Below are 72,089 nucleotides of genomic sequence, written 5' to 3'. Positions count from 1 at the left end.
CAAAGAAAGGTTTTCCTCATAAAGGACCACAGGTGTATAGTTTTAGTGAACATATATAAAAATAAAACAAAAAGTAAAGAGAAAGAAAGACCGCGAAGGTCGACATGTTATAGTTAAGAAGTATAAATCATTCGTAAAGAGCAAACGCATCTTCTGGAAAAAACCGAGATAAGAATGGATGAATGCATTGAACTGATGAAAGAACATAACTTGGAAACGTTGGGTCTGTCTGGGTAAATTCCCAACCGTAGTGTCACAATGCCATAAACGGGATGCTTGAGTGCCCACCTGGCTGTAGCCATGACTAATTTTGCACGTTGTTTTCAAATCATCATTGTCACGCGTGCCTTATGGAGCAATATGGAAGCTCGGCCCGAAATCGACACCTTCACACCCAAATTTGTTTCGCCCCAGATATCAAGATTGGGTTCCCACGATAAAAGACCCCATTGAAACGCAACCTTAGACTTTTTGAACCTTGGCCTATAAAAAAGAATCCTCATTCCTTCCCCGAAGCAAAGGACAGCGGAATCTCCTCAAGGGAGGGCGAATAGAATGCTAAAACCCGATTTCCCAAACAAAGGGATGGGAAAGGAGAAGTGAAAAGAAAGAAAAGGAAGAAATGGAAAGAATGAAAAAGAAAAAAGATGAAAATAAAGAAAAGAACAAAAAAGAAGAGGAAAAGATTCTCGGTCGAAGGTCGAAGGGAAGTGAAAAGGGAAAAGAAGCAATTCTCGATTAATGAAAGAAAGAGGACAGAAATTCTTCAAGCCAGATTGCCACTCGAAATCATTCTCGTCTGGCAATATCCCACCCCACATGAACAAAGAGGAAAAGACCGAAACACCCAGCGTCCTCTCCAAAAACACTATCCTCGAGAAAATCCTATTGGTCCATGATCGTACGTTTGATCTTTGATTCGATAGGAAATCGTGTGCAAAATGAAGTCATGGTGCAATTATGGTTTGGGAATAGGATAAAACACTTGCCTTGTGAGTTTTATACACTATGAATGATTTATTTTCAACTTAGCCCGATGTTTCCCTTGCATGTTCATTTGAAAGCTAAAAGTCCTACCCTTCATTCTCGGTTACAAGGAAGATTACCCTTGGCAAAAGTATATTGTTTCTCTAAGATGTGGTGCTCTCGCGAATGATTTATTTTTCTTTGCAAAAAGCATGTTATCCTTTTAGGTGGAAAAACCCGGTGGACCGTTCGGTCCCGCCAACCCCCTTTTTTCGGAGCCCTATGAATGTTATTGCCTAGCGCTGTTCATGTGTCCTCCACTTTCGAGTTTGGAGCTGTGTTTCATGATTGCCTAAGTGCGGACCCTCAAGGCAATCCTCCATTCTCCCCCTTTTTCGGAGCTCCATGAATTGCGTTTTCGTTCATGTGTCCTCCACTTTCGAGTTTGGAGCTGTGTTTCATGATTGCCTAAGTGTCGACCCTCAAGGCAATCCTCCATTCTCCCCCTTTTTTCGGAGCTCCATGAATTGCGTTTTCGTTCATGTGTCCTCCACTTTCGAGTTTGGAGCTGTGTTTCATGATTGCCTAAGTGCGGACCCTCAAGGCAATCCTCCATTCTCCCCCTTTTTCGGAGCCCCATGAATTGCGTTTTTCGTTCATGTGTCCTCCACTTTCGAGTTTGGAGCTGTGTTTCATGATTGCCTAAGTGCGGACCCTCAAGGCAATCCTCCATTCTCCCCCTTTTTTCGGAGCTCCATGAATTGCGTTTTCGTTCATGTGTCCTCCACTTTCGAGTTTGGAGCTGTGTTTCATGATTGCCTAAGTGCGGACCCTCAAGGCAATCCTCCATTCTCCCCCTTTTTTCGGAGCTCCATGAATTGCGTTTTCGTTCATGTGTCCTCCACTTTCGAGTTTGGAGCTGTGTTTCATGATTGCCTAAGTGCGGACCCTCAAGGCAATCCTCCATTCTCCCCCTTTTTTCGGAGCTCCATGAATTGCGTTTTCATTCATGTGTCTTCCACTTTCGAGTTTGGAGTTGTGTTTCATGATTGCCTATGTGCGGACCCTCAAGGCAATCCTCCATTCTCCCCCTTTTTTCGGAGCTCCATGAATTGCGTTTTCGTTCATGTGTCCTCCACTTTCGAGTTTGGAGCTGTGTTTCATGATTGCCTAAGTGCGGACCCTCAAGGCAGTCCTCCATTCTCCACCTTTTTTCGGAGCCCCATGAATGTCATTGCCTAGCGCTGTTCATGTGTCCTCCATTATCAAGCGCGAAGCCTCTGGTGACTGGGAAACACGTTCTTCTGTTGTTTTCTGGATCAGTTCCTTCGCCAAATATGTGTATATGTGTATATGTATATTATATTTGTTGTTCTGGTTGTTGTTTGTATTTTGTTTTGTGCAGAAGAAAAAGGAGTAGAGACGAGACTCGTCATCACGGAAAGGGCAGGACGGACGAAATCAGTGTCCTATCTTTGCTTTCCTCTTATCTCCGATGAGAGGTAAGTAAAGAGGGGCAACTGTCATACCCTAATTTCGTCCGGGGATTATTATTTGATGATATACAACCTTTGATTGGCTGCTTCGAGACACTTGGCGTCCTTTGTTGCACAATGAATGAAGTCCCGAGACGTGTCAGAAATCAAAAGGAAGCAGGCTTACGCAATCCGTGAAATTCCGTAATGTGGCGGAAATCGAAAAGAGGTGTTTTTGCGCAATCCGTAAGTTTCCGTAACTTCTTCGAAAGCTAAAAAAGAGTAAATACATAATCCGTAAGGATTCGTAACCTTGCGGAAGAAAAATAAGTATCGTTACGAAATTCGTGAAGTTTCGTAACGTTACGGAAAAAGAATTACCAAAAAAATAGAAAGGGGGTGCATTTAGTAAAAAAGGGGGGTACAAATAGCAATCTGGCCCACTTGGGCCTTCCAGATCCTTCCTCCAGAAGGCTGTTGCTTCTAGAGGAAGCAACCTTGCTCGCCTGGGCGAGCTGGGTGGCAAGCTCCTCCCCTATTTTGCTATGAATAGGGGGAGGAGTGAAGAAGAAAAGGGTTCAGCTTTCTTGGTAGTTCTCTCTCTCTCAAAATTGCTGAGGAAAATTATTTCCGTGAAGAAAATCCAAGCCGAGGCGCTTCCGTAACGTTTTTGTGAGTAATTACGCGAAGATTCTCGACCGTTCTTCAAGATTCATCGTTCGTTCTTCGTTTTCTTCAGTCTTCAACGGGTAAGTACCTCAAACCCAGCTTTTCAATTCATTCTATGTACCCGTGGTGGTCCACATTTTGTTTCATGTATTTTTATTCTCGTTTTCATTCGCTTTTTATACCCCCTTTTGACGTGCTTAAGCCATTTATTTAAGTCATTTCTCGCCTAATCTAAAAATAAAATAAATTTCCACCGATCGTTTGAATTGTATCATCCGTTAATTTCGGTTAAAATGAATTCCAACCGTTCGGTCGTGCCGTAACCACGTTGGAAATCAAAAAAGAGGTAAAATAATAATATAATAATCAAAAAATACCTTTTAGTAAAGTAAAGCGAAAAATCAATCGGACGTTTTCTCTTTGGGATTTCTCATTCTTAATTGAATCGACTAATAACTAAAGTGAAACTAAGGCTAAAATCAAACTCGCCTAGTCAAGCTCGTCCACAAAAATAGGTTTTTGAAAGTTTATCATTTCAGTTTCTTACTAAGTAAAATGGATCATTTTTAAGGTCCAACGCCTTAAAATGATCACCTTTCAAAGTAAAAGAATCACTTGATTCACGCATAAGAAAGAACTACGTAGGTCTGATTTCCTCTTTGATGGAGGGTACGTAGGAGCAAAAGCCCCGCTTTTGTCAACCTCAAAAAATAAAAAGAAACAAAAGTTAAGGTAACACAATTTCCACAATTCTAAAAAATAGGTTGTTGTCCTTCGAGACAAACGTAAGAGGTGCTAATACCTTCCTCAAGCGTAAATACAACTCCCGAACTTAGAATTTTCATTTTGACCGGTTTCCTTCGGTTTTTCCGACGTTTTCCACAAATAAACGTTGGTGGCGACTCCGCGCATCTTTCCTCCTTTGGAAAGCGCACCCGTGAGCCTCGCCTTCGCTCGCCCGCGAAGGGCACGTTGCGACACTTGGTAAAGAAATCAAACTCTCAAACCGATCAGAACAACACACATTTTTTTCAAAAATAATGCGACGAATGAAGAATGAAAGCACAAAGATAGAATTTCTCATAACCAAGAATGAGATTAAGACATTTTGCATTTTGTTTCTAAAGAAGCATTAGAAGAAACACTGGATTCAATCAAATAGAGGAAAACTGCTCAAAGATGTATAAAACTCCACACAGGCAAGTGTTTCATCTCAATTCCAAATCACAAATATGTCATAAATTGATTTTGCAAGTCATTTCCCATCAAATCAAAGATAATGCGCATAATCATCATGGATCAATAGGTCTTTTTAAGGTTGGACTTGTGGGAAATTTTGGCTTTGGTTTTTTATTTTTTTTATTTTTTTATGGTGTGAATAGGAGACCAGGCATAAAGATTGTAGAAGCAAAGATTTTGACTTTGATGTTTTGATGATGCCATATGATCATGATGTTTTGATGCCATATTAGCATGCGCTTCTCAAGTTAAGATCAAGACAAAAATCCAAGAGATTCAAGATACATCATCAAGAAGATCTCTAGTGATTTAGGGAGGGAATTCCAAATTGAAACAACAAGAGGTTTGGCCAAGAAATTTAAGCTAAAATGTCTTTTTCAAGAAATTTACTCTCTGGTAATCGATTACCAGTGGCCAAACTGATTTATAACAACTATTAGAAATTTGAATTCAAATTTTACACTGTGTAATCGATTACACATGGATGGTAATCGATTACCAGCAGTTATTGAACGTTTTAATTCAAATTTTAAAGTCTGTAATCGATTACATAAGTCTTGTAATCGATTACCAGAGGAGTTTTTCAAAAAATAATTTCCCAGAGTCACAACTGTCAAAAAGGTTTTTGAATGGCCATCAAAGGTCTATTTATATGTGACTTGAAACACAAATTTACTGAGAGTTTTTCAAAACAAAAAGGTCTTATCCTCTCAAAAAGAAAAATCATCTTATCCTCTTAAAAAATTCCTTGGCCAATACACTTGCAATTCAATAAGGAATTATTTGAGTGCTCAATTGTTCAATCAATCTCTTTCAAGAGAGATTTCTTCTTCTCTTCATCTTATTTCTCAACAGGGATTAAGAGACCGAGGGTCTCTTGTTGTAAAGAAATCTGAACACAAAGGAAGGGTTGTCCTTGTGTGGTTCAGAACTTGTAAAGGGCTTTTGCAAGATAGTGGAACTCTCAAGCGGGTTGCTTGGGGACTGGATGTAGGCACAAGGGTGTCGCCGAACCAGTATAAATCTGAGTTTGCAATCTTTCTTCCCTTAAACTCCTTTATTGTTTATTACTTATTGCTTATTGTTTCTATTCAGTAAGATTAATTTGCATTATTATTTAGGAGTTCATTTTGAAAGGAATCTTGGGTTTTTAGGTTAAAATCAAAATAGAATTTTTGATTAGGAAAAGATTGTGATATCTTAATTCAACCCCTCTTTCTTAAGATATCTGAGGCCACTTGTCTAACAAAGATTTGACCAGTAACTCAAATGAGCAATCACTTCCTACCCTTTCATGTCTTGACCAAGTTATCATTATTTTCCTTCCTTTTTACTCTTTACAACAACTCTGTACATGGTTTAGATGTTTGTTTATTCCAAAGAACTCATTTTTCTTTTCTATTTTCCTTTTTTTCTCTTTTCCATTTTGATTTTTCTTTTCTTTTCTTTTCTTTTTTTTCCTTTCTTTGTTGATAAATATCTAACTTCCTACAAAATCCACGACTAGCCATAAAAATGATAGAAATCTCCCTTGAAAGCACTCCTCCTCTCTTATCCTAAGGTAAGGTAGGAAACTTTCATCCTAGGTTAGTGTTCTGATAAAAATCAAGTGTCTGCCTCAAAGGGCTTGCACATGGCAAAAAATAATGTATATTGGGACAGTTGTTTGGCCAATGTCATAGAAAGAAAGAATGCCCGGATCATTTCCATGAATCATATGTTATGACAATTAGAAATTCATGCAAAACCAATCATAGCACATATCCATGCGGACATTCAATATAAAATTTGTGGTCACACAGTCACTAAAGCTTAGGGCCTGTTTCCACATTCAGATCAAATCAGTGTTTCAACAATTGTTCTTTTATCAAGTCCATGCACAAAACATCTAAGTCCATTTTGGTATTCAGGAAAGTCCTTCATTATTTTCATCCTTAAGATACACATTTTTTTTCAAAAAAACCTTTTTGTTGTGTTTCGATCTACAAAATTTATGAAGAGTACTGGCGGTTGTTCCTTTCAAAAGCACGTTAGTTTTAGGAAAAAGGTTTGAATCCTGGATAAAGTTATAACCCAAGACTACACCATCAAAAATCAAAGTGCATGCAAAAATAAAAAAACAAACCACGCGTAAGTTTTTTTTTCAAACAATCATCACAACAAATAATAACAAAATACTAAAAACAATAAATAAGATAAAGACAAGTTCACAAATTTAGAAGATCACGGTTGGGAAGCTCAGTCTCCTCCAATGAAGAATCAAGAAAATCTACCACGGCTCCATCATCCTCAGCTCCACCTTCATCCCCTTAGGCAGCTCCTTGAGCATCTGTAGGACCTGCCTCATCCTGAAAATTGGACCTATCCCCAGGCCATGCAACAGTGGCTCTGAACTTCTCAAGAGTAGGCCATGGGTAAGGGTTAGGGTCCTGGCGATGCTGGTGCAGTGTATACTGATAGAAGCAGTCATTTAACTGCATTCGACCCCTATGGTTTGCTACCTGTTGATCAACCTTTGCCTTCCCCTTATCTTTCGACCTTGTCAGTAGTTTGGGAGGAGCAAAAACACGTCCACTATGATTCATGCCGCTCATACCAAAAATATTCATGATCTTAGCAGTCAGCATGTGAGTCCCAACACGCATGAAGGATGTGTCTTACCTTTCATCGGATCATTGTGCGCCATACCTCTATGGTACTGCCTTATCCTTCTTATAAGGGAATGGTGCTAGCATCTTTGTTACAGAGGGCTGGAAACCTCAAGGTATCTGAGTGGTAATATCTCTGGTTAAATGAATCACCAAAGGCTTAGGCTTACTTGGGCTTTTGTCACTCAACTGCATGAAAACCTCTCCTTCTTCCTTTTTTACACTATGGATTTCAATTTGACCCCTACTTATCAGTCCCTACAGCAACTCCTCAGCTATTGGCACCTTTCTACATCGTTCAATGCCCCTAAATTGCATCAAGCACGGATCTCCCTTATTACTGTCACATTCAATCACACCGGCCTCGCGCAACGCCTCCAATATGAACCGTTTTGGAGTTGACACATCCCATATCTGTTTCAACACTTGAGACTTCCCTTCTCCCACCGTGTTCACCGATGAGCTTCCATGATTTGCAAGTGGATTAGTCCTTACATTGGGGCTATCCTCTTGAAATGTAAGTCATCCTGCATCAATCAAACTTTGTAATTTGTGCTTAAAAGCTACACATTGCTCAACGGAGTGCATCGGGACACCACCATGATAGGCGCATGTGGCGTTAGGATTGTACCATCAGGGTAATGGAGGTTGATAGATTTTTCCTGGGATCACTACGACCATTTGGTTGCTAAGCAAGGATGATATTAGGTTGGCATATGACATTGGGATTAGGGTGAATTCCACGGGTTTTCTCTTTGGGAAGTTCCTCCTTGGGTTGGCCGAGTAATTATATTGGTGCGGGGGATACTGGTACATGGGGTTGTGAGGGGTTTGTTGGGAGCATGGCCATGTAGGTGTTGCGGTCACGGCGTGGGTGTCTCCCTCCTTTTTCTATGCTCCACCTTCCCCAGGCCTCCTATTGCCAGAACTCGTCGAAGCGGCACAATCAAATTTGTCCCTTCTTAGGCCTACTTTGATCCTTTCACCTGCAAATACCAGATCTTCAAAACTCGAGGGCATGTATCCCACCATCTTCTCGTAGTAGAACACAGGTAAAGTATCTACTATCATTGTGATCATTTCCCTCTCCATCATTAGGGGTGCTACTTGAGCTGCCAGATCCCTACATCTCTGGACATATTCTTTAAAGGATTCCTGCTCCCTTTTGCACATGTTTTGCAGCTGCATTCTATCCAGGGCCATATCGGAATTGTATTGGTATTGCCTAATGAAGGCAGCCATTAGATCTTTCCAGGAACAGACCCGAGAAGATTCCAGATTGGTGTACCAAGTGATAGCTGCCCCAGCCAAACTCTCTTGAAAAAATGCATCGACTTTTTCATCCTTCGTGTATGCTCCCATTTTCTGGCAATGCATCTTCAGGTGATTCTTGGGACAAGTAGTCCCCTTGTATTTGTTGAAACCCGGCACCTTGAACTTCGGAGGAATAATGATGTCGAGCACTAGGCATAGTTCCGCCATGTCAGCAAAAAGATAGTCTCCGCCTCCTTCAATGGCCCTCGGCCTTTCTTCTATATGATCGAATTTTTCCCTTTCCACCATGGTAGGAGGCAGTCTTTCCACCACAAAATGTAAGGGTTGTAGTTGTGGTTATGGGCGATACTGAGGGCCCCCCAAAGTGTTTGGCAAGGGTATGCCACCAAATGCTTGCCCCTCAGTGGCATATCCGAGGTGAGGCTCGAAGTCGACCAGAGTGTGGTCTCGGGGTACTTCATGTGTCTCCCCCATAGGTTGAGAGACATTTGCATGACCAGACTGAGGTTGTTGGCTCTTAATGGGTATGGGAGCAGAGTTGTCGACATTCTCATCGGGCGCATGTGCAACATTGGGTGGTGCATAGTTGGGAGGCAAGCCATATGGTGAGAAGGGATGCTTGCTCTGGACCTGCACAAAATGGGGGTTGCCCGTACTTCCCAATGCTTCGCCTCCCTGACCTATCATATCCAGGACTGCATGATTTACTTGATTGATACCAGATGGGTGAATCGAGTCCACCTCAATGGCGGTACTTGTGGCAAGGACTGTAGCCTTGTTGACCTCCATCATTTTTCTCATACTCATCATGGTGGTCATTTGGTCTTTCATGGCCTTCATCTGTTCTTGAACTTCCTCTATCTTACTCATGATTATAGCCTTGGCATGTGTTCGGTAAGGGTGTGGTAAAACACGTTTGTTCTTTTTTATTACTATGATTATGTTTTGACGATGATGACAATGACTTTTAAGGAAAGAATGCAATGAGTAATGCAACAACTAAATAAACGTGAATGCGCGACAACGATAAGTTGCTAAAGTATTGTGAATTTTACACAGGACATTCAGTAAAACATAGGGTTGAATCAAATCCAATTTTCATTAAAAACAACATTGTTCATCTTGTCAGAGCCAAAGCATAACTAGAAATAAAACATGGACACATCAGCTATTCCTAATTATGTAGGTCATTAGTTCGACCATGTGTTGGCAATAATTGAAAAGACTGTGAACTTCATCGGGAGCAGAGTATGTGTCAGGCACCGCCTTGGCTTTGGCTAACAACCTTGGAAGCTCTTGACTCTCATTTAGAGAGAGAGCAAATCTATCCATCCATTTCATGGCTTCTTTATGCAATAACTCTATCACCCCTTCTCTCGCTTCCCTTTCAACCCGCAAGGTCGACACCTTTGCCTGTTCATCTTCCAGCATTTGCCCATGACTAGCAGCTAGGTTCACCTTCTCTTTATATTGATCAATGATTATCAACATATTTTTTTCCGTCTTGCTCAACTGTTCTGTCAAACTTCTCTTCAACCTCTTGATGTGCCATCATTTTCTTCTATTTTCTAAACCCTTTTTGCACCATTTTAATTACTGATTGGTCTTAATTGTCAATTAATTAGGCAGTTTTATTATTTGGGCTCATTTAGCTAATTTGATGTTTTTAATCTAATTTCAGGAATTAATGAAACATTGGGCTTAATCCGAATTTTGGTTGTGGACTTGAAGAGGGCAAATAAAGCAGCACTTACCTTAGTTAATTTCTAATTAGGAAATTTCGCAATTTTATTTTATGTGGTTTAGTGTTTATTTCGTTTTGGGCCAGAGTATTGTAATAGGGCCCAGTGACTTTGAGTGACTCTTTTTAAATAGCAGCCTTGGGATTCGTGCAGGGCATTCTGTTAGACTGTTATTCAGAGCTTAGGGTTTATGGTTTTTGAAGTTTTTCTATTCTAATGCTACTGTTTCGTTCTTAATGCAATTTTCGATTTCCTGCTTCTAATTACAATTTCGTTCTTGTTTCTTCTTTTACTTTCATTTATGTTTCTGTTTTCATTTTCGTTTCTGTCTCATTTACGTTTCTGTTTATTTACGTTTCTGCTTCATGTTTCATTTACGTTTTCTATTTGAATCTATGGAAGGCTAATTATTCTGGTGTTGTTTCCTTCTGAGGAAGAAGCCCAACTCTCTTTGAGGTTTCGTTTATAATGTGGTTCCCTGGCAGTGTTCCCTTCACCAGTTAACCCAAATTCGTGAACATTAATCAGTGCACGCTTTGTGTTCGATTAATTTCCTCTGAGCCTAACTTGCGTTCATGATTAATGGACGAAGGGCTAACTGGTGTATGTGGTGCCTAATCACGTATTGACAACCCTAGGTTGATTTTCGCTTAGTAAATTGTAATAGGGTTGGATTAAGTGGTTAACTGTTAGGGACGAATTCTCCATAACCCAGGATAAGAGAATGGCTTCTAAATCAGAGGAAACAACCCATTTTTAATATTATTAGTTTCGTATTCCAGTTTACTTGTTCTGCTCCTTAAATCACAAAACAAACAAACCCCCCCAATCGTTACTGTTACTGCAAGTATATTATGAACAATTGGTTTATCATTGCTCGTTGGGAAACGACCTAGGATCACTTCCTAGTTACTGCATTTTCATGTTTATTTGATTCGGGTACGGCCTCGATCACCTCTGACAACTCCTTAACTTATCCTCTAACATCATGCTCTCCATCCTTGATTTGTCTCTCTCAGCCTTTCTAAGTTTGAGCTCATTACTGCTGCCTAACAAATCCCCTTAGAACTTGTTTCTGCTCCATTCTTCCTTTCTGGCCTTTTTCATTTCCCGCTCTAGCGCTTCATCCGTGGTCATGTTGATATCTTTTAGCTCATCACATTCTTTCCTAACTCTAGTGGCTGCCACCTTCAGCTTCTCCTTCGCTACTCTTGTCTTTTCGAGCTCAGCTTTCAAAGCTTGCACCTCTTCGCTCTCCTTAGGCACTTCTGCCTCTTCCCTATTCAGATACTTTAGCTTTTGGAGCCAAGTTATCCCTCGTGTTCTAGATTTCAACCATTTGTGATAGCCGCCTATGACACCATTGCTACTTCCCCTAAGTTCTTTATCTTTTCTTCCCACTTTATTCCATGCCTTATGGATCCTCTGAAGTATCTTTGTATTAGCTTCATTGAAACCTCACGCGATGAAAGGCGTGATGGTCTCCTCCGATGGCGCACCTCTAATAGAGTATCCTAACTATCTTATGGCCAACACGGGATTATAATTAATACAACCCCTCATCCCTATCAAAGGGGCATTTGGAAATCCTTCACATGAGCATAACACTCCTGCCCCTCCTTCTTTCCGCCATGGGAACCAACTAATGGACGCTCCCATCATGCCTGCCAACAGTTCTTCCCGATTTGCTTTGTCCTTTCTTGCACTGCTCTTCTCGCATGTTAAGTCAAATGTATCATACGCATCTGCTAAAATAGCAATGACCAGGCTTTCCTTCCTGTGGTGATAAGCAAGAAAAGCATTGATTGCTACTAGATCCACCAGCCCATCCACATTCGGAAATAGTATTGTCCCAAACATTAGCAGTGCTAATACATTGATGAATGATACCCACTCTCCTTGGCTTGCCAGAGTTTCCGCCTTCTCTTCCAAGCACTTCCTAGGTATTCCCGCTACTCCATTCCTACTTTGCTTCACTCAATCTAATTCTCATTCCAAGATCTTGACCATTGATGTTATTCTCCCCATAGAAGGATAGTACCCAGAAAAGAGGTATGGCTTCCTTCCTCCTATCAGGCATTCTAAGATCCCTTCGAACTCCTCTATGGTTGGTGCTAACTGAAAGTCCCTAAAAGTGAAGCATCTGAGTGATTGGTCATAGTATTAAGTGAGAGATGCTATGACTTCAACTGACACTTCCATCATCGCCAGATCCCAAATCTTCCCATATACCTTGCTAAAAGCTTGACGTTGAACTTGATCCATCCACTGCCCCAGCTTTCGCAAGCCGGCTATTTCTAGATTTTTGACTTTGGCATGATAAAACCTTTTTCTTAAAAGATGGCGCTTGGTCCGACCCTATGCTCGAAAGAATGGAAATTTGGATGACCAATACTTCAAACCCTATCATAAAAGAGATATGATGAATGGATCAGGGCATGGTTATGCTATGCATGACAAACGTATTTATCAAACTGACACAAGACGCCCGAAAGACCACCCTTTCTTATTAACAATGCATTGGGTACCATGTTCATGTAACTCTCAATCATCTTCGAGAGAAAGAAGTATATAAACCCAATCATGGTTTGTTTGTAGTTATTACCATGGTACCCAACACATGCAACTAAGAATGTGGTACATGCTTTCACGCTTCATTGTGACTTTGACGGCAAAGAAAAAGAATGCAAGGCATGAGCAACTATATGGCAGGAGTATGCATGATTGAACATAACGACTAATGACAACAGAAGGTATGTGATTAGCAGCACAAAGAAACATGCTAAACAAATGCGTATGACAATGTAATGATTTATGCAAAATGCCACGTGTGGACATGATAAAATGGTAAATACAGGAATGATACGTCCTATTATGATGTTTACGAAGATATACATGATTTGATCAAGGAAACAAAACATGTTGAGTTTGTTTTGTATCCCTAATTCAGAAACCTAATGGAAATTATCAAAAAGTTTGCTATCCAGTGACAACTCCCAAGGGTGGTTTTACATAACTTAATGGCTTCTAGAGATATCATCCTCTTAGGTGACAACATTGTGGTGGTAGGGACTACCAGCAAAAATGAATCATCAAAAGAGGAAAACTCTAGATGAGGATTCACTGTTATCAAGCGAGTTAGAGACCTAGCATGACCACAGATCGACCTTCACTCCCTATGGCTCAACACATACCCAGGTATAGGGCCTAACATCCCAACGTGTGTGCAAAAGTATAAGTGTCATGTATGCATAGAGCAATCTAAGAATTACCCCACCCTACTTGCCAAGCAAACAGACAACTCCTAGGTAGATGCAACAAGTACGTCATATGTCAACCACCACAAGATTCAATGGCACAAAAAAAATCCTAACTACGAACGTAATAGATAGATAGATACACACCAAAAGACAATAACATAGCGAAGGTTATACACAAATATGAACAAAGCAAAAGATAAAAGAGAAAAGGGGACATAAATAAAGAAGAAGGCACGATAAAATTCCACACTAATTGAATGGCTTAACTCTCTAACAAGTCCCCAGTGGAGTTGTCATTTGTCGCAACCTACCCTACGATGGGCATGCGAGCGAAAAGCAAAAGTGCGTCTTCCAAAGAGAAAACGTATGGGAGTCGCCACCAATGTTTATTTAAGGAAAACGTTAGAAAAAAACCAAAAAGAGGTCTGTGAATTTTGAAAATAAGGGTTCGGGAGTTGTTTACGCGTAGGGAAGGTATTAGCACCCCACGCACCCGCCTCAAGGGGCGGCAGCCTTTAATCGATTGTGCACAAGGTGACTTCAAAATCATTTATTTTTCCCTTTTTATATTTCTTTATTTTTTCGGGGTCGACAAGGGAGCTACCCTTACTCCTACGTATCCTCAGGTGCGATGAGGAATTCAAACCTACGTAGTTCTTTAAAGTGAGAAAGTTTTTGTGTTGGGTTGGTTTTATGCTTTTGAAAGATTCATTTTAATTACAAACAAAAAGGTCGTTAAGGCATTGGACCTTGAAACAATCTCAAGTGATATTTGATTGAGAGAAGTTAGTTATGAGTTGGTTTTTGTTTATTAGCTTTCAATCTTTTTAAGATAACAAATATTTTATGGCACTAGTGATTGGTTAGGATTAAAATTTACAAAATAAAATGTGATTACCAATGATAGATGAAGAAGATGAATATGCACATAATAACAGAGGGGACCCCTAAGGGTACATAGATTACATTCAACTCTTAAAAATAAAACTAGTCGACTGTTGCACAAAGAACACAGAACAAGAAAACGATGTAGGGAATGATCATGGTCGCGATTCAGTAGTGCCTCGGCTTCGTTTCTTCTTCTTTCTCTCTTTCTCCTTTAGTTCTCTCAACTCCTGAACCTTGGAACCCCTTAACCCCCCCCCCCCCCCAACATGGCTATTTATAGGGAAAAAGCCATTTTGGGGCGGTTGAAGCTCGCCCAGGTGAGTTGATGCTTAGCTCTGAAGGAATGAGCTCGCCCAAGCGAGCTGGTTACTTAGGCATGAAGCTATTTCATGGTCCAAGTGAGCCAGATGCTAGCCTGGGCGAGCTAGGGTCTAGAAAAATCCAAAAAAAGACCCTTTTGCCCCCTTCCTTAGTATCTTTTTGTTTTCTTGATCAAAACACTGAGTGATTCCTCGCTTCGCACTGTAACTGGCACCAAATATCATAATCCGACTAGCAAGAATCAAAATATCAGCGAACGATAGTCCCCGGACAAAATTAGGGTCTGACAGGACTTAGGTATACTAAGTTTTTTTTAAACAATGAAATTTTGCACCAATTAATTGTAATACAATTCAGTTAAATTTTAGATTGAAATTCATTCACTCTAAAATTCTCATAAAACTTGTGTAATAAAATCTAATCCATCGATTAAAATTTCATCTATAATAAATCATTTACAGACAATTTTACAAAACTTTCATCACAGGCAACCCCAAGAATTCCTTTTTTCTAAGACAATCACAAGTCGCACTGCAAACACTTAATAAATAAAATACCACAAACAATTTAGTTACAAAGAATTTATTGGGAAGAATTCTATATAACTGATTTTGTATATTTTTCTAATTGACCATTATTAAGAAATACTAAGTTTATCTATTTTTCATTCTTTCATTAATTACTCAGTTGATTACTAATCACATGCAATTACTCAAAATACATCTTTTCTTATTAAAAACAAATAAGGTTCAATTAAATCAAAATAGAATCACTCAAGTACATACTTATTGGGTTGTAATTTTTTGTGATGTTACCTCCATAGTGGTTTATTCTATTCAGTGTTGTCCAAGTTGAGCATATATGCACCAACTTGAGGGGGTCGGGAGAGTTAACACGTTAAAGCTATGAATTAATACTATGTTTCCTTATTTAGTTAGGAATTAGTTTTTTAATTGGCAAAGGTTAATTAGTTAGAAATTAGTGAATTAGAATCGATGTATTTATTTTTAGATTGATTGTATATTTTATAGGAATAGTACTATGTACAAATACCCTTGAAGTATATGGAATAGAAAGAGAGAAATTAATGCTAGAAACACATTATTTGACACATTCTTTTGAACCTACTTTCTTTTACACAATAATCAAGATTAAACTCAAAGAGAATAACAATCATATTTTACAAAACCAAATTCCAAAAGAAGGAAAAAAATCAATAATTCTGTGGGCATCATCAAACCAAGTATGTCCACCCATGACATTACACACAACACATGAAATCTCCAACCTCCTTCGAGTAATATAATATTTACAAGAAACATATAAATATTGGCACAACAACTTGAAGTAACATAAAAAGATTACACAAGGAGGTTGGACATGTATGATCATTATTCCTTGTGTCCCTAAAATCTCCAACCTTTTTCAGGGACACAAGGAAGAGGATTATTCACACTTTGAACATATATGATTATTTCACAGAAAATAAAATATTACACACATGACACGACCAATGATCCAATAGAAAGTTAAAGAAAGAAGCTTATGACTTATGAGCTAACTAAATGAAGCCAGTTTAAGTTAACATCCACTTGAGGCACCTCTATCTGAAGATTGGGAAGCATAGCTTTGAATCCTTCCCATGAAGCAGTTGTCTCTTCATCACATATCACTGCCTTCAAATTCACAAGACTGGCCACTGAAGATGGTAATTCACACCTTGAACAACTTGTCATATAGAGGTTTCTTAGGTTACACAGATTGCCAAAGTCCTCTGGTAAATTAAGAAGGCTTATACAGTTTGAGATGTCAAGATGCCTTAGATTAGAAAGCTTTCCAATAGAATTTGGTATCCCTTCCAAATCGGTACAAGAACTTAGCCTTATGAGTTTCATATTCACCAACTTTCCAATTTCTAGGGGAAGTGCTAAGAGCTTGTGGCAATTAGTAACACTGAGCTTCTTTAGTGGGGTAATATTACATAGCCCAAAAGGCAACACCACCATATCTTTGCAATAGTCAATGCTCAACTCCACTAGGTTTGGAAATGCATCTCAAATTAGGATGGTACCATTTTGAAAAGCATGACTCAAGTTGCACATGTAGAGTGATAGTTTTTTAAGACTCTTCAGTGTGACAAATGAATGAACAGAAATCCTCTCTAATCTAATTATTTTCAATTTGGATAAAAAGCTGAGTAGCTCAAAATTGTTCAACTCAGAAGGATGGAAGTTGTAATTTGTGACTATGAGAACTTTTAATGTGCTCATTTGCTCCATGGATTCTGGAAAAGAGTACTGATTAGTTCAAAAATTTAAAATCAGAACCTTAACTTTAGCTGGTTGCATGTGTGACCAATGCGAATTGCAAGTTTCATCTGCAAAACCAACCCATATGATGTCAACTATAGAATTTCTACACTTTGCTGGTAAATTTCTGTACTTTAGAGAAAGGTATACGGATAACTAACCAATGGATATGGACAATGTGCGAGCATGGATCTGTGGGGGTTTCTGTTTAGAACAATATCTAAAACAATTTGACAATATTCGGCTTATCATGCCTTGTTGCTTCTCGCCAAGCCCCCATTCATTTTTATTTTCTTTTGTGTCAATAATCAGTCTTTTGCTCCCTTCAAGTTGTTCTTGGGCGCTTTGATAAATTGCAAGCTCTCTTAGAAGATCATGAACAACGATGAAGTGGTTATTGTAGTAATAACTGTCTGTGTCACTTGTATTTTTCCTGGTAAATTAAGAGAAATTAATTCCCTAGGGAAAAAAGTTCTCGAACAAAATTAAAGGTACATGTTCTTTGAGATACTCAGATAGATTACTTGCAAATCTCAGAGCAAGCTTATAAAATGTGATGCCGAATTGTATAGTGCGAAGTTTAAATTAAGTCCAAGATAAATGTTTACTTTTAGAATATTAATATATAAAAGGAACCAATTGTTCCTCGCAACTATTTCTCTTTAAGTCTTTTTAGAGATATATATTACGATTCTGAGAATAAGATATTCATTGTACCTTGCTATTAAGACATTAACCAGATTCATGGACTCTAATTTGTTGATGATGGTCATTGCTTCTATGCCATCATCGTCTAGTCCATACGACTCTGCGAATATATCAATTAGAACAGTAACAGGAATTCTTTGGTCTTCAGGAAATAAGCCAAGGTCCATGAAACACTCTTTGATGACTGTATTATCTTCCAAGACATCCAAGATTTTTTGGAGGTAAGTTAGCAATTCAATGTTAGAATCAAGTATAGAATGACCATGTGATAATTCCTCCACCATCCTTTGCCACAACTCATAAGGTCGATGACTGAGTGACCTACCAATCACTTTAATGGCAAGTGGTAAACCCTTGCAACTTTTCACAACCTGCAATCAGTGCACATAAATATAGTTTGTTATGACTTAGGTGGTGCAAGGTGCAAATATACATTGTTACTTGTAAAAAAATTATTAGGTAATTCGAGATGATCATTATGGTCTATACTGATCTCATATGAGACATAATTAAATATTATTAATTTGTTCTATTAAATTGAAATTTTTAAATGAGTTATATAAACAATGACTGAAACTATGGACACTTGAAAGTCTTAAACCTCCTAATAATTTTTCTGCTTGGTATATAGGGTCAAAACAGTTTGCCATGCATTTTTTTCGTTCAATGATAATGTATTTCTTTTCTAAAAAAAAATCATATAATGGTCTGAAACAACTTTATGATATCTATATAATTCAAAGGAATGCATGATCGGCCCAAATGCGAGTATTATGAAAAAAAATGAAAAAGTTCTAAAATATTATTCATTATTAATATTTGTGACTTAACAAAAATTATTATCTAATATTTAAATAATATAATTAAAAAAATTGTATAATAACAATTAAAATAATTTTATATTATCATTCCACCACAAATATTATCGTGTATAATAAATTTATTGACTTTTACAATAAATAATACTAAAAGTATTTTCATCACCATCCTATTATAACACATCTCTCTAACAACTCTATTTATCTCATTAGTTGACCTTAATTATTTAACAACTTTATTTATCTCATTAGTTGACCTTAATTATTTTACTGGTTCAAATTAAAATACGCAGCTTCTACCTTTTTTGTTACTAGCAACTTTACTGACTTTCTGTCATTTAATATTATAAATGATAAATAATGGAATAGAGTAAATATTGTATACATTGGATGTGTAAAAGATTTTTATAATGTCATCTATACATGTCAGTTTATAAAAAAAATTATAAACTGTATAATAAATTAGTTAATTTTTATAATAATTATCTTAAAAAATATGTTAATCATTGACTTTTAACTATCTGATAGTATAAATTTTATTGTACTAACAAAACATAGAAATTACTGGAAAAAAAAAACAAAAAAATGGAAATTAAACTCAATGAATGTACTAATATTATAAAGTCGCTATTATAAAATATTACTAAAGTTCAGTGATGTGTTAAAAAAGTTAAATAAACGATTTCATTACTGATTTAAAAATATAAAAAAAAACTTATTACATTAATTTAATAAGTAATTTTATATCCTAAAAAATATAAAAAATAATTTTCAAATAAAACACTAATAATTTTAATAAAAAAATTAAATTAATTTAAACAGACTTGTCTTAAAAAATCATTTTTGATTTAAACCTAAATGAATCACTGCATTCTGGATAAGGACATGAATTACTCTTATGCGTCAGAAAGTAAGAACAAGCACCTGTTCGACGATGTCTTCGTCAGGAGTATTTAAACTGTTGCTATCCAAGAGAGCGTAGTGATGGAAAAGGGTCATTGCATCTTCGTAAACTAGTGGTTTTAAGACACATTGGGTGCCAAATCCAGGAAATGCAACCCTTGAAGTCACCAAAATTTTGTAATCTGATAAATAAAATTTAAATTTTTCCACGAGGGCTTCTGAGCCCGGCCATACATCATCCAAAACCAGTAGCATTGGGCTTCCCTCGAATTTCCTTACCAAAAGTCCCAATTGATTAATTGAATCTTCATCAGTTTGAAACTTAGGCACTTGATATCCAAAGTGTTCAAATAGTCTTTCTACAAAAATCTTCAACTTGGGCGTTTTTGAAAAGGTTACAAAATAAATATTTTCCCTGAATTTACCTAGTGAAATCAAAAGTTGTGTGAGCCCAGAGCATTTGATGTGTTATGCATACCTTATCAGAATACATATTTACAATCTATCTATCTATCTATCTATCTATATATATATATATATATATATATATATATATATATATATATATATATATATATATATATAATAATCTAATAATACACGTACATATAACCAATCATCTTAAAATAAATAAGAGAATTTCTATCAATAAGTTTTGATGAGATTGTTTTTAACTTTATTTTTATTTTAGTAAGTTAGGCCATTATCTTATTTAACTATATATATATATACATATGTGTGTGTATATTGTTGCAATAGAATGATTTACTACATTATCATTACAAAAGGATAAAATAAGTGATATGATTAAGTGACACATGACTGTTAAATGGCATTATGGATTGACTTCAAAAAAATTTAAATCTACACAGACCAAAACGAATAAGAAATTTAAAGAATTAAAATCAAATCAAATCATATTTATAAAGAATCAAAACATATTTAAGTGAAACAATTCAACGATAAGCAAGGCTAAAGCAAAATTTAAAAGATATTTTTTACTTTCAATATGTTGGGCTTTTTTACTAACATATGTCAGCTTTTTATCAACATATGAGGCCCTTTTAACAATTATGTTTTTTGTTGGGGAGCCTAAAGTGTAAGCTTTAATTGCTTTATCCTTGGGTCAATCCTTCCTATGAGGGTACCTAAGGGATTAATTTTTTCTAATTTTACCAGGAAAAATACAAGTGACACAAATAGTTACTACTATAATAACCATTTCATCATCCTTGATGACATTCTAAGAGACTTCACAATTTATCGAAGCACCCAAGAACAAGTTGAACTGAGAAAAAGACTTAAGATTGACACAACACAAAATAAACCTGAATGAAGGCTTAGAGAAAAACAGCAAGGCATGATGGTCCACATATTGTCAAATATTTTTTGATGGAATGTTGAACCAAAACCCCAACAAATCCTTGCTCGAACATTGTCTATATCAACTGTTTAGTCATATCTTTCTCTAAAGTATAGACAATTACTTACAAAGTGAAGATGGTAATAACTAAAAACAAAGTTCCTATGATCTATCATTTGTTGCTCTTCTACTATTGAGTATTGACACCATATTAGTTTCTTTTGCAGATGAAATTTCCACAACATGTTGGTCCTACATGCAACCAACTCAAGCTGAGGTTCTGATTTTAAACCTTCAAACTAATTAGTACACCTTTCCAAAGTTCCTGAAAGAAATGAGTAAACTAAAATTTCTAATAGTCATACATCATGGTTTCCATCCTTCTAAAATGAACAATTGTGGGTTGTTTGGCTCATTATCCAACCTTCAGATTAGAGCGGATTTCAGTTCCTCCCTTTACGAGCGGATTTCAGTTCCTCCCTTTACGATAGGGGAATTCATTATGGCTAATTAAAATTTCATTTTGACAAAAAATTATGGTAGAGAAAGCTTACCAAGGTCAGGATGGGTCTCAAGGCTCAAAGATCGGTTATAGAAGTACTTATAGATTTCCTGCCAACAAGATCCCCCATCGATAGTGAAAATCGAACCCATGTTTTTTGGGATATGAGTTTGCTGCCCACCAACTGGCCCAACCTTTGTTGGTAAATGGTACTCCCACCATCCCTAATTATAAGACCTTTTAAACTAATTTATGCCCCTTAAGAAAAGTAGTTAATTTAGTTAATCACATTAAATTTATCAATTAATTATACTATCATTCCAAAATTACCCATTTTATCTCTCTATCTACTTAATTTCTTCTCATTAAAAGGGTCTTATAACTTGTTTTCATGCTCTAATTATTGATTTTAATTGTTGTAGATTTTCTTGTGCAATTAACACTCAATTTAATTATTTTTTTAAATAGAATGTCCACCAAACAAATTTTGGCTCCCAAGGGTGATGAAAAAGAAGAAACTATGTCACCTAATATAGGTGAATCAAACCCGGATGAATCAAATGATATTCCTATGAATGAAGTTGATGATGGAACTAAAAGCTCAACTTGAAATGGCCACTCAAGAAAGTTAACTTCAGTTGTTTGGAATCACTTTGATAGAAAATTAATAGATGGAGAATGGAAAGCTATTTGCAAATATTGTAAAGGTAAACTTTTGGGTGATACAAAGCAAGGGATGACACACTTGTGTGACACCCTCTACCCCAACATGCATAGAAATAGAAAAACATATAAAACACGGAATCTAATTAAATCAATTTTATTCAATAAAATCGTAAGTAAATCCGCGTGGGTAAAAGGTCCAAATTTGCTTCATTGTTACCAAATAAAACTTCACAAAAACATTTCCGACTCAAAATAAAACCATTCAAGTTTACAAAAGAACTAAAGTTAAGCCACAGAATAAAATAAAGTAAAATAACATGTTCAGAACATAATGCAATTAAAATAGAAATCCATGCCCCAATGTCACATCCTATCAGAGTATTATGTCCTGGTGTTCTCCAGCACGAGGTTCCTTAAAGCAATCCACCTAGGTATCTACTGCCACAAACACAAGGTTTGAGATCATCATATGATCCAAACCCAAACAACACATGGGGAGTGAGTTATCACATTCCTAATCAAGTAGAGATAAATGAAAGCACACACACACACACACACATATATATATATATAATATAAGTATAACAAGCTCAACTTAGCATAATTCGTATCATTTTACCTCTCATTGCGTAACATCATTTGTCCCAGAGATTTAATCACAAAATCACATCAATCATGTGTTCAGAACAACACATCTCAAGTACAACACAATATCTCACTCACACAATTCATTACCCAACATTACATAACAAGTCACAATGATCACTACATAGGCGTTATGCAACAGATACACTAAGACTCAATCCTATATGCAATGTGGTATCATGTCAGTGAAAATCCTCGTCAAGTGCCTAGGAATACATGACAAGGAAGACCACACACTGGGAAGCTAGATCACTCTCACTAGGTAAAATCATAGAGAGACCAGTCAGGCTCACATTATTTTGCGAGAATGCTTTAACCATGTGGGATCGACATATGCTTAAAGGAGCACTCAAACCGAGTGTATTTACCCCCAAGGCCTAGACTCCAAAGAGTCTGTCTGGGCCTTTCCTTTCTGATTCAAGTCCAACTCAAAGCATTTTAACACACAGACTCTATCCATGAACTATACAAAACACACGACTCCTCAATTATTCTCAAAATAATTTTAAATCATCGCGGCTCAAAGTGATTCAACTTGTTGGGTTCCTACAATGGATCCCATCACAATACTCGTTGTGCATTAACCCATCGACCTTAAAGGGTCTTACAGTCGTGTGATGTTACGGTTCATAGTTCACAATTAAATGCACACAACATCTCAATACATGTATGACCTCACAATTTAACACATACTCAACTTGTCACTTAGACACAATTCATCACACTTTCATAATCCAAAGACATCATGTTATCATGCCTCATGCATCATATACATATCATATAGTAATAATATTAATATGTTATGTTCATATGACTAATCATCTCATACAAATAGGCATTTAAAATCATATATGTGCATTGGAGTTTGAACTATGCAATACACACAACTACTCAGTTGTTTTAAAAATAATTTTAACTCATCGTGCCTCAAAGTTATTCAACTTGTCAGGTTCCCACAGTGGATCGCATCACAATACTTGTCGCGCACTAACTCATCGCCATTAAAGGGTCTTACAGCTGTGAGATTGTACAATTCATAACTCACAAATCAATGCATACAAAATCTCAATACACATGTATCTTACAATTCAACACATATTCAATTTATCACATACACCCAATCTCAATCACAATACTATAATCCCAACACAACATGTTATGACACCTCATGAATCATATAAGCATCACACAACATTAATATTTACATGACACAAAATATTTATATATTAAATCGAATTATATTATTTTCAATTAAAAAGAGTTAATAAATAATTAAACTAAAAATGCATTGAAAGTATTTATCGTTGAATCTTAATATATTAATTTCCTTTAATTTAATATTAATATTTGAACCATTAATTTATAATTTATTTTAAAAATTCATATACATATATATATATATGTGTGTGTGTGTGTGTGTGTTATAATCATCAACACGTAATAAGCTTATGATGCCAAAACATGAAAAAGAATGTTTCCAAAAATCCAATTCTCACGACAAAGGAGTTATACAGAAATGTTTCTCACAACATGGGGAGTAAAAAACCTCAAACAATTTCACATAATCATATAAAATCAAAGGAATCAAAATCATAGATTCAAAAGCACAAAAACACCAAGAGTACTCAATTTTACCAACCTATTCACATTAGCACATTGATAAGTGTCATATTTCAGTTATTTTTGGGATTAAAATGTTAACACCTATCTTTTGATTGCAATATTTTTCTTATAAACTTCCCTTAAATCTAGTTGTTTTATATATATTGTACATTTACTAATGTTTTTGTTTAAATATGAAAGATTCATCCATGATTCTATAGGTTTTGATGGTTGTTTGTTTGATCGAGAAACCAAGTTTAAAGGAATGGAAAAATGGTCATTTTTCTAAGATTTTAAACAGCCATTCGCCAGGCTAGCTACCAGCTCACCTGGGCCAATCAATTTTCTTCATGCCTAAATAGTTAACTCGCCTAGGCTAGAAATAGCTCGCTTAGGCGAGTGAGTACCTTCAGCATTAAGCAACCAACTCGCCCAGGCGAGTTGGTTTGGCAGCTTCTTCTCTTTTTCTATAAAAAGGCGTGCAAAGGAAGGCAAGAAAACAGACAACCAAAAGAAGAAACAAGAGGAAACATGCAGCAAGGAAGAATGAGCGAGAAAGTGGAGCCCAGGCATTGCAGAGTTGTGACTGTATATCGCATCCTTTGTTATTTCTCCTATTGATCTTGGGCTCTATGCAATGATCGACTAGTTTCTCCAAAGGATTGGATGTAATCTTCATACCCGTATGTATCTCTTTTGATATTTATATACGTGTGAATTTTTCTACTCATTACTAGTGATTCCATTTTGTTTGTAATGCTTGATTCTATTTGATCACTAGTTTCATGAAATTAGATTTTACGTTTGATTGGAAAGTACTCTTAGAATTTGAACTGAATGAATTTACTCCTTACATTGTGTTGCTAGGAATAAAGCATAACATTTTGATTGCAAATAGCACGAGATTATGATTGTAATTGTTCAATTTCCCATATGGTTCCTTTTTCTCCAATTTTTAACAAATATATTCAAGGGAAATGAAACACCAGAAAGCGCATCGGGTCGTCAAGTATTTAAAATTAAAACGAAATGATCTGAGTATCGAACTCAGGGAACTTGCTTATTAGACAAAGTTTTATTCAGAAGTAAGGCATTGTTGGAACAAACATTGATAATTGATGGTTAAAAACAGAAATAAACTAATTCTAAGGTAAAAACAATAAATGCAAGTACGTAAAAGTTTATAGCAATAGGTAAAAAGCGTTGGGTCTTTGTAACAAACAAGTTGATGCATATGAGGATATTTATCTAATTAATCATGTTCTTGTGTTCTATGTTGTATCCTAAAGTACTAAACCTCGATCCCTCATAAGTTTAGACTAATTTAACTTAAGCTTCGTCCGTAGATCCCTCTTGTAAGACTAAGCTTAACTTAAACAACATTATCATCACAGCATATTCAGAAAACCAAAACCCCACAATCCATCCCTGGTAATGTAGTTATTTAGTCCTGCTTCTATCAAGTTCTAAGGCAATAGTACATTTCCCAATGCTAAAGTCACCTAACAGTACACACAAGTGGGTGATTAGGCCAAGAGCATGCAGTAATTAAGCATTGAAAGAAGCATTGAACACACAAAACACAAACTAGGGTTTTTAACCAGCCATACAAGGAAACCCTAACACAAACGAGATAGAGAGTACAAAATAATTGTTGCTTACACAAGAAAGGGGATCCCTCCTCCTCTTCTTGGCACGTCACAATCACTCTAACACTCACTAATCTCTCTAAAAATGTAGAACCCTAGGCTTCTATTTGCTGTCTCTATAGCACTATTCTCAAAGTTTGTGCAAAATACGCAGCTCTGGTCTCTCCAAATCGTTGTTGTGTGTTTTGTACCCTAATTCTGACAATTCAGGCTTAAATAGGCTCTGAAATCGCGACATCACGCTTAGCGTCACCCTCGCGCTTAGCACGAGTAAGTGGATTTGGGCTTGGCGCCAGTCATATGCTGAGCCTGGCCAAAGACAAACATCTTGCTTAGCGAGATGATCTCGTGCTTAGCGTGTGGCCTCAATTCTTGTGCTCTAACAGATTCCCTTGTCACGCTAAGCGTGCTGAAGCTGCACTTAGCGGTAGATGCGCGCTGAGCCCATAGGGTCTGCTTAGCGCGACTGCTCCTTTTAGCATTTCAAGATTTTAGCCTCTTTTAAACTTGAAATTATGCAAATTTTATCATTAAATCACATGGGATATACTCTAAAGACAGCTATTCAAACAAAACAAGATCTATATACAAATAACTATAAATTGGGGAACTATACAAGCTTTAGAAAATGTTTTCTATACAAAAGTTAGTCGTATAATACGACTAACAGTAATTTTGTGATATTTATTTCATATGCGAGGATTCGATATTCGATAAATATTCTTACGATTTATTGTTATTTGATCCAGAAATTTCCAAGACTGAAAGGAAGAATGGGAAGAAAAAGAAACAAGCAACCACTAAGCCATCAGGTATATCTTCTTCTATTGATTCTCCTTCACCAGAAATTGATACTATGGCGGGAATAGGAGGAGAAGGAAATAGACCACCAAGGAGGACTCTTGGTGACTACGCTTATCAACAAAGACCAAAGCATTACAACAACATGTTTGTTCCTCCTTTCAGCAACAAGGTTGTGGAGTTGAAGCCAGCACTGCTTAGTTTGATTGGTTTACATCCTTTTGTTGGAATGGATCATGAGGATCCATACACACATTTTTTCTACCTTCATGGAGTTATGTAGTACCACTGGAGCTTTTGACGAAGATGCTTAAGCTGTCTACCTTAGAGTTTTCCCATTCTCCTTGGCAGGTAAGGCAAAGACATGGCTGCAATCATATCCAAATAAAAGCCTCAACACTTGGGAAGAGGTGAAGGAAAAATTCATTGCAAGGTTCTTTCCTCCGTCCAGATTCATCAGTGAAAAATCAGCCATTGCAACTTTTTCCCAAGGGTCTAATGAACCTTTCTATGAAACATGGGAGAGATTCAAGTCTTTGTTGCGTAGATGCCCCCACCATAGTTTTGATGATGCTGCACAACTACATATTTTCTATAGTGGTTTGAAACCTTGGACAAAAATGATTCTTTATGTTTCAACTAGAGGTACTATGATGTCTAAGAGCCCAGAGGAAGCAATTGCAATCATTGACTCCGTTGCAGCTAGTGATTATCAGAGTCACCATGATAGGGGTTCAATTCAAAGAAAAGGTATAATGAAGTTGGATAATCATAATGCAATTTTGGCTTAAAACAAACTCTTGACTCATCAAATAAAGTCCTTAACAAAATAGGTAGCCAATTTCCTCAACAATTTCAGCAAGGTGTATCATAAAAAACACACCAAGCTCATCAAGTTCAACAAGTTCTGAGATGTGACTTCTGTGGTGGTGACCATCCGAATGGCCACTGTTCCGCACCTGGTGATTGCCAACAGGAAAAAGAGGCCCATTATCTGTAAAATCAAGCCAGACCTCAATAGAACTTTCAAGGAAACTACCAAGGCTACAGAGGTGGCTTAGGTTCAAATCAGCCTTATGGCTAGAGATCACAAAATAATAATGCATATTCTGGTCCCACTAACACTTCTTTTGCAAGTTGTAACACCCTGATATATATATCTATATATTAATAATTATGTTTCATGTTTGATTATATTTGTTGTGTTATTTTATCCATAATTATTTTCAAGGAGGTTAATTTAGTTAATAGATGGGTGTAGGTAGATAAGGATCTAGCTTCTCAAAGAAGCCTCTTGAGAAAACTTCTCAAAGAAGCCACGAGGAAGCTTCTTGAGAAAGCCTCTTAATGAAGCTTCTTGAGGAAGCTACATGAAGCTGCCTCGATAAAAATGCTTCCCAACCTTCGTTAACCGTTGGATCTTCTCAAAATTTGGTCTACAGCTTCACAAGACACTTGTACATGATCTGACCCTTGGGATCTTTGAGAACATGTATGGAGTGTGCGCAAAGCTTCCGTTCCCGAGAGTATTTCTCATTTAAGCATTTCAACCTTTGTTTTCGTGTAGCTTAGGAAAAACACCATTTCTTCTTCTTTCTTTCTTCCAAAGCCATTTCTAACGTCCCAAACACTTTCTCCATCACCCACAATTAGCCACCACAAACCGCCGTTGTTCTCCATTGCAACCCCACACTAAGAGGAACCCTTCGACCGAAGCGGAATCTTCCAACTTGGTTCGCGGTTTCTGTAGAGAACGAAACCCTAGTCTAACCTTTCATTTTCCTTCGAGGTAACCATGGTTCTATGCTTGTTTCTTGTTAGTTTCAGCTTGTCTTTGCATCTTTTCTAACTTTGGAACCGCCATTGCATGTCTTATGCTTCCTTTGAAAAACCCTAAAGAAAGAGACTTTGTAAACGTTATCCTTTCATGAAATGCATGTTATTTTCGTAACCTACACAGAACCTCGGTCACATTGGCATGGTCGGAATTTCCAAATGATGTTCCTTTGTAAAACCCGAAATGCTCTCAGCTCTTTCATGTAGTGATGTGGGTGTTTGACCCAGAGCACTGTTATTAGCTTTGTTTTCTAAAATCCATATTAAGTCTCCTTCATTTTGGTATGGTAGAGGATTGCGTGGAACCGATGAGCGGAAAAGAAACAGACATCTCCAAGTGAAGTGACGAGGAAACTGTGGGTAGCTCACAATAGGTGAAGGGAGTTTATTATAAAATTTACCGTTTTAACACCATAGCTTGGGTCAGGGAACCTAGCTCTGAGGATATCTGCCTGTCCCTGTTGCATGCTGATTTTTCTTCAAAGAAAATTACTTTTTAACTAATGGGATGCGATAAAATTGTTATTGATATGCATGCTGGTTTTTTTTTAGGAGAACCTATGCAATATATATATATGCGAAATGCGATTTTTTGTTGATGTCGTTATTAAGGATTTTAATTGATATGTGATGATAATGATAATTATGATGATATTGATTTGAGATGACGTTAATAAAGACCATGTCAACATGAATTGTTATTATTGATGAATATGTGAATATGAAATGAGGTTGTTGTTGTTGTTAATAACGTCATTGAGATGAGATGATATTTTTGTTGTGAATGACATGGAAATGGAATGTTGATTGATGTTGGAAATGCATTGGCATGTGCATGTTGTGCATGTTCGTGGGGAGCACTGTGCACTGACCTTCCAGGGTCTTTGGCACTAGCTTTTGGCCACGTTCATACGTTGGATGTTGTGTATGTTCGTGGGGGGCACTGTGCACTGGCCTTCCAGGGTCTTTGGCACTAGCTTTTGACCACGATCATACGTCGTATGGAGTGTATGTCATCGGGGATAGAGTGCACTGACCTTGTTGGATGGCCCAGACGTGGGTAACCAGCATGGTTAGAGAATCTAAGCATTTTTGAGGGGATGCTTAGGCGCTTTAATTAGTCCATGGTCTTTGGCACTTACTTTTGGCCGTGATCATAGCTCATACGACACAGGAAATAGAGTAACTGTGGCCAAGTGTACCTTGTACTAGGGGGCTTGTCACCTGGTAGGGAACACTTTTGGGCTCCCAGGCTGATCACCTATGGGAGGGGGGCTGTTATGTGCACAACCGGGTGGTCTCAAAAAACTCAGCAGAGTTCCCTAAGTGAGAGTGTCGTGTGGAGACGCTTTGGCTATTTCCTGAGATTTGGTTGTTGTTGGTACGTACCACATTGCATCTGAGTGTTGAGTCAGGTGCATGCATCATTTTGTGCAGTCTTGATTGGGTCCATGGATGGATGATGAGTAATTGTTGGATGTGGATGATGAATATTTGTTGGATATGAGTGTTGAATAATGATTGTTGTATATTCATAGTTTTGTGGTAGTATTCATAGAGGATATTTTGGTATACTCCAAGACTAGAGAGGAACATGAAGAACATTTGAGGATTGTGTTGCATACCCTTAAGGACCGACAACTCTATGCTAAGTTGTCCAAGTGTGAATTCTGGTTAGAGAAAGTTAGTTTCCTAGGGCATGTGATATCTCAAGGAGGTATAGTTGTGGATCCCTCTAAGATAGAAGTTGTTCTTAAGTGGGAGAGTCCTAAGTCTATTTTTGAGATTAAGAGTTTTCTGGGCTTAGCAGGATACTACCGGAGATTCATAGAAGGTTTTTCCAAGTTGGCTCTACCTTTGACTAAACTGACTCGTAAGGGTCAAACTTTTTTGTGGGACACCCAGTGTGAGCATAGTTTCCAGACCCTTAAGGAAAGATTGACGATCGCTCTAGTGCTAGTTTTGCCTAACCCGAGAGAACCATTTGAGGTGTATTATGATGCATCAAAGATGGGTTTAGGCAGAGTGTTGATGCAGAATGGCCAAGTGGTGGCCTATGCTTCTAGACAGCTTAAGACTCATGAGAGGAATTATCCCTCCATGATCTAGAGTTGGGTATTGTAGTTTTTGCCCTTAAGATTTGGAGGCATTATCTATTTGGCTCTAAGTTCGAGGTGTTTAGTGATCATAAGAGCCTTAAATATTTGTTTAGTCATAAGGAGCTGAACATGAGACAAAGGAGATGGTTAGAGTTTCTTAAGGATTATGATTTTGAGCTTAGTTACCATCCTGGTAAAGCCAATGTAGTGGCTGATGCTTTGAGTAGGAAATCTCTACATATGTCTGCCTTGATGGTTAGAGAGATGGATCTCCTGGAACAGTTTAGAGACCTTAGTCTTGCATGTGAGGTTACTCCTAAGAGTGTAAGATTAGGAACTTTGAGGATTACTAATGAGTTACTAGGTGATATCAAGAAAGGTCAGAAGATTGATCCTTTTCTAAGGACTCAGTTAGAGGCTATAGAGTCAGGAAGGGACAGTAGTTTCAAGGTTGGATCAGATGGAGTTTTAAGACTTCAAGATAGGATTTGTGTTCCCAATGTGCCTGAACTTAGGAAGATGATCTTAGAGGAAGGACATAGGAGTAATTTGAGCATCCATCCTGGTGCTACCAAGATGTATCAGGATTTAAAGACGATGTTTTGGTGGCCCAACATGAAGAGAGAGGTCAGTGAGTTTGTGTATGCATGCCTAGTCTGTCAGAAGGCTAAGATAGAACATCAGAGACCTTCAGGGAAGTTACAACCCTTAGAGATACCCCAATGGAAGTGGGATAGTATTTCCATGGATTTTGTGGTAGGACTACCTAGAACCCCTAGAGGTTTAGATTCTATCTGGGTTATTGTTGACAGATTGACTAAGTCTGCTCACTTCATTCCCATTAATATCATATTTTCCTTGGAGAAGTTGACCACCTTATATATAAGTGAGATTGTCAGGTTACATGGTGTGCCATCTAGCATAGTATTTGATAGAGATCCTAGATTTACCTCTAGATTTTGGGAGAGCTTGAACAGAGCGTTGGGAACCAAGCTTAGACTGAGTTCAGCCTACCATCCTCAAACTGATGGCCAAACTGAACGGACCATTCAGTCATTGGAGGACCTTTTAAGAGCGTGTGTCTTAGAGCAAAAGGGAAGCTAGGAGAGTTTTCTTCCATTGATAGAGTTCACTTATAATAACAGTTTTCACTCTACCATTGGCATGGCTCCCTATGAAGCTTTGTATGGTAGAAGGTGTAGGACACCCCTATGTTGGTTAGAGCCCGGAGAAGGCCTCACCTTAGAACCAGAAGTGGTACAACAAACCACTGAGAAAGATAAGTTAATTCAGGAAAGGATGAGAACTGCTCAGAGTAGGCAGAAAAGTTATCATGATAACAAGAGGAAAGATTTGGAATTCGAGGTTGGTGATCATGTATTCTTGAGAGTCACTCCATGGACTGGGGTTGGTCGAGCATTGAAATCCCAAAAACTCACACCTCGCTTTATTGGTCCTTTTCAAATTCTTAAGAGAGTTGGCCCTGTGGCATACCAAATTGCATTACCCCCGTCTCTTTCTAATCTTCACAATGTCTTTCATGTGTCTCAACTCCGTAAGTATATCCGTGATCCATCCCATGTGATTGAATTGGATGATGTACAAGTGAAGGAGAATTTGACATATGAAACATTGCCTTTGAGGATCGAGGATAGGCAAACAAAACACCTAAGAGGGAAAGAGATTCTATTGGTCAAGGTGATATGGGGAGGTGCATCAGGAGAAGATGCCACGTGGGAATTAGAAAGTCGGATGCGAGAAACTCACTCATCCTTGTTTGAGTAAGGTAAATTTCAAGGACGAAATTTCAAAAAGGGTGGGAGAGTTGTAACACCCTGATATATATATCTATATATTAATAATTATGTTTGATGTTTGATTATATTTGTTGTGTTATTTTATCTGTAATTATTTTCAAGGAGGTTAATTTAGTTAATAGAGGGGTGTGGGTAGATAAGGATCTAGCTTCTCTAAGAAGCCTCTTGAGAAAACTTCTCAAAGAAGCCACGAGGAAGCTTCTTGAGAAAGCCTCTTAATGAAGCTTCCCAGCCTTCGTTAACCGTTGGATCTTCCCAAAATTTGGTCAACAGCTTCACAAGACACTTGTGCATGATCTGACCCTTGGGATCTTTGAGAACATGTCTGGAGTGTGCGCGAAGCTTCCGTTCTCGAGAGTATTTCTCATTTAAGCATTTCAACCTTTGCTTTCGTGAAGCTTAGGAAAAACACCATTTCTTCTTCTTTCTTTCTTCCAAAGCCATTTCTAACGTCCCAAACACTTTCTCCATCACCCACAGCCACAATTAGCCACCACAAATCGCCGTTGTTCTCCGTTGGAACCCCACACTGAGAGGAACCCTTCGATCGAAGCGGAATCTTCCAACGTGGCTCACGATTTCGGTAAAGAACGAAACCCTAGTCTGACCTTTCATTTTCCTTCGAGGTAACCATGGTTCTATGCTTGTTTCTTGTTAGTTTCAGCTTGTCTTTGCATCTTTTCTAACTTTGGAACCGCCATTGCATGTCTTATGCTTCCTTTGAAAAACCCTAGAGAAAGAGACTTTGTAAACGTTATCCTTTCATGAAATGCATGTTATTTTCGTAACCTACACTGAACCTCGGTCACATTGGCGTGGTCGGAATTTCCAAATGATGTTCCTTTGTAAAACCCGAAATGCTCTCAGCTCTTTCATGTAGTGATGTGGGTATTTGACCCAGAGCACTGTTACTAGCTTTGTTTTCTGAAATCCATATTAAGTCTCCTTCGTTTTGGTATGGTAGAGGATTGCGTGGAACCGACGAGCGGAAAAGAAAAAGACATCTCCAAGTGACATGACCAGGAAACTACGGGTAGCTCACAATAGGTGAGGGGAGTTTATTATAAAATTTACCGTTTTAATACCATAGTTAGGGTCAGGGAACCTAGCTATGAGGATATCTGCCTGTCCCTGTTGCATGCTGATTTTTCTTCAAAGAAAATTATGTTTTAACTAATGGGATGCGATAAAATTGTTATTGATATGCATGCTGGTATTTTTTTTAGGAGAAACTATGTTTTTGACGAATGGGATGCGATATATATATATATATATATATATAGGTATTGTGATGAATGATATTGTTGTGTTTGTTTGATTTGTGTTGTTTGAAGACCTGTGAGTGTGAATCTCAGGCATGAAATATATATATATATATATATATATATATATATATATATATGTGTGTGTGTGTGTGTGTGTGTGTGTGTGTGCGAAATGCAATTTGTTGTTGATGTCGCTATTGTGGATTGTAATTGATATGTGATGATAATGATAATTCTGATGATATTGATTTGAGATGATGTTGTTAATAAAGACCATGTCAACATGAATTGTTATTATTGATGAATATGTGAATATGAAATGAGGTTGTTGTTGTTGTTGTTGATAACGTCATTGAGATGAGATGATATTTATGTTGTGAATGACACGGAAATGGAATGTTGATTGATGTTGGAAATGCATTGGCGTGTGCATGTTGTGTATGTTCGTGGGGGGCACTGTGCAGTGACCTTCCAGGGTCTTTGGTTCTAGCTTTTGGCCACGTTCATATGTTGGATGTTGTGTATGTTCGTGGGGGGCACTGTGCACTGACCTTCCAGGGTCTTTGGCACTAGCTTTTGACCACGATCATACGTCTTATGGAGTGTATGTCATGGGGGGTAGAGTGCACTGACCTTGTCGGATGGCCCAGACGTGGGTAACTAGCGTGGTTAGAGAATCTAAGCATTTCTGAGGGGATTCTTAGGCGCTTTAATTGGTCCATGGTCTTTGGCACTTACTTTTGGCCGTGATCATAGCTCATACGACACAGGAAATAGAGTAACTGTGGCCAAGTGTACTTTGTACTAGCGGGCTTGTCACCTGGTAGGGAACACCTTTGGGCTCCCAGGCTGATCACCTATGGGATGGGGGTTGTTACGTGCTCAATCGGGTGGTCTCAAAAAACTCAGCACAGTTCCCTAAGTGAGAGTGTCGTGTGGAGACGCTTTGGCTATTTCCTGATATTTGGTTGTTGTTGGTATGTACCACATTGCATCTGAGTGTTGAGTCAGGTGCATGCATCATTCTGTGCAGTCTTGATTGGGTCCATGGATGGATGATGAGTAATTATTGGATGTGGATGATGAATATTTGTTGGATATGAGTGTCGAATAATGATTGTTGTGTATGCTCATCATGTTTGCCTATGTTCCTTGCTAATTGTGGTTATTTGGAATTGGTATTGGTTCTTTTTATAATGAACTCACCCTTGCAATTTTGTATCGTGTGGTTGATACCTGTGATGATCACGAACCTTGTTCGTGGGAGCAGAATGACAGCAGTAGGGTGCAGGAAGTGAAATTCTGGTGAGGAGCCGCCGAGCCGACGTGATGACATTGGCATTATTTTGGGAGTGAGTTGTGTTTTGTGATTAACTCCTCCGTAGTTGGTTTTGAAGTTTTATCTTATTGAATCAAAGATGTAAAACTTGGATTTTAATTATACTTATGAACAGATTTAATTTCCGTATATGTGTGTGACGTGTACCGAGTTATTGTTTCTATATAATTATGTATATTCACTTAAGTAATGGTGTGTTATTGGATGAATGCATGTTGTGACAAAATTACTTCGGCTTTCATAAGCAAAAATTAAGGGAGTTCTTTTATAAAAAATTGAAATTAGCGTATATTAGAGTGTGGATATCGTAGCGACGAGATGGGTCATTACACAAGTCCTTCTAACAACTCTTATGCAGGTTCTTCAAATAGGGGTCCACAACAACAACAAGCTCAACCAGATAAAATATCAAAGATGGAAGATACTTTAACTCAGTTTATAAAGATGTCTATCTTAAACTAGAAGAACATTGAGGCTTCCATTAAAAATCTCTAAGTTCAGGCTGGACAACTTGCAACACAACTCTCTGAGCATGAATGGATCTTTCTTAGCAAACACATAGGTTAACCCAAAGGAAAAATGCAACTCAATTACAACAAGGTGGGGGACTGTAGTTGGTTTGAAGGATAATGGTGAGAAAAAGAATAAAGAAGGAGTTGAAAAAGAAAAAGAGAAAAATGATGAAGTGATGGCTAATGAAAAAGTGGAAGAGAAAGTGGTGAGTGAAGAAGAGAAGCATAAATCAAAGAAACAAGCCACTAACAAAGGTAAAGTTGTAGTAAACCATCCACCGATGGAGCACCTTCCTTATCTACATGCTCTGTCAAAGAAAGATAAGGAAAGACAGTACAAGCTTTTCTTAGACATTTTTAAACGACTGCAAATTAACATTCCTTTTTCTGAGGCGTTGGAGCAGATGCCAACGTATACTAAATTCATGAAGGATTTGCTTACAAAGAAGAGAAGAATTATAGATGATGAAATAATGGTGCTTGAGCCATAACAAGGACGTTCGGCTTAAAAGATATTAAAGAAAAGCTCCTGGGAGGCAACCAGTGTTTCTAAACGTTGTTTTAATTTGTGTTACTTTAATCTTATGTCTAATATTTCTGAATTTTACTTTTGATTCTTTATTCACAAATTATATTTTGAAATGTATAATCTACTTTATTAGAGCTATCATTGCATGGCCCGAGGACATGCCTATTTTTCAGGGGGAGGAAGAGTAGATGAAGACACGACAAATCCCGTTGATTATTTCATTGGAGGAGACTGAGCTCCTCTGCCATGATCTTCAAAAATTCATGACTTGTCTTTATGTTCATTTATCGCTTTGTATTAAATTTTAGTACTTTATTATCTTATTTACTATTTTGGATTTTTGTTTGGAAACTTACGCGAGTTTATGTTTTTGACTAGTTTATGCATGCTTTGATATATTTTGTTCTATTAGTGTAGTTGTAGATTATATATAACTCCTTTTGGGACTTAAACAGAAATTTTTTATTGGGCATAGCATGCTTTGGAAAGAATCAATAACCGATGTTTCTAAAACTTACTTTTGATTGGATCAAAACACAACAAAAGGATTTTTGAAAACATTGAGAATGAAAACAATGAATGGCTTTCCCAAATACCAAATGAATTCAAATGTTTTTGCATGGACTTGATAACAAAACAACTTTCAAAAAATTGATTTGATTTGAACAAGGAAACAAGCCTTAAGCTTTAGTGTCTATGTGTAACCACAAATTTTACATTGAGTGTCCTCATTGATATGTTCTATAGTTGATTTTGCATGAATTTCTAATTGTCATAACATATGATTCATGGATATGATTTAAGCATTCATTCTTTCTTTACATTTTAAGCCACTTGCCAAAAAGCTATCTGAATGTATATTATTTTATCATTTGCAAGCCCTTTGAGCCAAACACTTCATATTTTGTTGGAACACTAACTTAGGATAAAAGTTTCCTACCTTCCCTTAGGTTAGGAGAGCACGGGTGTTTTGTTGGGAATTTCTATCATTTGGTGGCTAATGTGATGTAAATACTCTTTTTTTAAATGAGGGTATTAAGGTAAATTAAATATTTAATTATGGTATAGAAAAGAAAAAGAAAAAGGGAACAAGTTCTTTATGAATAAATAAATGTCTGAATTATGTACATTATGTTATAAACTGTACAGAGTTGTTGTAAATTTTATAAGTTGGGATTTTGGTATAAGAAGTAGTGATAACTTGGTAAAAAAAAAAAGATAGGAAGTCATGATTGATTTGAGTTGCAAGTTTGTTTTTATCTTTGCTCTCCTATTCTCAAGGTATGTTTGAATATCTAGAAAAATCAAGATTTCCTTCAAATTCGGCCTAACCCTAAAAGCCCTAATGATCCATGATGATTAAACACTTTGTATTTGATTTGATGGGAAATGACTTGCAAAATTGATTTATGACATATCAGTGATTGTAATTGAGATGAAACACTTGCTTGTGTGAGAACTACGCACCTTTGAGAGGTTTTCCTCTGCTTGAATGAATTAGTTATTTTCTCTTATGTTATTTAGAAACAAAATGCAAATTGATCTTAATCTCATTTGGTTCTGTGAATTTCATCCTTGTGCTTTCATTTCTCATTGTTGTGTTTTGAAAAATGTTGTTCTGATCAGTTTGGAAGTTGATTCTTTACAAAGCATGCTCATAGTTTTTGGTGTAGAAATATTGAAGCATTTTTATTTTATACTTATACTATTGTTATTCGTAGTTTTCTTTCTATACTTTGCTTGAGGACAAGCAAGATTGTAGGTTGGGGGGAGTTGCTAAGTGCCATATTTCACTTATCTTTCCTTTGTAATAGTTTTCTTATATATATATATATATATATATATATATATATATATATTGTACATTTACTAATGTTTTTGTTTAAATATGGAAAATTCATTCATGATTCTATAGGTTTTGATGGTTGTTTGTTTGATCCAGAAACCAAGTTTAAAGGAAGGGGAAAATAGTCATTTTTTCAAGATTTCAAACAACCATTTGCCCAGGCTAGTTACCTGCTCACCTGGGCCAATCAATTTTCTTAATGCCTAGGCAGCCTACTCGCCTAGGCTAGCTACAGCTCGCCTAGGCGAGTTGGTTTGGCAGCTTCTTCAAAAGGAAACACGTAGTAAGGAAGAAGGAGTGAGAAAGTGGAGCCCGAGTGCTACAGAGTTGTGACTGTGGATCACATCCTCTGTCATTTCTCCTATTGATCTTGTGCTCTATGCAATGATCGGCGAGTTTCTCAAAAGGATTGGATGTTATCTTCGTACCCTTATGTATCTCTTTTGATATTTATATATGTATGAATCTTTTCTACTCATTACTGGTGATTCCATTCTGTTTGTAATGCTTGATTCTATTTGATCACTAGTTTTATGAAATTACATTTTAAGTTTGACTAGAAAGTACTCTTAGAATTTGAACTGAATGAATTCACTCTTTGTGCTATGTTGCTACGAATAAAGCATAACATTTTGATTTCAAATAGCACGAGATTATGATTGTGATGCTAGGATATTTATTTCATATACGATGTGATGTAGCTCCATGTGGAGCTTGTAGGCCTTGGATCTTCTTCATCAATGGAGTCCTTTGCTTCTTGAAGTTTAGTGGCAGCGGAATGGAGAAGGAAGAAAGATGATTGGAGACGCCACTTCAAGGAGAAGATGAGTCAAGAAGAAGCTCATCACCATAGGAAGCCATGGATAAGAGCTTTAAGGTAGAAAAAGAAGAGTGGAGGGAGAGGGATAGAAGGAGCATGAAATTTAGTGCCTCAAATGAGGTCTGAACTTTGAAGTGTAATTCTCAAATGATCAAAGTTAAAAAAATGCACACACATGGCCTCTATTTATAGCCTAAGTGTCACACCAAATTGGAGGAAAATTTGAATTTCTATTCAAATTTCACTTGAATTTGTAGAGCCAAAATTTCACTAATTATGATTAGTGAATTTTAGCTATGGTTCAGCCCACTAATCCAAGATCAAGTCCAAGATTCTCCACTAAGTGTGCTTAGGTGTCATGAGGTCTGTAAAGCATGAAGGACATGCACAAAGTGTTACTATATGATGTGGCAATGGGGTGTAGCAAGCAAATGCTCCCCTCCCCCTCTAAAATTTAATTGGATTGGGATTCTCCCAATTCAATTAAATTTATTTCCCAACACACATCAAATATTCACTTAATGCATGTGAAATTACAAAATTACTCCTAATACAAAAATTAGTCTAGGTGCCCCAAAATACAAGGGCTGAAAAATCTTACATTTCTAGGATACCCTACCTACATTATGGAGCCCTAAACACAAGACCCAAAAATAATGAAACCTTAATCTAATATCTACAAAGATATGTGGACTCACACTTAGCCCATAGGCCCGAAATTTACCCTAAGGCTCATAAGAACCCTAGGGCCTTCTCTTGCATCTTTGGCCCAATCTTCTTGGAGTCTTCTATCCAATGCCCTTGGGGGGTAGGATGACATCGTTCCCTCCCCCTTGAAAAGGATTTGACCTCAAATCCAGAGGTTCTTGAAACTCTGGGCTTCTTCCCTCAACACCTGTAAAAAGAATAAAAACATATATATTAGTGGGGTTAGGTATGTTGGAGTAAGGTAAGGTCAAAAAACCCATTTATTGGGCATCTTCCCATGAGGGAACATGGTTCCTCACCAACTCAATGAGTGGTGCTACAAGTATAGAAAAGTATGGGACAAACCTTTTGTAAAAGTTTGTTAAGTCATGGAAGCCGCAAATTTTCCTTATACTTGGTGGAGTGGACCACTCAGGAATGACCTTTATTCTCTTACGGTTCGTGGGAACCCCTTGATCACTATTTAAAAAATTAAGGAAATTAATGCAATAAAACATACCTTTTTCTGTATTTTCATGTTGATTATTCCTACCAAAAAATACGACAAACCTAAGGTGCCCCATATGACCACCTAGGTTTGTATTGAAACTAAAAATAAGAACAAATCTACCTAATGAGCCCCTATGTACACAAATCATGAAGATGTTGGGTGCATGAGTGATTTTACAAAAGAGGGTTGCACCACTCAACACATACATCATACCACCTATTTTAGGGATTTGGTGCCTAATAATACCTATTTTGGGCACCAACAAAGCACAAGGATTTAATCTCTTACGAACCAAACCCCCATCCAACAACTTCTTTACTTGAGGAATAACCTCAAGCCCAAGAGGTGTGGCAATGATAACAAGTGTCTTTTTACAAAGGAGAAAATGTGGAGGTTGTCTAAGAGGGGAAGTTTCTTTAATGTTTGTCTTTATTGCAAAATAACTTTCCTTCTTAGCTAACCTCTTGGAGGAGACACTTACCTCCTTATACTCCTCCTGAACAATTAATGGTTGTCTTTCTTCTCGGGGGTAGATTTCTTCACTAGATTCTTCCCCTTTTGCTTCTTCACTTTCACTAGAGGAAGGTGAAGTAGTAGCCTCATCTTGGCTACTATAAATGTCTTGGCCCCTCATAGCCATGGTTTTCTTGGTGGGGAATTAAGAAGTAATGTATCCTCTTCCAAAACATTTAAAGCACTTTATAGAGCTAGTCTTTTCTTGCATACTAGCCTTAAGGGGTTTCTTTTCTATTGTCTTCCCCTTATCATCTTTGGGCTTAGAAGGTGTTGCCATTAAGATGCCTAGACCTTGGTCTTTCTTTGGATAAGAGTGAGAGCCATAAGATTTTAAAGTAGACTTTCTTTTAAGTTGTTGCTTTACCCTTATTTCCCAATCTAAGTAAGCCTCTACATTGTCCTTCCCATGGAAGTATGGGAGGTTAATGTTAGCCTCTTGAGGCTTTCTTTCCTTTTCTCTCCTATGGGAGTAAGGTCTAAGATGTGACCTATTCCTTCCTTCATAATAGTCACGAAGTTCTTCACTTAGGCTCTTACAAGAGTCATGACTACTATAGGCAACATGTTTTTCTTTTCTCAACTCTTTTAGTATTTTCCTTCTTTCTTCTTCACTTCTTTTTTCCCTCTCATCTTGATTTATTTATACCCTCTCCTTTCCTTTTTCTTTTCTTTCTAGATTTTCTTTCCATAACTTGAGGGAACTCAACTCATCTAAGATTCTGGATAGAGGGTCTTTATGACTATTACCCTCACCATTAACACTAGATGAATGATGACTCATGTTGGTTCCTAAGTTGTGGTTCTTTCTTGTTGGGGGTTTGCAAAAAGGTAAAAGCTAGGGTTCCAAAAGAACTCAAGATAAGTGTGATAAGCAAGAAGAAAGTATTATGCAATAACAAGATAAACTAGGCGTGACTAGTAAAGAAAATAAGCTATGAAAGTAAGAAAGAAATTAAAGTGCAAGAAATGAAAACTAGGCAGATCCTAGGAAGGTATGGATGACCACATTTAAGGTTCCCAACAAAACACTCACTATCCTAAGGGAAAATTGCCTAAAATTATTACACACAAATGGAAGTTTGGTAACCTATTGGAGGCTCCCAACACACTTCCAATGAAAGACCCTTTTGTTACAAAACTTGAAAGCAATGAAGGTAAGTAAATTGCCAATTGCAGAATTACAAAACAGTCCTCAATTTTGGTGGTTGTTCTCTCTTTGGTGATTCACTCAATTTGGAGTTCTTCTTAGTCTAATAGCTCTTAAGGTGGTTGGCCCCTTGCTTCTTGACTCAAATTCTTCAAGGGATAGCACCAATCCTCCTTTCCAATTTCCTATATGGCAACTCACAAACAAGGAAACAAAGAGACAAGCAATAACCAAAGACCAAAAAATGAAATGAAAGCTAAACCGATAGAGTTTTAAAAAGACAAATTTTCAAGGATTGTTCAACAATTAAAGCAATGAAAAACAATAAAAGCAAGCTAGGACTCAAAGAGAAACCTAGAATGGCTCTAGAGAAGAGTAAAAAAACTAAAAAAATAAGACTCAACAAACCTCTAGTTTTGGAACTTGTTTTTACACTATTTTTCAATTGAAATTTCAGAACTAAGACTGATATAAAATAGGCACCAATTATAGAACAAATTTTGAGCCAAAACAACAGGTTCACTTTCCTTTCACTTTTTTTTCCTGCCAACTTGTGTGATTTTTCATATTTTTTTCCTTTTATCCAAATCACTTGGTTGTTTTTTTATAATTTTTCTCCAGATGTCAAGAAAATTCAGTAAAAATTGCAGCTCTAAAATCGCAGTGGAAAATTCCCAGTAATGTTTACAAGTTCATATGTTCAAGCTGCCAGCACCAGCGATTTCAACCTAAAAATCAAGAGTAGTGTTTATGTTGCTTAAGGCTTGGATAATTACAATTTGTGGTTGCTTATGCTCAAATGTCTTGAATAAAACAATTAAAGAGAGCTTAAGACTTATTTTGATTCACAAATCCAACCACAACTCAACTTCATCAAGAATGACAAGAATACATGAACAAATGTATCTAGAATTCAATCAACAAAATCAAAATTCAATACAAACTTAGAGCATAATGTGACAATTATAATGACTAAACATGACTCTAAGACAACATGGATTAAGCGATTTACACTTAGATTTTTGTGTTTTTTTTTTCTAATCAATATTTTGGAAGAAAATTTAGATCTAAAGGTTCAGCACAATAAGATTATGACTAAAAAATGATACAACCTAAAATCAACACAAAACATGATTCAAGAGTAGATCTATAAAATTTGAACCATAGAAATGCAAGAACAAGTGTAGATCTACGATTTAATCGGTTTATTTTTTTGAATCTACTCTAAACAGCACCAAGCCACAAGACAATTGAGGATATACATGGATAATAAGATGAAGAACAAGGAATTAAAGTGAATTGACCGAAAAAAAAGATAGAGGAAGCAAAAGAACATCACCTAGACGAAGATGCTCTTGATACCACATGATGTAGCTCCTTGTGGAGCTTGTAGGACTTAGATCTTCTTCATCAATGGAGTCCCATGCATCTTGAAGTTTAATGGCAGCGGAATGAGGAAGAAATATGATTGGATACGCCATTTCAAGGAGAAGATGAGTCAAGAAGAAGCTCACCATCATAGGAAGCCATGGATAAGAGCTTGAAGGTAGGAGAAGAAGAGTGGAGGGAGAGGGAGAGAAGGAGCACGAAATTTTGTGCCTCAAATGAGGTCTGAACTTTGAAGTGTAATTCTCAAATGATCATAGTTGAAAAAATGCACACACATGGCCTCTATTTATAGCCTAAGTGTCACACAAAATTGGAGGGAAATTTGAATTTCTATTCAAATTTCACTTGAATTTGAAATTGAATTTGTGGAGCCAAAATTTCACTAATTATGATTATTGAATTTTAGCTATGGTTCAACCCACAAATCCAAGATCAAGTCTAAGATTCTCCACTAAGTGTGCTTAGGTGTCATGAGGCATGTAAAGCATGAAGGACATGCACGAAGTGTGACTATATGATGTGGCAATGGGGTGTAGCAAGCAAATGCTCATCTCCCCCTCTAAAATTTAATTGGATTGGGATTCTCCCAATTCAATTAAATTTATTTCCCAACACACACATCAAATATTCACTTAATGCATATGAAATTACAAAATTACCTCTAATACAAAAACTAGTCTAGGTGCCCCAAAATACAAGAGTTGAAAAATCCTACATTTCTAGGATACCCTACCTACATTGTGGATCCCTAAATACAAGGCCCAAAAATAATGAAACCTTAATCTAATATGTACAAAGATATGTGGGCTAACACTTAGCCCATGGGCCCAAAATCTACCCTAAGGCTCATAAGAACCCTAGGGCCTTCTCTTGCGTCTTTGTCCCAATCTTCTTGGAGTCTTTTATCCAATGCCCTTGGGGGGAAGGATTGCATCACTATGGATCGATATTCAGTAAATATTCTTAGGATTCTCAAATGTGAGGGATCGATTCGAGGTAATTTAATGTGTGCATCTGTAATGTTAGAAAATGATTCATATATGTTAATCTTATTAGAATACTGAGGGTATGAACGATGAAATTCAATCCTACATTTTTTTAATTAATTAAATTCATTATTAATATTTCCATAATTTTACGTCTTTCTTACGCACTAAATTCTGTTAATTTTTATATTCTATTACTTTAGTTATTTTTCATTAGTTAGAAAAGTCCATGATATTTCGATTGAATTTGTACATAACCATTAAACTGATAACCTTTATCCGAAGGAATTAAGTAACTCAAGTCCTTGTGGAGATGACCTTTTTTTATAAATTTGTAACCTACGACGACATCGGTACCCTTGCCAATAGTCTAAAAGGCATCAGTTGGCCCATCAAACATAACAATTTCATGATTATAATCATAAAGGCAAAATTACAATATAGTAAACATCCCAAAATAAACCCCAATTCGATCCTCTAAGGATCCCTACACATGTTCATTCCAACCCCAACTGTGATGAACTCATCTCTTACCTCTAAGCGAGCTCACGTGTGTAGCCCTACAATGATAGCAGCATCTCTAGTGATTTTCTAAGATTTCTCAAATTTTCCTCTAGTTTTTGTGCTAGGGTTTCCAAGAGTTAGAAAGAAGGAGAAGGGATTGAAACCTCAATTTTACTATCTTTGTGCAAGGGATATTTCTCTCTCTCTCTCTCTAGGCATTATTTTGAAAATCCCAATGGTGCAAATATGTGAAAGTGAGTTGTGAAGGTGGTTTCCAAATTTCAAGAAGATCCAACAGTTAATGAGTCTGGGATTATAGTTTTACTGGGATAGGTTCGAATGTATGTAGGAAAAAGAGAGAGTTTTAGGAGAGGAAGAAAAAAGAACGAATTTGGGAGGAAAAAAGAGCGTAGAAATGTATCGTAATGTAAAAAATGACCTAATATGTCTCTATTTATAACTAGGGTACTTTGAGCCTATTATTTACTACATTTTTCTTTATTTTATTATTTAATAAAAAGAAACTCTATTTTACTCTTTCATTAAATAAATAACCAATTACAGTATCCCTTTATTTTCTAAAACATCATTTTACTCTATTTACTTTCTATTACTATGAAACTCTTATTTTAATTAACAAAACCCATTTCCTCTTCTTTATTTAATTTCTAAAAGCCCTATTAATTTTTAAATAAAACTCTTTTTTATTTATTTTATGAAAAATGGGGTGTTACAACTCCACCCCTCATTAAAGGAAGTTTCATCCCTAAAACTTCACCAAAAGAACGAGAAGAAAAAGATTACATATTAGGTTCCTAATACCAGGTTGTGACCCACGTAAAGTGCTCTTTGATCACTTGACTCCTTTGCACTTAGCGACTAAGCCCGATGATTCTCATTTCCTCAAAGATAGTATTTCGCAAGTCAGGTTCTATAACGAGGGTGATATCTCAATGATAATAGAATGTGAAGGACATACTATTTGGAGTTGGGTAATATCATAGAAGTCATTGTTGAGGATCCGAATGAACAAATATAAGGTACCATGACAGGCCACACGATCGATTTTCTTTTCGAACATGAAACGATTCAAGAAAAGAGATATAAGCTTTTGAGATTCTAAAGCTTTTGCCAATCCTAGTCCACAAGTGACTTTCAAGAACACACCAGTCACCCAAAATGTGAAGGCGCGCACCATGGCAACCAACTCTAGATCATGCGTAGGATAAATCCTTCAATGAGTCTTAAGCTGTGGAAGAACATAGGCCACTACTTGGCCTCCTACAAGCACTCCTCTAAACTTAAAACTTACTTTCAATATTTTACTACTCCAACAAGGACCTACTCGACTAAGGTAGCACTTAACTGGTTACGTGACTGACTTCTCTATAAAACTCAAAGTTTACTCCCTACAAGGACCTCACAAAAGCTTCAACTCACTCAAGTCATCTCTAACAAGGGTTAAAGTTAACTCAAGGAACTTTCAGGATAACCTCCTGGTTTGACTACTACTTAGGGGCATCTAATCTTAATCTTAGGTTTCCTCTCATCCTAGAGCAACTTCTACTTAAGAATGATCTATAGCTACCTCTCATCTAGAGGTAGCATACTCTAAGGGCTATCATCACCTAACTAAAACACATATTAAGATGCCTAGCACAAAAAGTGATCCCCAAGAGTTTACAACATCCTTAAGATACTTCACAGACTTCAACCTAACTCGGAAGACACTACAACACGTAACACAAGGCTCACCACCACATCTAACTCAAGGTGGGAGATCTTATCCATGCATCCCTTGAACACACAGGGCATCGATCATGTCAAGACATTATCAAGTACACATAAAGACTACAACAAGTCCTAAGGTAGTCCTCGGAGCATCCTCAGACTTTCCCCAGATCAACAGGTAAGGAGAACTAAGATCTATCTCACTAAACATACGACTATCATCACTAATCCTTTAGGTCATCTACCTTACGCAAGAACACTCACTCTGAAGCCTCTCTATACGCAACCAACAACTCCTTACGAATGACCTTACACTCCCCTTAAGGTTTCACACCAAGCTTCCTAACTACTCCTCATAACTTTCCCAACTACGCTTAATAACTATATACAAGACATCCCCCAAGAACTACGGTTACAATTTTCTATGGATACTAGACCTACTAGATTCTCAATCTCACACTTAGGTGATAAACTAAGCACATCCATAAGGAACACAGGTACATGACTTACTAAGCTTGACTTCAGGCTACAAGTAACAAGGATCATGCATACTCGGGTATTTCCTCTTGAAACACCTTAACGTGACTGGCAAAGGTGAAAGTATCTCTCTACTAGTGACAGAAACAATGCCATGATAAGTTTACCAAACAATTTAACAAGGCATGGTTGGAAGATAACCAGCCCACAATAATGCTAACACCCAATTAGCTAGGAGGCAATAGTGTAAATCAAGAAGGATTAACCATTCGGAGTCAACAAAAAATATTCAAATGAATTTTAGAGATCAAAACATGACTATATTGTACACACATATGGAGATGTCGATAATTGCTTGATTGTGATGGAATCAGCAAGAGGCAAATTGTTTAGCACAAACACATAGCATAGTGAATGAACTATGCTAGGAGTTACAAGTAAAATCAAATCACTTGACTTTAGTATGCGACACAAAGAAATGGGTCATACTAGAACCAGAAGGTACGGTCAAAATAGTATTCCTTATGAAATATATCTTGATATAGGTCATCGAACTACAAGGCATTAGCATCGCTACAAACAATGAGTCACAAAAAAAAAACATATTATCTATGAAATCAAGGTAGAGCACCACACTACAAGCATACATAGACCTATAGGTTCCTATAATGAGTATATAACGTACATATAAGAAGTAAGAATTAAACATTCACTAAGGATGTATTAAAGAATCACAAGTTTCAACAACCACATTTATGATCACACACAAAGAAAATAAGGGATTAACCAACATATGTTAACACATCAATTAAACACACTCATTCCTAACACACATGTAGGTTCATGATTCTTGATGACATTAATACACACATCAAGTTTTCTAGACCACTTGTATCACCTAACGGCTTGCCATGACATCCTATCACACTTCAGGAATTATAGAGATGGCCGATCTCAAAACTCGTGAATCAATAGTAGAATTATGGTATAGCGAACATTAAGGATGCAAGGCACATCGCAAGCATCATTCAGTCCCAGTTAATCATGCAAAAGAAAATACAATAATAATTCAAGCTTGCTCAACAAAAGTACTCATAAGTAATCACACATGGAACACACCAGAATATCATAAGTGTTCGAACCCGGCAAGTGCACCAGATCGCGCAAGCAGTATAAAATGGTAAGAACCGAGTATCGAACTCTCGAGGAACTTATGTTACTTGGTAAAGCTATATTCAGTGAATAGGTGTCTAGTATGAAAAGAGATGTGTCGACTATGCACAAGTATGCAAACTAACTATTAAAAGGAAAATCACGTGAGTAATGATGCGTAAAGACAAGTAGGCAACACGTTGGTCTTCCTATTAGGCGCCTGATGTTAAAAGGATATTCTCTACCTAACAATGCTCATGTGTTCTATGGTGTCTCCTGAAATGCTAAACCTCGATTCCTCATGATAGTCTAGCCTAATCCTGATCAAGCATCGTCCTCATATTCCTCTTATTGGACTAAACCTGACCAAAACCGCATTAAGACAAATATACAAACAACTAGGTTACCGTACCCCGATCCCTCATGATAATACGATAAACTAGCCCTGTCCTATCAAGTTCTAAGAATCAGACCAGAACATAAAACATCATTAAATAGATATACAAGTATTTACATCAAGTACCTACAAGGAAGAACCAATAGAGGATTTAGCTCTCCATATCTTGGAAGCTTCCTTTATAACAAAGAGAATAGAAAAATGAAGGATTGAAGAAATACAAGTAGTTGGGATGTCTCATTTACCTCTAGAACCTCACAACCACTCACAGACTCATCTCATGCTCTCAGGATGGCTTCCTCTTCTCGCTCAGTTCTCTGCCAGTCTTCTCACAGCAAAAGCTCTCAAAACTCTCTAGAACTTGGACCTTTCTCTCTCTAGAAATCTCTAAACATGCAAAAGCTTTGAGAATTTCCCAAACTCCCTCTCCATTTCTGATTTCAAGCTTAAATAGGTGGCCTTGTTGGTGCTTGCGCGCTTAGCGCAACTATGGCTCGCTTAGCGCGCATTAGTAAATTTCGGCTTAACGCATGTCTTTTCACTCAGCGGATGGACTCAAGCGGTGCGCTTAGCGGGATTAGCCCTTGCTCAGTGAATATGCACAACTCATCCTTCTTCCAGATTCTTCCTCGCACTCAGCCAAAGGAGTGCCGCGCTCAGTGGATGGCTCGCTAAGCCAGTAGATTGGCTTAGCGAGCGGATGAAAATTAGCACTTCACAAGCTTGCCTAATTAACCTGAAATTAAGAGGAAATGATTATTAAACACACAAAATGGGAGTACTAAGTATTTATTACCTATCTTTAACAAAAAGTGATTACAACATTACAAAATAACCATCAATTGGAGGAGTTTGATACAATTTACACAGGTTTTATACACAAAAGTTAGTCGTATTCATCAACTAACAACTCCCCCAAATTTATAGTTTTGCTTGTCCTCAAGCAAATAAAGAACAGCTCACTGGTCCCCAAGTGACAAAAACATGCAATGACTATGTACAAAGGTGTATGCAACAAAAGTTATTGATTGCATGATAAAAGAATGAAGCAAAATGCCCTCATCACTTGTCTTTCACAAAGCATGCAGTTATTCAAAGAGAAGAATAAAATGTAACCTGTACAATTAGATGAAGTTAGGCATAAGACAAATATCAAGGAAAGCAGCTTAAACCACAGTCTCACAACTTCTGTTTCACTCAAGCACAAGTGTTTAAGCTATTCATCAATAACAACTAGCAAGAGGTCCAATCTTTGAACTTCATCTCAAGCCATAAAGTCAGAAATGCATAAACAGAATCAGAAGGACTTTCATAGGCTTGTAGTGAGGTTTGGCTACAAAAATAATTGGTTTTTCTAGTATTCAAAGGCTTAGATTCTAAGAGAGCACAATTCCTAGACTTATCCAAATATTCTTTTCAATACAATTAGCTTACTCACTAGCCTTTCATTTTAATTTGCATTTGACCTTATTACAACAACACACATTTTCTTTGATTGCTCTTTCTTTTCTTTTAACACAACTTATTTGTTGTGTGTGCTGATGTGCTTTACCTTTTACTTTGCATCCCGGTTAATTCCCCCAAATTTGGGGCAAATTGTCTTGAACCAACTGCTCTCCTAGAATCTAAGCAAGGTATTTGGAGATAGTCATTTAAGTTCAAGGTTCAATTTTGAAAATATCATTCAGCTCACAAATGTAGAAGCAAGCTTCATGATGATGAATCAAGTTGATTCAAGTAGTTTTGATAATGACAAAGTTGATGACAAAAATCTCAAAGAATGATTTCAAGATTAAGTCAACAAGAAGAAATCAAGAAGATTCAAGAATCAAGTGAAGTTTGATTTCAAGATTCAAGAATAGATTAATTCAAGATTCAAGAGAAGAAATCAAGAAGACTTCACAAGGGAAGTATTGAAATTTTTTTTCAAAAAACAAACATAGCACAGTTTTGTTTTTTTCAAAAGAGTTTTCTCAAAATTTTCTAAGTTACCAGAGTTTTTACTCTCTAGTAATCGATTACCAATTTCCTATAATCGATTACCAGTGGCAAAGTTTGATTTCAAAAAGCTTTCAACTGAATTTGCAACGTTCCAATTGATTTCAAAATGGTGTAATCGATTACAAGATATTGGTAATCGATTACCAGTGTATCTGAACGTTGAAATTCAAAATCAATTGTGAAGAGTCATATCCTTTCATAAAAAGCTTTGTGTAATCGATTACATGGTTTTGGTAATTGATTACCAGTGACAAGTTTTGAATAAAAATCAAAAGATATAATTCTTCCAATGGTTTTCAGGTTTTTCTAGGTGGCAACCACCTCCTCCGTTTTGTTTAAAAATGGGCTTCCGGGACACCCGTAATGCTTTCGTAAAATTCCCATAATCCTAAATAAGCATATTTCATTTAAAACGGGTGAGAAGGAAGAGAAAAAAGAATAAAATCAAGTTCTATAGGCTTCCGTAACTTTTCCGTAAATTACGAAAGAAGGAGGGTGAACTTATCAAAATAGGGGGTGCAAATAGCAATTTTGAAATTTTGAATTGGGCCTTCTAGACTATTTTTCAAAGCTGGATTGCTTCTGGAGGAAGCTACCCAGCTCGCCTGGGCAAGCTGGGTAGCAACCTCCTCCCCCTTTTTCCTATAAAAAGGCAAAATGGGGTTGTTCTAAGGGTCCTTGATTCCCTTGGCTATGCATTTCAGCTGTTTTGGGTGAAAAAAATTGTTTCCGTGAAGAAAGTCCAAGTCGAGGTGCTTCTGTAACGCTTCCGAGAGGTTTTCGTAAGCAAATTCGTGAAGGTTTTCCTCCGTTCTTCACCGTTCTTCGTCCGTTCTTCATCCGTTCTTCGTTCTTCAATGGGTAAGTTTCCAAATCTAAGACTTTTAATTCATTTCTTGTTTTTTGGCTTTCATCTTTATTTCATTCAATTTCAGTTTCTTTTTCTTCCGTTTTTAACAAGCTTTAACCGATCATTTAAGCTGTTTTGTCACCTAATAAATGATAAAATGAATTTCAACCGATCATTTGTGTTGTAATCTCGTTTAATCACTGTTAAAGTAAAATCTAACCGATCGTTCACGTTGTAACCTCGGTTAAACAAAAAAAAGCAAAATAATAATAAAATAATCAAAATATCTTTAAATAAAATAATAAAAAATAATCTATCAGACGTTTTTCTTTGGAAGTTTCCTTGAATGAATTGACTAATAAACAAAGTGAAACTGAAATTCTGATACCAATGCCAGATGTCGTACAGGATGTCACGACATCACGCTTCAGAACATGCAGATTATATTTGAGAGTATGAACAGATTAAACAGGTAAATAACACAAGAGAATTGTTAACCCAGTTCGGTGCAACGTCACCTACATCTGGGGGCTACCAAGCCAGGGAGGAAATCCACTAAAATAGTGTTAGTTCGAAGATCTAACAGCCACTGTTTACAACCTTCTCACCTAACCACTACCCGTGCAATCTCTACCTAAGAGCCACTCTTAGATATGAGAACCCCTCTCACTCCATCTCAATCACTCTCCCGTGTTTACAAATAAATCAAAGACACACCAGAGATTGCTCTCTGAACAAAAGAGATCAACTCTACACACTCAGGTCCAACACTTGAAGTTAGGATAACATCAAGGTGGCTCACAAAACACTCAAGTCCCAAAACTCAGAAAATAACTCTTCAATCTCGGACTTGGTCCTCAACCCCGTGCAGCCTTCATGTTTATATAGCAGTGTGCGTATCTGGGCTGCAACAACTTGTGCTGGAGGAGATCTATCATTCTCCTGAAAAATCTGCACTTAAAGAACTAAAAGATACAGTTTGATCTTTTAGTTTTTATCTTTAATCTTTAATCCCTAAACGAACTCTTCTAGTTTGTAATTTGAACTTTAATTATCTTTTAATTCGTTCCTAAAGATAGATCGTCTAATCTGTTGCTAACTGCACAATAATCTGTTAAAGATATAACAGATTTATGTGTCCAGTATTTTCGGGCAAGATGTCCTGGACATCGTATCCGACATCGTGGATCCTGCAGCTTCAATTCTTTTATCTTGCCTTGTGCATTGTGCAGCAACTCCAGTATTTTCGGGCAGGATGTCCTGGACATTGTATCCGACATCGTGGATCCTGCAGCTTCAATTCTTCACTTGACACTTTATCTTGCCTTGTGCATTGTGCAGCCCGATCTTATTCCTTGACATAAGGTTGGACATCATGTGCAGCAACTCCAGCTTTCCTTCATTGTCTAAGTGCTTATGTTTTAACAAAATCTTAGCCAATCTTTTAAAACTCAGTAGAGCTAAGCACTAACAATCTCCCCCTTTGGCAAATTTTGTCTAAAACATACTTAGACACTTCCTGAGCAGGTACGAGCAGTTATGCAAGTGGGATCAGCAACTTTCATTATCAGAGTAATCAAGCACAGCGGTATCTGTAGTGGCGACAGCAAAATTCTGCAAGTTGCAAGTCGTTTCCAGGATGTCAGGACATCTCACGTGACATCAGCTTTCTGCTCCCCCTGTCTCCATGCTCCTACTGCTGTAAAGCAGTTCACTGCAGCATCTTCTATCAGCTACTAGTCTTTTCCAGGATGTCAAGACATCTCATGTGACATCAGTCATCATCAGCAGCAGCAGTCTCCCCCTCAAAATCATATACATACAACTCCCCCTCAAAATCATGAATCATGCATACATGCATACATCGTATCCTACTTCTCAAAATCACAAATCATGCACATAGTATCCTACTAATCATGCATATAATAATACCATTACTCCCCCTTTTTAGACAGAATTTGACAAAAGTAGAATGCATGAACTTAAGGTGCAAATATTACAGACCAATAGTAAACCATTGTTCAAAGGGACATGCCCCTATAGCTAGTAAGAGTAAAAAGCAAAAATAAAGGTCTGATGGTCATGGGGTGGCTTCAGAATCATCATCATCTGATTCAATATCCTCTGCTGCATCTTCCTCTTCCTCAGCTGCTTCTTCTTCTTCCTCAGCTGCTTCACCATCTTCCTCAGCTGCTTCACCATCATCAATGCCACTGTCTGAGAGTCTTTTGATCAGGCGTTCCAGCTCCATCTTCTTCTCTGTGGTGGCTTTGATGGTTGCTTCCAGCACCTTGCATGTGTCCTTGAGTTCAACAATCAAAGCATCCTTGGACACAGCACCTGAAGCAGCAGCTTTCCCTGATGTCGAGACAATGTCTGGGACATGTGTCCCCTCAAACAGTTTGTAATGCAGGGATAGAGGAGATTCTCTCTTCATCACAGAGTCAGTGTAGTTTAAAATATTGGGATGTTGACTCAACATAATGCCACACAATACAGTTGGGAAGGCAATGGGTAATTTGACAGCAAAAGATTCTGAATGCTTAACAGTTTGATCAAAAATATAGTTTCCAAAATTAAATTTGGACTTGGTTCCAACAGCATACAGAAATTTACCCAAACCTGTGGCAACAGTGGAAGTATGATTGGTGGGTACCCAGTTTGCAGCGCCAATCCTATGCAGGATTGCATACTTCACACTTAGCTTCCCTGCAGAAAGCTTCCCTTTCTTTGGCCAATGCTGGACCTGTTTGGCAGTGATTTCCTTGGCAATTTGATGCTCAGAGACAGTAATATCCACCACTCCATCTGTTGGTCTGCCCAGGTATTTGTTGATTACAGCAGGGGAGAATCTAACACACTTTCCTCTGACAAACACTTTCTGATACTCATCACTCTTTCTGTTTGTTATGTCAGAGGGAATGTTGACAATGAATTCCCTGACTAGGCTTTCATAACAATCTCCCAACTTGGTGACTGTTTTCAGCAGTCCAGCAGCCTTGATGAGGTCCATGATCTCCTTGCAATCCAAGGCATCTCTTCCCAGTTCTCTTTCTAAGGCAAGTCTGCGTTGATATACAAATTTCCACCTTTCAACATTGCCAATGGAGTGGAATGAGATGTTGTCCAATGGTGCATCAGGGACATTTCCAGGCACCTTTTTCCCTGATGACTTGGCCCTCTTGATGTCGGGAACATCTAGTTCGACATCATCATCAGAATCAGATGTGGAAATTTCTTTCCTCTTCTTGGAAGGGATTGCAACTTTGCTCCGTCTGGATGTGGTAGGAGTGATTGGAGTGCTCTTCTTCTGTGCCATAGTTTTGATTCGTCCAGACCTCGTAATGGGGGTTTTTCCCTTTCGGCTTTGTAATCTTTTCTGCAATGCCAGGTGCCAACTTGTTGGCAATGGGTTCCTCATCAGATTCTACTTCTTCTAGGTCAATGAGGTCACCTGGAGCAGGTTCTGGTGCCCTTGGTGCAGGGGTCTCCTCTGTGGCTTGATCATCTTCCTCTGTTGATTCCTCTTTACTGGATGAAGAGAGGACTTCAGCATTTGGGGCGGAAGATGTTGGAACATCTTTATCAACATCAGGCACAGAAACATTTGGGGTGGAAGATGTTGGAACATCTTCATCAGCATCAGGGACAGAAGCATTTTTCAAAATGCTACTCACAATACTGCGGATCTTCTTGTCCATCTCCGTGTCTACTTCCCTAGGACTTGTTGCAAGGCTAGGGTTTTCAGAAATCTTCACACCCTGTTGTCGTTTGGGGACCAGTTTTTCAGGAACAGGGGCTGAACCAGGAATCATTTGTATGGGCTGGATATTGAATTCAGGTCGTTCCTGGTTTGATGGTGCTTTGGTGGATGATGGAGATGATGGTACAGAGGTTGAACCAGGAGCTGAAGTTTCTTTTGGGGAGGTAGCCATGGAAGTGCAGAGCCTTTGGAATGATTTCGTAAATTTCTGAGAGCTGTTGGGGAATGCTGAAAACGAGATTACCACGAAAATATAAGTTTGAATGAGGAATGTAGAGGGACGTGTGAAGCAACGGTCGAATTTGTTTTGGCTCAGTAGTGAACGTGCTATTAATGTTAAGTGAGACGTTTGAGCACGTTCAGATAGCAGTAGCTGCTATAATTCCTCTAGCAGACAAATGCCCAGCTTGCCCCTCAGTTTTTCAAACTGTTTTGCATCCAATGCCTTTGTGAAAATATCTGCTATTTGTTCCTCAGTGTCAACATGCTCCAGTGTGATAACTTTATCATCAACAAGCTCTCTAATATAGTGATGTCTAATGTCAATGTGCTTGGTTCTGCTGTGTTGAACAGGATTTTTAGAAATATTAATAGCACTCAAGTTGTCACAGTACAATGTCATGACATCTTGTTCGACATTGTACTCCTTGAGCATCTGCTTTATCCAAACTAGTTGTGAACAGCTGCTTCCTGCTGCAATATACTCTGCTTCTGCAGTAGATAGGGACACACAGTTCTGCTTCTTGCTGAACCATGAAATAAGATTGGTTCCCAAATAGAAACATCCACCAGAAGTGCTTTTTCTGTCATCTGCACTTCCAGCCCAATCAGCATCACAATACCCAACCAGCATTGAATCTGAACAATGACAGTACATAATCCCATAGTCACTGGTGCCATTTACATATTTCAGAATTCTCTTTACTTGAGTCAAGTGACTTATCTTAGGATTGGCTTGATATCTTGCACAAACACCTACTGCATAGGTGATGTCGGGTCTGCTAGCTGTTAAATATAGTAAGCTCCCAATCATGCTTCTGTACAGACTTTGATCAACACTGGTCCCAGCTTCATCTTTTGACAGCTTCAAGTGAGTAGGTGCAGGTGTTCTTTTATGGCTGGCATTTTCCATCCCAAACTTCTTGACAATGTTCTTTGCATACTTGCTTTGTGAGAGGAATATGGAGTCTTCCATCTGCTTCACTTGGAGTCCCAGAAAATAAGTCAGCTCTCCAACAAGACTCATCTCGAATTCAGATTGCATCTGTTGGACAAAATGTCGAAGCATCTCATTCGACATCCCTCCAAACACAATGTCATCAACATATATCTGTGCTATCATCAAGTTATCAGCATCTTGTTTGACAAAGAGAGTCTTGTCAATTCCTCCCTTCCTATACCCTTGCTGAGTAAGGAACTCTGTTAGCCTTTCATACCAAGCTCTTGGAGCTTGCTTCAATCCATAGAGAGCCTTCTTGAGCCTGTATACATGATCTGGATGAGTTGGATCTACAAATCCCTTTGGCTGCTCCACATAGGCTTCTTCATTCAGGTATCCATTCAGAAACGCGCTCTTCACATCCATCTGGTACAGCTTGAATTTGAGGATGCACGCTACACCAAGTAACAATCTGATGGACTCAAGTCTAGCAACTGGGGCAAAAGTTTCATCAAAGTCTACACCTTCAATCTGAGTGTAGCCTTGAGCAACAAGTCTGGCCTTGTTTCTGGTTATAACACCTTCTTCATTGGTTTTGTTCTTGAAGATCCACTTGGTGCCAATCACATTAGTTCCCTCGGGTCTAGGAACTAGCTCCCAGACTTCATTCCTTTTGAATTGCTCCAATTCTTCTTGCATAGCATTGATCCAGAACTCATCAGTCAGTGCCTCTTTCACATTCTTGGGCTCAATTTTGGAGACAAAGCATGAATTGGAGACAATCTCAATCTCCCTTGATCTTGTAGTGACCCCTCTGTTTGGATCTCCTATAATCAGCTCCTTGGGGTGCATCTTCTGGATTCTAATGGAGGGTCTCTTGTCAGGTTGGTTGATGTTTGGTTCATCTGTAGCAGAATCAGAGTTTTCTGCATTTTCTGCACTTTTAGCTGTATCTGCTACATTGTCACCCGATGTTCTGACATCTTCTTCGACATCCTTCTTTCTTGCTGGAGTTAGATCATCAACAACCACATTGATGGATTCCATCACAGTTCTGGTTCTGGAATTGAATACTCTATATGCTCTGCTGTTTGTAGAGTATCCCAAGAATATCCCTGCATCACTCTTGGGATCCATCTTTCTCCTTTGCTCTCTATCTGCCAAAATGTAACATGGACTTCCAAAGATGTGGAAGTGCTTGACAGTTGGCTTCCTCCCTTTCCAGATTTCATACAGTGTGGTTGGAGTCCCTCTTCTAAGTGTGACTCTGTTGTGGATGTAGCATGCTGTGTTCATGGCTTCAGCCCAGAGATTATAGGGAAGTTCTTTGGCATGAAGCATGACCCTAGCAGCCTCTTGCAAAGTCCTGTTTTTCCTTTCAACTATGCCATTTTGTTGTGGTGTAATGGCTGCAGAGAACTCATGAATGATGCCTTCAGATGTGCAGTATTCAGTAAACTTGCTGTTTTCAAACTCTCTGCCATGGTCACTCCTGATTCTCTTGATGACACAGTCTTTTTCTCTTTGAAGTCTTAGACTCAACTCCTTGAATACTTCAAAGGTGTCTGATTTTTCTCTGATAAAGTAGACCCAGGTAAATCTGGAGAAATCATCCACAACAACATAGGCATACCTCTTTCCTCCAAGGCTTTCAACTTGCATAGGCCCCATCAAGTCCATGTGAAGTAGTTCCAGCACCCTGGAAGTGGTCTGATGTTGAAGCTTCTGGTGGGACATCTTGACTTGCTTTCCAATCTGACATTCACCACAGATTTTGCCTTCTTCTATTTTCAGATTGGGAATGCCTCTAACAGCACCTTTGTCAATGATTTTCTTCATGCCTCTTAAGTGCAGATGTCCAAATCTTTGATGCCATATTTTGACTTCATCTTCTTTGGAGGATAGACATGTGGAGGAGTAACTGGTTTCTTGAGGTGTCCATAGGTAACAGTTGTCCTTTGATCTGCTGCCCTTCATTAGGACTTCACTCTTCTCATTTGTCACCAAGCATTCTGACTTTGTGAAGTTTACATTGAGTCCTTCATCACACAACTGACTGATGCTGATCAAGTTCACAGTCAGTCCCTTCACCAGCAGTACTTTGTTCAGACTAGGAAGTCCTTCATGGACTAGCTTTCCCATTCCAGTGATCTTTCCTTTAGAGCCATCTCCAAATGTCACATAGCTAGTGGAGCAAGGTTCAATGTTCACCAGGAATTCTTTAACTCCTGTCATGTGTCTGGAACAGCCGCTATCCAGGTACCAATCTTCCTTAGCTGATGCTCTAAGTGAAGTATGAACAACAAGACTAACAGTCTTGTGTTTTGGAACCCACATCATCTTCCTTCCATTGCTGCTTCTTTGAGTTCCATGATGTGGATGGCCATGTAAATGATAGCAAAAGGGCTTTTTGTGACCATACTTGCCACAGTAGTGACACCTCCACTTCTTTCTTTTGCTCCTTTTCTGCTGCGTTCCATGATGTCGAGACCGATGTTGTGACATCGTGGCTCCAGTGCTGTTTTTGGCAGGAACAAATTCTGTCATGGTTATTCTGCCAGCAAATTTATGATTAAACCCAAGTCCTCTCTGGTTTCCAACATTCTTCCCAAGCTGTAGCACCTCATCAAGCATATCTGAGCCTTTATTCAGCATCTTTATTGATTTTGTCATGTTTTCCAGTTTAGAGTTCAGAAAACCAACTTCTCCTTTAAGCTCAGAGATCTCCTCTTCATGTGCCTCCTTCTCAGCCTCCAGATTTGCAATGACCTTCTTCAGTTGTGCTTCTTGCTGAAGAATCTTCTCACTTTTGATGCATAGTTCTCTATAGGATGTAGCAAGTTCGTCAAACGTGATTTCACTGTCTGTATCACTTGAATCTTCAGCAGATTCAAATCTCCCAGTGAGTGCATTCACATCTCTGTCAGAATCACTTTCTTGTTCACTCTCTGTATCATCAGACCGACATACAGAAAGTCCTTTCCTCTGCTTCTTGAGATGAGTGGGACATTCAGCTTTGATGTGTCCATAGCCTTCACACCCATGGCATTGAACTCCTTTGCTGTGACTGGGCTTTTCATCTGACCTTTTCTGGTATTCACTACCTTTCCTGATGTCGAAAGGGATGTTCCGGACATGTGGTTTCTGCCTCCTGTCCATTCTGTTCATCACTTTGTTGAACTGTTTTCCAAGGAGCACAACTGCGTTAGTCAGACCTTCATCAGTATCCAGGTCATACTCATCTTCTTCTCCTTCATCATTGGACACGAACGCCAGATTCTTGCTCTTCTTTTCAGTCCTATCCGAGAGTCCTAGCTCAAAGGTTTGAAGGGAACCAATGAGTTCATCTACTCTCATGTTGCAAATGTCTTGGGCCTCCTCTATTGCAGTGACTTTCATGTCAAATCTCTTAGGCAAAGATCTGAGGATCTTTCTCACCAGCTTTTCATCTGTCATTCTTTCTCCCAAGGCAGTGCAAGCATTGGCAATTTCAAGAATGTTCATGTGGAAGTCATGAATACACTCTTCCTCCTTCATCTTCAGATTTTCGAATTTTGTGGCCAATAGTTGCAATCTGGACATCTTCACTTTGGAGGTTCCTTCATGAGTGGTTTTCAGGATCTCCCATGCATCCTTGGCCACTGTGCATGTGTTGATCAGTCTGAAGATATTCTTGTCAACTCCATTGAATAGAGCATTCAAAGCTTTGGAGTTTCCAAGTGCCAATTCGTCTTCTTCTTTTGTCCAGTCTTCTTCTGGCTTCAATTCATTAGTGGGCTTTCCTTCTGTGTCCAGCATCTTGGGATGTTCCCAGCCTTTGATGACAGCTTTCCAGGTTCTGCTATCCAGTGATTTGAGGAAGGCCACCATCCTTGCTTTCCAGTATTCATAGTTGGTTCCATCCAGAATTGGTGGTCTGTTCACTGGTCCTCCTTCTTTCTCCATGTTCATCAGAATTTATCTCCCTAGATCTCACTCAGTGATTTCGAGTGCCCGCTCTGATACCAATTGAAATTCTGATACCAATGCCAGATGTCGTACAGGATGTCACGACATCACGCTTCAGAACATGCAGATTATATTTGAGAGTATGAACAGATTAAACAGGTAAATAACACAAGAGAATTGTTAACCCAGTTCGGTGCAACGTCACCTACATCTGGGGGCTACCAAGCCAGGGAGGAAATCCACTAAAATAGTGTTAGTTCGAAGATCTAACAGCCACTGTTTACAACCTTCTCACCTAACCACTACCCGTGCAATCTCTACCTAAGAGCCACTCTTAGATATGAGAACCCCTCTCACTCCCTCTCAATCACTCTCCCGTGTTTACAAATAAATCAAAGACACACCAGAGATTGCTCTCTGAACAAAAGAGATCAACTCTACACACTCAGGTCCAACACTTGAAGTTAGGATAACATCAAGGTGGCTCACAAAACACTCAAGTCCCAAAACTCACAAAATAACTCTTCAATCCCGGACTTGGTACAGAACTCGTGCAGCCTTCATGTTTATATAGCAGTGTGCGTATCTGGGCTGCAACAACTTGCGCTGGATGAGATCTATCATTTTCCTGAAAATCTGCACTTAAAGATCTAAAAGATACAGTTTGATCTTTTAGTTTTTATCTTTAATCTTTAATCCCTGAACGAACTCTTCTAGTTTGTAATTCGAACTTTAATTATCTTTTAATTCGTTCCTAAAGATAGATCGTCTAATCTGTTGCTAACTGCACAATAATCTGTTAAAGATATAACAGATTTATGTGTCCAGTATTTTCGGGCAAGATGTCCTGGACATCGTATCCGACATCGTGGATCCTGCAGCTTCAATTCTTTTATCTTGCCTTGTGCATTGTGCAGCAACTCCAGTATTTTCGGGCAGGATGTCCTGGACATTGTATCCGACATCGTGGATCCTGCAGCTTCAATTCTTCACTTGACACTTTATCTTGCCTTGTGCATTGTGCAGCCCGATCTTATTCCTTGACATAAGGTTGGACATCATGTGCAGCAACTCCAGCTTTCCTTCATTGTCTAAGTGCTTATGTTTTAACAAAATCTTAGCCAATCTTTTAAAACTCAGTAGAGCTAAGCACTAACAGAAACTAAGGCTAAAATCAACTCACAAATCAAGCTTTGTCCGCAAAAATCACTGAAAAACCGTTTTAAGGTCCAACGCCTTAAACGGTCCTCTTTGCTTTTATCGGTTAACATGGACCGTTCAAAAGCATAAAATCAACACATCACTTTACTGCCATTTGCGAGAACTACATAGGTCTGATTTCCTCTTCAATGGAGGATACGTAGGAGCAAAAGCCCCACTTTTGTCGACCTCGTGAGATGGTTAGAGGTCCAACGCCTTAGCTTTCTCACCAAGTAAAATGGATCATTTTAAGGTCTAGCGCCTTAAATGACCACCTTCCAAGTAAAAAGAATCACTTGATTCGCCCCTTTTCAAAGAACTACGTAGGTCTGATTTCCTTATCACAATTGAGGAATACGTAGGAGCAAGGGAAACACCCTTGTCGACCACAAAAAGATAAAAAGTACAAAAAGGCATAAAAATACATAAAAACGTAAAAAAGGGAAAATAAAACGATTTGAAGTCATATTCGCACACTTGATTAAAGGTTGTCGTCCCTTGTGACGGACGTGTGGGGTGCTAATACATTCCCCGTGCGTAAATACAACTCTCGAACCTTTCACGATTAAAGTTTGTAGACCACACCTTTTCCGGTTTTTCCGACGTTTTCCTCGAATAAACGTTGGTGGCGACTCCGCGCATCTTCCTCCCATGAAAGACACACCCGTGAGCTCTCGCGTCGCCCTCCCGCCGAAGGGTAGGTTGCGACAGGGATTATATGATTAAAATTTTTATTTAAAATTTAGGTTCATTTATGTGTCTGCTCCTTATACTAGCATAACTCTTGTTGAAATCTTGGTTCAATGTTTGATGGATTGGAATCTTGATAGGAAGCTTTCTACTTTGATTGTTGATAATTGTAGTACACATAATGCTAATGATTGAAAGCGTTATAGAAAAAATTCTGCCAAGGTCTCTTATTTTGGGTGGTCAACTATTTCACATGCGTTGTTGTGCTCATATACTGAATTTAATTATCAAAGATGGTTTGTCCATAATCTCTTATGCCATTGAAAAAGTTAGAGAAAGTGTTAGTTATTGGACAACAACACCCAAAAGAAAGGAGAAATTTATAGAGACATGTGGTCAAATGAATATTCCAATTGGGGGAAAGTTGATTCTTGATTGCAAAACTAGGCGGAATTCTACATTTTTAATGCTTCACGTGGCCATACCATATCGGATGTCTTTGATCGATTGGCACAAAGGAAGATTCAATACAAAGCTTTGCCTCGGGAGTATGATTGGCTAATGGCAAAGGAAATGTGTGATAGATTGGAAATATTATATGAGCCCACTTTGATATTACGACATCGATTCTTGTAGAACCAACGTAGAATGCGAGAGGATATGCGAACTGCCTCTCTCAGTCCTAGCCTTATTTTAATCACTCTTCCTTAGTTTTGCAAATTAAAACCATAAATTCCTCATTGCTCTCTTTGTTCACGTCGTTTCTTCCAATTCTTCCAAGACCAGCATCGTTTCTCTGTTCCCTGTTAATTGTTATTCATGAGCTTTTATTGCATTGAAAATAAGTGAAAAAATAACAATGTGCCTCTAATTTACGGTTTCTTTTGTGAAGATTGTAAATATTTTCATTCTTGTATGAATTTACAAAGTAGAAACTCCATTTTTGTGAACTAATGTTGAATTTAACTTAGTTTATAGGCTAAAGAAGAGAAAGACCCAGCGAGGACATTGTCTCTACTCGCGCTTAGTGCGTCCAAGCTCGCTTAGTAGATATGATATATATAAACAATTATAAATATGAAAATAATATTATTATTTTATTGAATGACGAATATTTAGTTAAATGAGACATCTTATTACTAATATTTTAATTTTTTAATCAAAATAATTTTTAGATCATATATTTTTAAAAATTAAGTTCTATATTAATTTATTAGTTTTTTTAAGGTGAGATAAGTGAGGTAGAATTCAAAATAAATGATTTTTTTTTCTGATATGTAAAACAAATAATAAAATTAGACTTAAATAACGTACATATGTGAAATCTACATACTTGTTTTAGTAATTAAATCTGCTCTTACTAAGGAAAATAATATATAATATCAGAATAAATTTGATAATTATCTATTGTAAGAGAAATGAATTCTAGCAATACATTTTTCGTATACATTTTATTATTATTTATAATTTATTCAAAATTATAATATTAGAAAAGAAACATATTAAATAAGTAGTATGATTTTAAGAAAAATATAATTTTCAATAAATTTTATTTCATAATAAAAAAGTGCTAAAAAATTACATTAGTATTTCTCATTTTACAAATTATAAAATATAGTATTTGAGATTAGTTTGTTTAAATTAAAAAAATAACTTTAAAATAAATATATTTTATATAAGTTTTTTTTTAAAGAAACAGATCATATTTATTTTTTAAATTAAATAAAAAAAATTATTTAAAAAAAATAATTTAAACAAACACATTAAAAAATATAAAACTACCTATTTTTTTTTTACTAAGCAATTATTTTAACAAATAAATTTAAATATAATCACCATTAATGGGAGGCTTAAGAGTTAAGTTAGACACCCCCTTAGTGCTAGCCTTAGTTTTTTCCCTTGCATCCGCCATATGCTGACTAAAGACAATACATTAATATAAGAAAAGGCGTCGTTTGCCGGCATGCGTGGTGAGCAAGGACGAAAGAAGATGAAGATGGGTGAACTCGAAAATTCGGAAAACTATAAAGGAGGGGAAGAAAAACTGAACACGTTGATCTCCTTTAACTCTTGACAAATTGAACACTTTCTCTTCTCTCAAGTGGCGTGTTAGTTCATTCACCAATTTCTATGACTGCTTCTGCAATTCACATGGATCCCTTTGTTTCCACTTCATCATCCCTTCTTATTATAATTCTCCGATCTCCCATGTTTCCCTGCAAGAGGGCCTCAACAACCATATCAACGAGGCGCGCATCAGAACCATGCTTCATCGCCGAAGTTAGTTTCTTCTTGTTCACGGTCACAAATCGAGACGCGCCTTGCCGGAAGTTGCAGAAACAACCTTCACCAGCAACCTACGATTAATCCATGACGACCAGTTCCTCCGGTTGCGGGTAACGAATCCTGTCCGTCCATTATTTTGATTTTGTTTTAATCAAAAGTAAAACAAAGAAGAAAAAACGATTTTTTTTAGATATATTTGAATACTTGTGAGTCACTCATATAGAAATTTGTTATTATTTTATTTGATATTTTTTATTTCTTTTATATTTATATTAAAAAACCAAGTTGATATAGATAAATAATTTAAGAAATGTAAAGCAAGCTATTTACTTTTTATTGGTCGAAAATTGAATATCAAAAAGAAAAAAAAAAAGATTAACTTGACAAGTCATGAATACTAGTTGTTGGAGTAGTTGAAGCACCTTCCTGGACTTTTCTCCGAAAGTCATTTACTATTGCCAAGTGTCGAGCTATTTCCTAACTAGGACAATAATTAATGTATCGTCATGAAGGACAATTTCATGTGCTGCGCGTGGACCGCTGTTTTTATCCACGGAATACGCGCCCCACTTAAAACGCAAGAGGAATCTACGTTTAAAACCCAAAGTTTAGAACTCCAGCATGATGGGTTCTAAACTCCAACATCTTCCTTGTTACAGTCAAGTTTGTCATTTTTGTCAACTTGACCATTTAATTAAGGAAAAAAGATTTCGGCAGTTTACCAAATTCTCTAATTAATATTTAGTTAAAATTGTAAATTTGATCTTCCAGCTTATCTTTAGTAAGCATGTTGACCGCCATGTGTTATTGAAAGAATTGAAAAATATCCATTAAAGTACTAAGCAATTTCATTGAAGTTTCATCCATCAAGCCACTGGAAACTCAAAGGAAGAAGCCAAGGTAGATTCAAAACACATGGCTATATATAGCATGTTTCGCGCCTCCAAAGTTTTAATCTTTTCAATTGCAAATCTGACATTTAGTTTCAGTTTAATTTACCATTGCTGCTGCTCTTATTTTTACTGGATTGCATATTGTAAATAGTTTCATTAACCCGTTGTTCTACTTTCATCAACCAGAAGAACTAACTCGGCGAAAAAAAACCCAAATAAAAAGGAGACAGACATGAGCGATTATCTCAAAGGTATAATAACAGTATATGTTAAGATTCCTTGAATTTTGTTAATGTTTTGCCTGATTTCTATTCCAATCTGATACTATTTGGAACTTAAAATTTGAAAAGGAAAGATTTTCATTGTATCATTGATTCTGTCATGTGAGACTCTTTGTATCTATTCTCTGATAGAAAAATAAGGAACTCTCTCTGCCTGCATGTTAAATCTATGTATCTATTGCTCTTTTGCTTTCTGTGTTTTTTTTTTTTTTTTTTAATTCTTGTCTTTGTCTTAACAGTGTATATATAACTTGTTCCTTGTTTGATTGAACAGAGAAAGGAGGTCCCAGGTTGGTTATCATGGGAGAGACCAAACAACTTGTTACCCTTTTGACACGATTTCAAGCGGCAATGAAAATGATCAAGGACATAGTGGAAAAAAGTAGATCGAGTAAAAAGAGCAAACGATTACTGAGGAAAACCCTCAAGAATATGACTCCTCTGCTGCAGGAAATCAATCAATACAATGAACACTTGGAACCACCCCGAGAAGAAATCAACACTCTTATGAAAGAAAAAGATGCAGTGGAAGAGCTTGTGTGCTATTCCTGCTCCAGGAGTATTTGGTGGACCAAATTTCTCTCTTGGCTTCCGCTCTACGGGGACGGACTTTGGCATAACAAGAATAATCCCCTTGCTGCAGATGACAACCAAGTTAAGTATATCAAAAACACACTGTATGAGGTGAAAGAGGTTCTTGAGCTTCTAGACATAGAGAATTTTCAGCAGAAACTTAAAGGTGTTGGATCACCAATCAAGTGTCCTTTTGGTGTTCCTGAAAACCCTGGATTCACTGTTGGGTTGAATCCACTGTTGAGCAAGTTGAAGATGGAGGTTCTCAGGGACGGTATGTCCACCCATTTGTTGACTGGTTTGGGTGGATCTGGTAAAACAACTTTGGCTACAAAGCTCTGTAGGGATGAAGAAGTCAAGGGTAAGTTTTAATTCCTCTTTGGTTCTCTGATGCCTGACAAGTTCTTCTTATAGACAAAGTCTATTCCCATCATGAAATTTGTTTATCTCCTCATCAATGCTTTCATAACTACATTTGTATGTCCACTATCTCATATACAATACTCTATTGTAAACTAAAGATAGTACAAGATGCATGTTAAAAAGTTTATTGGAAATTTTCAAACATCTATGGAAGTTTTATCTGTAATAGATGAATATAGTGGCATGTGAAATGTTTTGAATCCCTATTTGGCTATTTCTAAAGCAGAGTTGAAGTTTACTCTATACAGATGTCTTTTGAGAGATTAATCCGTACGTGTCTTTACATCAGTAAGAACATATTATAAAACATCTCATATTCTTTGCAAATACTGTTTTAACAGAATAGAGAAGCGTTTTCGTTTGATCTGTATTAATTTATTTTCTATTCTGCTTGGTGTTCATTTAGTTATGTATTTTACAAGGCATTAATGAATTGCTCTGGCTGACAGATTTCTTTGCTTTCACCAGGTAAATTCAAGGAAAATATTTTATTTTTCACCTTCTCACAAACGCCTAAGTTGAAGAATATCATAGAAAGACTATTTGAACATTGTGGATACCACGTTCCTGAGTTTATAAGTGATGAAGATGCAATTAAACGGTTGGAAATTTTGCTGCGGAAAATTGAGGGAAGTCCACTTTTGTTGGTCTTGGATGATGTTTGGCCTGGATCAGAAGCCCTCATTGAGAAATTTCAATTCCAGATGTCTGATTATAAAATTGTGGTGACTTCTAGGGTTGCATTTCCTAAATATGGCACCCCATATGTTTTAAAACCACTTGCTCATGAAGATGCAATGACCCTATTCCGACATCATGCTCTCTTGGAAAAAAGCAGTTCACATATTCCTGACAAAGAAATTGTCCAAAAGGTGCTTATTTTGCTTTCTGACATTGGGAGTAATCTGTACCAGTCCTTTGTGTCTGAAGCCATTGTTGATTTAGAGAGTACAAAGTTGTGTTTTGACTCCTCAAACCAATATTATGGTAGATTACTTGCCACTTGGGCACCCAATGTAACAAGTTACAACCGTTTGTTTACTTACTTTATTTGCTTGTGCTGAAATGCAGGTTGTGAGATATTGCAAGGGTTTACCGCTTGCCGTTAAAGTGATTGGTAGATCACTCAGTCATCGGCCTATTGAGATGTGGCAAAAGATGGTGGAGGAATTGTCACAAGGTCATTCTATACTTGATTCTAATATTGAATTACTTACATGCTTCCAAAAGCTCTTGCATGTTTTGGAAGATAATCCCAACAACAAGGAGTGCTTCATGGACTTGGGGTTATTTCCTGAAGACCAAAGAATTCCTCTTCCTGTTCTTATTGATATATGGGCAGTGTTATATGGATTTGATGATGACGGCATAGAAGCAATGGACATCATAAATAAATTAGACTCCATGAATCTGGTTAATGTCTTAGTAGCAAGGTACAATGACTAGTTATTTTTTCTTCCCAGCCACTTAATATATATATATATATATATATATAACGTGAAATTGTAAATTATTCCCCAGAACAAATTATTCAATAGCATGTGCAGGTCATGTGAGAAGCGATTAGATCTTTATAAAATCAACCAAAATGACAATTTTGGAGTGAATTTAAAGTTCTTAGTTCTTACAATATGCAACTCTATACTTATTTTTATGAACTTATTCTGACAGAAGTTGAAATTTGTACTGAATGTATATGGTAGAGAGCATGTATTTTAATCTTGTGTGATAATTTCTCTTCCTAAGGATTTATTTATTTTTTTCTTACCAGGAAAAATTCAAGTGACTCAGACAATTACTACTACAATAACCACTACGTCATCCTCCATGATCTTCTAAGAGAGCTTGCAATCTATCAAAACAACCTGGAACCAATTGAAAAGAGAAAAAGACTGATTAATGACATAAATGAATCCGAGGAGAAGCAACAAGGCATGATAGCCCGCTTATTGTCAAAATTTTGCAGATGCAGTGTTAAACAGACACTCCAACAGGTCCCCGCCCGCACATTGTCTATATCAGCTGGTTGGTTATACTATTTCTAAAGTATATATACTCTTACATAGTGAAATTGCTAATGATTAAGTAACAGTGATTTTCCATTGATTACTCTTCCCCATCTGACATCATATGGGCTGTTATTGCAGATGAAACAAACACTTCATATCAGTCCCACATACAACCATCCCTAGCTGAAGTTCTGGTTTTAAATCTTCAAACTAAGAAGTATTCCTTTCCAGAGTACATAGAGAAAATGAGTGAACTAAAAGTTCTTATCATGACAAATTATGGTTTTCATCCGTGTGAACTAGACAATTTCAAACTACTCAGCTCTGTATCAAACCTGAGAAGAATCAGACTAGAGCGGATTTCTGTTCCTCACTTAGGGGCATTGAAAAATCTTGGAAAGTTATCCCTCTACATGTGTAGTAACATAAGTCAGGCTTTTGAAAATGGTACCATCACAGTTTTGGATTCATTTCCAAAACTATCAGATTTGAACATTGACTATTGCAAGGATATGGTGAAATTGCCTACTGGGATCTGTGATATTGTCTCACTAAAGAAGCTCAGTATTACTAATTGTCACAAGCTTAGTTCTCTGCCCCAAGAAATTGGACAGTTGTTGAATTTGGAACTCCTGAACATAAGTTCCTGTACTGATTTGGAAGAGATACCAGATTCTATTGTAAAACTTTCTAAGCTAAGACTTCTTGACCTCTCAAACTGCATAAGCCTTTCAAGTTTACCAGAGGACATTGGTGATCTATGTAATCTCAGGAATCTCAATATGACAAGCTGTGCAAGGTGTGAATTGCCATACTCAGTAACCAATCTTGAGAATTTGAAGGTGGTGGTATGTGATGAAGAGACAGCTGCTTCATGGGAAGCATTCGAAGCTATGCTTCCAAATCTGAAGTTAGAGGTTCCTCGAGTCGAGGTTAACTTAAACTGGCTTCATTCTATTAGCTCCTAAGACATGACCTGGTTCATGGGAAGCATTTGAAACTATGATTCCAAATCTAAAGTTTGAGGTTCCTCGAGTTGATGTTAACTGAAGCTGGTTTCGTTCAATTTGCTCCTATGACCTCTTTCTATAAATGTTAGACCAATGGCCGTGACTGTTTCATGTGTAATAATCTTGTTTAAAATATGGATAATAATGTGTATTCAAGTTGCTGTAGTAGTATTTGCATGTTTAGTGTAAACAGTACTATGTTACTTGAAAGAAGTTGGCGATTTTATTTGTTGTATGTGTTGTCATGAGTGAACATCTTAGCATGATGATGTCCACAAAATAATTGAACTATGGTAAGTTAAAAAGTTTGTTTTTATAAAGTATGTTTTCTAATATTCAAATTTAAGCTTTTGTCCCTCAAATTTTACGTTCTGATTCGGTTCCCGACTAATGTGATGTATGTAATCGCATATTTTTTTCAGCGTCGCAACACGCAACAAAATAAATCTTACGTGTTTAACGATTTCTTCGACTAATGTGAAGGTGTATACACCATCATCACTAGCATAAATTTGCTTTTACTCACAAAGTGCTTTGTTTCGTAACGATGCAAAAGATAGAGTTTCTAGTTTTGAACGTTAGTAGCGAATATTTTATAAACACTTGAGAAAATTTGTGAACAAGTTGATAAGCGAGCGACACCTTCTTTGTCGTCATATTGCGGACCAGATAAGCATTGGTACATTTCTCATGAGTCATGATTGTACAAGGACGTAATAATTATGCAACATAATTTAATATTATCAGTGGTCTAATGACGGAGTGTAGCAATGCAAAAATAAGATTGATAGAGTGATTGTGTTGTCTTTGTTGATTTTTATTCTTTTTTACTCATAAAACGGTCCGAAGGCCTGTCTTTGTAGCTATTTGGCATGTCTTTAATAATTTATTACAAAGACCGTTAAATAAAAATTAGCAACAACTATGAAGATAATTAATAATTTACTCTCCCCCAGTAGGGTGACCCAAGGATAAGGTAGTCTAAAGCTTAAGCTAGCTTAAGGTTCATCAATAAAAAAAAATTATTAGTTTTTATTAAACAAAAATGTCACATATATTAATAAAAAAAGTGCATATTTTAGCAAAAGATTCACTATATAACTCTCTCGTTTAAAGCTAAAAGAATCTCTGAAAATTTATTTTAGGTCTCACTCATTGTTGAGTCGGTCTTGTCTTTCGGTCTCAAATATGAGAAAAAAAAGGAATAAAACATGTTTTAGGTTCTCGATAAATTAACGAATTTTATTTTGGGTTCCTACTAAGTTGCATTTCTTAAGAAATTAAAGTTAATTGGTTAGGATCATTTACTTGTGTCAATTTCATTTAAAATATAATCTTTTTTCTTAAATTATTCTTCCTTGAAAACTTGATACCAAGAATAAAAGAGAGTGATTAAAAACAAAACCTCAATTAAATAAAGGAGTATTTCAAAAATTGTCTCGTTAAGTAAGATAGAATTAGTTAAAATTTGTTTATATTTAAGACTAATATGTTGGCAAATTTACGGCAGAGGGACACATTTATAAACTATTTACGGATTAGGGTCCCTTTTGAAAGAAATTATTGGGCGGGGGGGGGGGGGGGGTCTGTTTTCTATTGGATGCCGCCAGCTGCACCAGCGACTCCATGGATGCCGCCACTAGCTCTGGCGAGAATGGTGTTGACGTGGCTGGGTGCCGCCAGCACCAACAGCGTTACAGGGTAAGCCTCCAGTAGCTCTAGCGAGACAGCTGCTGACTGGGCAACCCGCCAATACCAATGGCGGGACACTTGCAACGTGGATCAGTCCCGCCATTGGTTCTTGCGAGACCTATGTGGACCTGCTTCTTCACACCTTCACACAGCTACAGCTAGGGTTCTGCCTTTAGCTTAGGGCACTGTTTGCATGTTAGGGTGACATGCAGCAGGCTAGGGTTCTGCTGATTTGCAGGCTAGGGCATGGCATGCTAAGGGTTCACATGGATACAATTTCATATTCACATGCATAAAGTTTTAATGCCCTGTAATTTTTTATTGTAGAGATGATCACATGCTGCATCGTGTAAATTGGCTTTAAATAGGAGCATTTGTAAGAACAAAATTTCACACTGAAAGCAAAGGTAGTCTGAAGAGAGAAACAAAGTAGTCCGAAGAAGAGAGAAAGAAAGGCAGTTTCGTGAAGTTTGCTGATTTTGCTCAAAGTTATTTATTTATTTAAAGTAAGGATATTTTGTATTTATTTAAAGGAATGATTTTTTATTGAGTCAATTTTTTAAAGCCTTCTTTCATTTTGTTTGAAGTGTAGTAATTTTGTGAATTAGATTTTTTATTTAAAAATTATTAGCAGTAATTATTTGTAAGCCTATTTTTTTATGGTTTTTTTGTTTGAAATTTTTTTAAGTGTAACCCTTCCATTTATAAGCCTTCCATTTTGTGTCTGAATTTTTTTTGAAGTTGAGGAACTTTTCATAGAGCAAGCAAATAGATTTTTTTTATTTTTATGATTGACAAAATATTTAATTGAAGTAATAATTGTTTTTTTAGAAAAAAATTTGAACGTGAAGTTTAAGCGTGTTAATTATTGTAATTAGGCCTTACAAATATTTACTTGATTCCCTTATAGTGTAAGCGTATTAATTTTGTGAATTAGATTTTTTATTTAAAAATTATTAGCAGTAATTATTTGTAAGCCTTTTTTTTATGGTTTTTGTGTCTGAAATTTTAAGTGTAATCCTTCCATTTATAACCCTTCCATTTTGTGTTTGAAATTTTTTTGAAGTTGAGGAATTTTTCATAAATTATTTAATTAGAGTAATTTTTTTAGAATAAAGTATGAATGTGTACTTTAAGTTTAATAGAGAAAGCAAATAAATATTTTTATTTGTATCATTGACAAAATATTTAATTGAAGTAATAATTTTTTTTGTTAGACTAACATTTGAAGGTAAAGTTTAAGCGTATTAATTTTTTGAATTAGAATTTTTATTTTAAAATTATTATGAGTAATTATTTGTA

General features: G+C 37.2%; 1 protein-coding gene, 1 non-coding gene and 1 pseudogene across 3 annotated transcripts; 1 reads left to right on the top strand and 2 right to left on the bottom strand.

The window, feature by feature from the left end:
* Positions 1-16,033: 16,033 nt before the first annotated feature.
* LOC102666967 (probable disease resistance protein At5g66900) lies at positions 16,034-21,238 on the bottom strand (annotated as a pseudogene).
* A 5,674-nt stretch (positions 21,239-26,912) lies between these two features.
* Positions 26,913-27,014, bottom strand: LOC113001784 (small nucleolar RNA R71). Its single transcript, XR_003267270.1, has one exon. It is a non-coding gene; the product is annotated as a small nucleolar RNA R71 (small nucleolar RNA).
* A 36,454-nt stretch (positions 27,015-63,468) lies between these two features.
* Positions 63,469-69,415, top strand: LOC100800632 (probable disease resistance protein At5g66900). Of its 2 annotated transcripts, none has more exons than XM_003524528.5 (7): positions 63,469-64,016; positions 64,986-65,050; positions 65,355-66,014; positions 66,545-66,948; positions 67,148-67,509; positions 67,848-68,101; positions 68,224-69,415. In XM_003524528.5, the coding sequence occupies exons 1-7, from the start codon at positions 63,991-63,993 to the stop codon at positions 69,051-69,053; spliced, it is 2,601 nt and encodes an 866-aa protein (XP_003524576.1). In that variant the 5' UTR covers positions 63,469-63,990; the 3' UTR covers positions 69,054-69,415. The 2 variants fall into 2 exon arrangements, with proteins under 2 accessions (XP_003524576.1, XP_006579804.1); XM_006579741.4 differs by lacking the exon at positions 63,469-64,016 and adding an exon at positions 64,730-64,806.
* The last annotated feature ends 2,674 nt before the right edge of the window (positions 69,416-72,089 follow it).

This window comes from Glycine max, chromosome 5, assembly GCF_000004515.6.
Source record: "Glycine max cultivar Williams 82 chromosome 5, Glycine_max_v4.0, whole genome shotgun sequence".
In the NCBI taxonomy this organism is placed as follows: domain Eukaryota; kingdom Viridiplantae; phylum Streptophyta; class Magnoliopsida; order Fabales; family Fabaceae; genus Glycine; species Glycine max.
Note: the sequence above shows the minus strand (reverse complement) of the source record. Positions and strands in the feature narration are given on the sequence as shown.

Excerpts from the sequence above, each read along its gene's own strand:
- LOC100800632 (XM_003524528.5), top strand. The coding sequence starts at position 63,991 with ATGACGACCAGTTCCTCCGGTTGCGG. Across the intron at positions 67,510-67,847 it reads GTTAATGTCTTAGTAGCAAG|GAAAAATTCAAGTGACTCAG; the intron begins GTACAATGACTA and ends TTTTCTTACCAG. Across the intron at positions 68,102-68,223 it reads CACATTGTCTATATCAGCTG|ATGAAACAAACACTTCATAT; the intron begins GTTGGTTATACT and ends CTGTTATTGCAG.